Source organism: Gossypium hirsutum, chromosome A10 (genome assembly GCF_007990345.1).
Source record: "Gossypium hirsutum isolate 1008001.06 chromosome A10, Gossypium_hirsutum_v2.1, whole genome shotgun sequence".
Classification (NCBI taxonomy): domain Eukaryota; kingdom Viridiplantae; phylum Streptophyta; class Magnoliopsida; order Malvales; family Malvaceae; genus Gossypium; species Gossypium hirsutum.
Genome location: NC_053433.1, coordinates 18,865,466 through 18,937,554, shown reverse-complemented (window position 1 = coordinate 18,937,554; position 72,089 = coordinate 18,865,466). Strand labels below are relative to the sequence as shown.

The following is a 72,089-nucleotide window of genomic DNA, read 5'->3' as shown; positions in this document are numbered from 1 at the left end:
TGATAAAACTGTAGCGACGTAAAAATTGGCTTTCGGTCGCTAATTGTGGCGACTTAGTGAAAACTTGAAAACTGAAGTTTGATTTTTGGAAATAAAAAGGAGTCGCCACCGACCCTTTTTGTAGGTGTGATCGGACACCTAATAAATTTATTTTAACAAAAAGAAGGCTGAGTTTAGGTCTACGTAAAAATCCAGAGAAAAAAATTAGGGTTCGGGAGTCAGTTACGCGCGAGGAAGGTATTAGCACCCTCGCGACGCCCAAAATTGGTATCTTGTAGAATACGTATGGTCTTGATTTTCAAAAAATACGAGTTCAATGTAACATTTAGTCGTAATACAATTGAAACACGAGAAATTTTAGTTTTTCGGTTTTTTAGAAGGGCATACCGTTTTAACACGAGTCGATTGATGTTCACCCAACATAGCGATGAAATCGGCGACTTAGTATTAAACCGATACGTTGCCTTACTTATTAAAAAATGAATAAAATTTTGCTTTCGGTCGCTAATTGTGGCGATTTAGTGAAAACTTGAAAACTGAAGTTTGATTTTTGGAAATAAAAGGGAGTCGCCACCGATCCTTTTTGTAGGTGTGATTGGACACCTAATAAGTTTATTTTTAACAAAAAGAAGGCTGAGTTTAGGTCTACGTAAAAATCTAGAGAAAAAAAATTAGGGTTCGGGAGTCAGTTACGCGCGAGGAAGGTATTAGCACCCTCGCGACGCCCAAAATTGGTATCTTGTAGAATACGTATGGTCTTGATTTTCAAAAAATACGAGTTCAATGTAACATTTAGTCGTAATACAATTGAAACACGAGAAATTTTAGTCTTTCGGTTTTTTAGAAGGGCATACCATTTTAACACGAGTCGATTGATGTTCACCCAACATAGCGATGAAATCGGTGACTTAGTATTAAACCGATACGTTGCCTTACTTATTAAAAAAGGAATAAATTTTCCTAAATAATGCAAAGCAAAATAAAAATAAAAAGAAGACAGATCTAGAAGTATATTGAAGCAAATAATAAATATGACAATAATATCGAAAACGATGAAGATGTATGCGGTATTAAACGTAATATGAGAATTAAATATGAAATGGAAACAATATATGTATATGTATACGCATATAATAATGATTAATATAGTTATGAAAAAACATGATATTAAAAATATTAATGATGCTACACACGTATACTTACTAGTAACGAATAAAAAACTACATACATAATGGTATTAAAAGGATAGATATATAATATATACCTATATTAGAATGATAATAGTATATATATAAAAACTATAGACATGCTACGTAAGTACGTATATATATAAAAATAACAGCGGTGTTAGGAATATGTACATAAGATAGTATAAAGAAATATATAACTAATGATATCAAAATATATACGTAATAACATATAAACGATATAATATATTTTTTTTAAAAATGTATATAATATATATAAATATATATATACATACTTACATAATATAATATTTACATAATATATACATACATAATAATAATGTTGAAAACATCTATTAATAATAAACATATGCCTATATGTATTAAAGATATATATATAAATAATAAAACATATACTAGTACTTATAATAACAAGGATAAAATATATACATAAGATTGTACAAAAATATATAAATATTATGGTATTTAAAAAACATATACATGAAATAGTAAAAGAAATATATAACAAATAACATAAAGATATATATATATGAAATAACATAAAAATATATGAATAGTATGATATTTACAAATATATACATATTATAACTTTTTTTCTAGAATAATATAATTAAATATACGAAAATAATACTATATACACAAAAATGTATATATACACAAATGGTGAAATATATGTACTAATATTAATAATAAGTATAATCGGAATAAAAATAAAAATAATAATATATACTCAATATGGTATTAAAAATATGTATATATATAATAGTATTTCGGAGTATGTACATGAGACAATATAAAATATATACATGAAAATATACAAGAAATATACAACTAATAACATTAAAAATATATACATAATATAAATATAACATATACAATATACACATATGATAAAAAACTATTAATACGTACATGTATATCTATATACACATTAAGTGAAAATGCTAATGCTAACAATATTAATAATAAATATATATGCATATAATAGTAAGAAACGAAACATAAAGAAAACATATATATGTAGCTAAATATAATATAATAGTAACAATATATAAAAATAATAGTGATAACAATATTATATATATAACATGATTAATATTTAAAGCTGAATTAAATAGAAAAATAATATGAAATTCAAGGTAAATACGAAAAATAAATGAAAAAGGACTGAAATTGGATTAAAATCAAAGCTTTGGGGCGAATTTTAAAAAAATATAAAGGGGAAAGGATCTATTAGAACGCGCATAAAACTATGGGGGACCAAAAGAGCAATTTTCCAAAACCCTTAAAACAATGCGCATCAGGGAGGATCAATTCGAGAATCATAACAAACTTCGGGGCCAATTTATAAATAAATATAAACCTGATTTAAAACACCAAAAATGTGGAAGAACCGATTGCGCAAATAGCCCCTAAGAACAAAAACACGCGATCGTAGGCGGGTATGGGTCGGGTCGGTCTGACCCAGGGCGAAACGGCGTCGTTTTATGTCCTGGGGTTTAATGCCAAAACGGCACCGTTCTATAAATAGTATAAAAGTCAAAATTTTTCTAAAATTTCATTTCAGCTTTGTTTTTTAAAAAAAAAAAAGGGAAAGGGTTTAGTGCTCTGGCATGGATGATTTCCGGCTATCGGACCACCGTCCGTCCGTTGCCGGCGACCACCATATACGGCGGCCGGAATCGCAAAATCGGCCCTTTTTTACCCTTTGGTTCCCCTTACCTTAGATCTGTAGTTAAAATGTTCAAAAACCTCAACAAAGCCAACTGAAATCAGGAGAAAACCTTTCGGTTCTACTCTCTGATCGCCCCAAACGAGGTAAGGTTCGATATCTTTTATTTATTTATTTAAGGATAATAGAAATAAAGAGGAAAAAGAACAAAGAAATCACCTTTCTGTTGTTAGATTGCTTCTCAATATAGATTTGTGTTTGTATTGTTTGGTTTTTCTTGAATATTCGAAAAAAAAGAACCCCGTTACAAACGTTTTCATTCGGCTTTATAGCCTCTTTTGTCACACTGTCTGCTTTCTTTTTGTTGCTGTTGCGTGTCTTTCTTGTCTTGCAGGTGGAGCAGGTGGCGGATGTGGCAGACGGCATGGGTGTTGCGGCGCTGAGGTGACTTTGTCGATGGGGGTAGGTGGCTAGGGTTTCAATGGGTATTGGGTTGTAAGGGGTTTGGGCTTCTGTTGGGTTAGTTTAGTGGGTATGGGTTAGTGTTGGGCTGAGGGTAGGTTTGGGTAGTGGGTTTGGGTTTTGTTGTAATGTATTTGGGTTTATGATTGGGCCTCTCGGTTTAGATGGGTATTTGGGGTTTAGTAATTAGGTTGTTGTGGGTTTGATAGGTTAAGGTTTGAGTGGTGGGTCTGATTGTAAATGGGGTTTAAATATTGGGCTGAATGGGTAGTTAGGTTTAATTGTAATGGGTATAGTGGGTCAAAATTGGCTTGTAACAAAAACGATACAAAATTTACCCTCTACCATTTAGATCGTATTTTTGCACCAAAAAATACTAGTGTAGCCCATCTCTCTCCCTCCACTCATAAAAGATATTTTTTTTATATTGATGTTGCTTATCTCTCTCCCTTCACCCTTAAAAAATTATCTTTTAAAATAAAATACATTATTTTATAATGATATTTCATTTATTGTGTTAAAAAAACATGAGTGTCGTCCATCTCTCTCCTCTCACCCATTAAAATTATTTCAAACATCCTATTTTAATAAATAACAATATTAACATACCATTTCAGTGTTTAATTTTTCCATTAAAAAAACCTTATCTAAAAATCTCTTTATGAGTACAACAGTGACTTTAATTAACAATATTGGAAGTAATTATTTAAAAGAAGCAGTCAATCATTAATTTAAAACTGTTTCCTATTATATTTTTAAATCATATGTGGCATTTGCGTGAAAACATAACAGTCTTCAGTTTCACTTCTGTGTTTGGCTGTTAGCTGCCCTGTCAAAAACACAGAAAATTTCCTATGTAAGCCACCCTGTTCTATTTACCATGAGTCCCTCACCTACAACCATATAGATCAATATTTTATACCGGCTTTATGCAAGTCAGAGGCGCCAACGCTAAATTTTTCATATGATACGACGGCGTTCGGAAGTTCAAGCTTAGCCATCCACGTGTAGGGTGATTAAGTCGCTCTCTTCGATATTTCCCATCTTCATTTACCTATTTTTCTTCTCATCTTTTTTGTTCATATTCTTCCATTGTTGGACACTATAAAATGGCCAACTCTCCGTTTCATTGTGCCAAACGGGCAAAGGTTTTAAATCTTCTCCACTCTGAAAAAAGAAAAAGGTTTATTTATTATTTTATTTTATTTTATTTTATTTTAATTTCATCATGTTCAAGAAAACCTTGGTGGAGAAGCTTTTTAATATTTCGAAAATGTCTTCACAAGCTCTTACTAGATGCCGCACTTCTTCGTCAACGGCTCACAATCGAGTTCTGCAAAATGTAACCAACATGGTGCCGGATCAAGGAGACTTTAAAGCTAACGTTAACAGCAATGGAATGTGCCGTCGGTTTCTTCATGAAGGAGCTATGCTTTCACCGGCAATGAGGAAGCTACCGATGAGAGAGAATTTAATGGAGACGTTAAGGGGAATTGGCACGTCAAAAGACCGGATCCGACTGGAGGGGTTGAGCCCGCATTTGGAGGAGAAAACGACGGTGCATGAGGTGGCGGCACTGTCGGATCAGGAAGCGGAGAAGTTGCTAAGGGTGGCGCTGTTGGAGGTGATGAAAACGAGGCTGAGAGAGACCGGGAAAAACTGGATTCCCTATTCAAACTTCATTCGGATTTGTGAAGAATGTTTTTCGGATCCGAAACTAGGATTGGAGTCCGCCAAATTACTTGACGAGTCAGGGGGCGTCATCGTCTTAGGAAACCTCGTCTTTTTGCGACCCGAACAGGTAGCTGTACAACTTTTTCGCAATTAATTATCTCTTTATATTCCATTTTATTTGTGATTTTGCTTAAAGATTATACCATTACAATTGCCCGGGGGGGGGGGGGAGGGGGAGAAAATGATAGTTTCCGAATTTCAATTTCATAGATTTTTTTGCTTGAGGAGCAGCTGTCGAGAACTGATACTGTTTTGTGTGCGTGTGCATGTGTTTTGTCTTTTGTATTTCTGGACCGGATTTTTACCCAATATAGAGCACAATTTTCAGTTTTCAACACTTCTAGTGGACCCTGGGTTCCTGGGATAGAGATGTTTCTCACCCACTGCCTGTATCCATACCATTATTTATTAAAAATAATTAGTGAAAGAGTAAATTATGCATAAGGTTTACTATGTTGAGTTTTAATTTATAGGTGTTAATATAAGAAGATTTATTTTCAAATGCGATAAAATGTGTTTATCAATTTTATTTAATTTTAAGTATTGTATAAAAAAATAAAATAAATTATTTATTTGATGAAAAATGATATTAAATTAATGACAAGTTATTAAGTCCACTATTTTACTTGGCCCCCTAACATTTTGGCTTGTGGAGGGTGGTTGTTTAGATAGTGAAATCTGAAAGGTAGCATTCTTTCATTTTTCATGTTAATTTTGGAGCCCTAATAAAAAGGTGCCGGGAAATTGAATTGAATCCAATTATTATTATTTTGAATTTTGTGATTGTAGGTAGCCAAAGCTGTGGGAGGTTTGATTCCCTTACAGACACCAAATCCAAATGACCCGAGAATTAAACATTTGTTAGAAATGGAGACGCAAAAGGCTAAAATTGATTCAAAAGCCAATTCATTGGTCCGTCGAGAACTATGGGTGGGTCTAGTCTATTTGGTGGTTCAAACCGCGGGGTTCATGAGGCTAACCTTTTGGGAACTGTCATGGGATGTCATGGAACCAATATGTTTCTTCTTCACATCCATGTATTTCATGGCTGCCTATACATTTTTCCTCAAGACATCCAAAGAACCTTCTTTTGAAGGGTTTTACCAAAGCCGATTCACCACAAAGCAAAAACGGCTCATTAGAGCTCACAATTTTGATATGGAGAAGTATGATAAGCTGAGGAATATGTTTTACCCACATTCTGGGCAGGTCAAGATTGGTGATTGAAAATGATTGTTAGAAGATTTTGTTTTTAGGATTTGGGAGTCGCTTTCTCTAACATATTGTCCCACCCCTTTTCTCTTAGTTCTTGAAAGACATTTCAACCTAAATCTCTACAAATATCTTAACTAACACAAGATGATTGTAAGCATTAAATTTTTGTCCGACTAGAGTTTGTGTTTAATTTTCAAATTTTCAAAAACAAAATTAATAAAAAAATTGCATTTTGACCCCTAAACTTTCTTTAAATTTCACTTAGACCCCTAAACTTTCCTTAAATTTCATTTTAACCCTAAATTTTCTAAAAATTTCATTTAGCCCCAGAAGTGTTGCTGCATTTGTGATTTGGTCCTTCAGACAGGTTACGTGAGGCACCCACTTCCCAAATTTTTAGGCCAAAAACATGGGTGGTTATTCCTTATTCACCCACTACCTGCAAATGGCATAAAAAAGAAGCAAAATGGTAGAAATAAAGCAAGAGACCACACCAAAAAGAGAGGATTCTCTCCCATTGGAGAAAAAAGAGCAAAAAAAATTCCAAAAAAAAAAATCAGCAAAAAAAACCAAAAAAAAAGGAATATTCAGCAATCTAAGCAAGAAAAAATTTCAATATCCGGCAAGCAACCAAGCAACCAAGGACTAACCACCATTAACACCACAACCAAGCTCCCAAACCGAAACCCACTCTAAATACTCGAGCCAATCGATTATAAGCCACCCCAAAACCCAAACCTCAACTACCCATAGCTTGATTTCACACGGCGCATACGATAGCTGTTGGTGGCGCGCACGGTGGAAGGAGAAAGAGGGGTTCGGCGACTTGAAGCTTGGATTTTTTTCTTTCTTTCTTTGTTTGCTACTGGCGATTTGTTTGTTTTGGGGGGGGTTAGTATTAAAAAAGAAATATTTTAGTTAATGGGTTGGTTTATGTAAGGTTTGATGGGTTAAATTTAGTTTGGGTTAATTAGTGGGTTGGGTGATGCTATGTTAAGTTAGTGGGTTGGGTTGGTTGTGTTGGATTATTAAGTTAGTGGGCTGAGATTGGTTTGTGTTGGGTTGGGTTGAAGTAATTTGGATTTTGTATATTTTATGTAGATTTTATTTGTAATTGTTCTAAACAAAAATTGGTCTTAAAAAAATAAAAAAACAATAAAAAATATTAAATTTTAAAATGGTCGGGTCAGCCTGACTCTATTGGCGGCAATCTGATCCGGTTAAGATCACCCACAAAGGCCCATTTCAACAGCCCGAGAAGAAAAGAGATTAATTTCAGTAATCCATAATATTGGGGCTTCGGTATATTCTTACCCTTTTTATTATTATTTACCTATTTCGAATTTAATATATATATTTTTTATAACTATATTATGTACATATATATATTTTTGTACATATCATTATTTTATATTATTGTTGTAAAATAATTTTATGTATTTTTTATGTACGTTTCCTAATATTTTCTTTTATTGTAGATATTATTATTACATACTTTTATTATATGCATATATATGTATTTTTATGTGCATATTATTATTATTATTATTACCAAATATATCATTTTTCCTATTTTATTATTAGTACATGATTTGTTTTTATTTTCCTTTTTTGTAAATATCATTATTATTATTCTAATATTCTAGTATTCCATGTTAATATTTTTCATTAATGATATCATTTTTTGCGTCGTTTATCTATTTTTAATTTCTCACTTTAGGAATTTTTTTCTCATGTTTTAATTAATTTCAATAAATAAGGCAATGTTTCGCATTTTGGAACATCGAAGAATTGTGCCCTAACTTACGAGGTTTCAGTTCTCTCGTTGGTTCTAAATAGCTAAATATCCTTTTAAGTTTTGAAATACACGGATTTCCAATTTAAATTAAAAGACGACCTTGTGCTCGGGAATTCATGGTATTGTGTCCTAACTTACGGGATGTGATACTCCGATATCTCGAGATAAGGAAATCTTTAAACAAATCGATTTAAGTTAATTCAAGAATTTTAAAATCAGTATTAATAGAAAAGATCATATTTCAAGTCCCTTCCCGATTTTTAATTTTCGACATTAAGACACTAACTAATCAAATCGGTACCAATTTTTTGGGCGTGTCGAGGTGCTAATCCTTCCTCACACGTAACCGACTCCCGAACTCATTCTCTCAAGTTTCGTAGACCAAAGGCCCTGTTTCAGTAAACTAAAATTGATTTATTAAAACAAAAGTGATTCGATCACACCTAATAAAAGATTGGTGGCGACTCCCGTTTTAATTTTCACTTTCAAATAAAGTCGATCCCCGTTTTCAAAAGAATGGTTTTGATAGCTTGGCGACTCCGCTGGGGACCTCGAGAGTCGAGCCTTAAATTGATTATTTTTTGTCTTTTTTCAAAAATCGAAAATCGGTTTTAAATTTACTACATTGCATGTTGTCTGTTATTTTCGCGACTCTCTTCATAATATGCTTGCTTTTAGTGGTTTAATTCTTTGAGGGATCTTTGCATATCGCATCATTGGTCAATTTCACCCTCTTAAGTGGAAGTGAAAAACTACTCCTTCGTGAGGTCTTCACCTCCGTATATGATAGTGGATCGCTTTCGGGATACATCCGTACCTGCGTCTTCGTGAGGTTTTCACCTCCGTATAGCCGTAGGGAAATGTATTCCCCTGAATCGAACTCGGTCTGTATGAACCTATAATGGGTGAGGATCAAGGAATCTGCTGGTTCGGGTACCTTTACTTTAGAACCAAACTACATGTAATGAGCCATAGGAGCCTACCCTAGGTAGAACCACACCGAACCCTAGTGGTTACCTGATTAGGTGCTTATTTACTCCTTATTTGCTTTGAATTCTATTCTTTGTATATATTACTGACTTGTTTTATTTTGATTATTTTCGTATGACATTTCATCATAAAAGGGTGTTGATTTACGTTCGGTTACTAATTAGAAAAGTTTAGCATGGAAAAAGAATTTCTTGATAGAGTGGAGGATAATGCGGCCGTTCGAGTGTGGTCTAAGAGAACGCAACAGGAGAAAGGAGATAGTTTGACCGAGGGATATGAATCAGAGTTATAGGATTTCACTCGCATCAGTGTGACTCAGAACGACCTGCAAGAGTTAAAGGATATATGGAATAGTCGGAATGGCGAAGTCAAACAACTCTTTTACTGTAACTACGGTGATTTACTCTATTTGCTCGATGTAAAAGTGGACAAGTACTTGTTTCGGGCCCTCGCGCAATTTTGGAACCCCGCTTACAGTTGCTTCACTTTTGGAGGAGTTGATTTAGTACCTACAATGGAGGAATATATGGCGTTACTTAATTGCTCGAAGATTCAGGCTGATAGGGCTTATTCAAGACCTGTCAACGTCCCTCCCTTTTTGAAGAAATTGATGAATATCACAGGGATGAGCGAACAATGGGTTACGGCCCGCATCAAGGAAAAAGGGGATAGTAAATTTATTCCTTGGAGGAATTTGAGGGACTTGATCCTTGCACACCCAGATTCAAAGAAAAAGGTTGATGTTTTTGCCTTAAGCATCTACGGTTTGATCGTCTTTCCTAAAGCACTTGGACACATAGATGAAGTCGTCTCAGATTTATTCGATCGACTTGATAAAGGTACCACACCTGTCCCGACAATCCTAGTAGAAACTTTTCGATCCTTGAATGCATGTCGGAGAGCGGGCAAAGGAAGATTTATTGGTTGCGCACAGCTTCTTTTAGCTTGGTTCCATAGTCATTTTTGGAAGGTGGAGAAGGTCTCCTATCGGGTATTCTCTAAGGATTATTTCCTATTAAGAGAATTAGTGGCCACATCGAGGCGGGACGACATCTCCGAAGAGAGGTGGATAACTATTCTCCAAAATTTACGGGCCGAAGACGTTGAATGGGGGGCTCCATGGTTGATTCCTGATGAGATCTTATATAGGTGCGGTGATTTTGACTGGGTCCCTCTGGCTGGAATATGGGAAGCCGTTGGATACGCTCCACTGATGGTGTTAAGGTAGTATCGATCAAGGCAGTTTATACCGGTGACATAAGGGTTGGCACAATGTGAGTTCCCCTATAAAGACAACAATTATAAGAAGAGGGTTCGCGAGATATCAGATGCATGGAACCAAACTCGAAGAATGAAAGGATTCACCGCAGGCCCGATGACGACCTCTGAGTATGAATGGTGGTGGGATAGGAGAGTCAACGACAATATCCTTAGGCAGAATCAAGGGAACACTCAACCGATAGAGGAGCATTTACGGGTCATCTCATCCGAGTTAGAGATCATTAAGCAAGATTTTGAGAAAAGAAACTCGGAGTTGGGGAAGAAGATAGAGCAGCTAGAAGAAGATAAAATGAAGTTGGGGTTAGACGTCGATATCCACAAGCTAGAGGCCGAGAAGTTAAGGAAAGGAAATAACAAGGCCGAGGAAGATTTAGATAGTCTAAAAACCAATTACAAGAAGCTTCGTATAACGATAAAAACTGCCGGATTAGGTAAAACATCGGAACAATGGCGTCAAGAGATTAAAGAGGAAAAGACTAGAACCGACCATTGGGAGAAAAGGTTTCAAGATGCCTGAGTATGAGAGGACACTCTGAAGAAAAGTTTGTTAGAAACCCAAAACAAAAAGGAGAAGTTACGAGCTCGAGTGGCTGAATTGGAAAGATTACTTTAGCAACATCGTAGCCATAATTCGATAATTAAACTGAAGGCTAGTCTGAGCAGGATCGAAGAGTTGAAAGGGAAAATAGAAGAACTCGAGACCGCACTGCGAGATAGCAAAAATCGAGTGGAACTTCTTGATACAAACAATGACCATTACAGAGAACAGCTTCACCACTCTCAAAACCAGGTTAGAGATAGAGACTATGTCATGGGCGAAGCTATAGCTCAGGTTCGGGAGATAGCTGATCACTTGCAAACCTTGGCAGTTCAGGCTGATATATTGAGCTTAAAGTACGAGTCGGAATCAGACCGAGGCCGAAGCTTAGCTTGGCTTCTTAGAAAAGTTAAGACTTTGGGCATTAGGGCGAAGTCGTATATGTAATCATCCGTTCTATGTAAAAAAAATTTCTTCTAGTGAAGTTCTTCTAATGAAATTGAAATAGGAATCAACGCCTCTTTTTGCATTCATTCATTGCATGTACATGTCCCATAATCATTCGCTAAGGTTAGAATCATATAATTCGCAGTTGCAACACTTCAAATCTGGAACCACGCCATTCGTATAAAACGCGTCGACAAGCTAGAGCAATGGAGGCTGAGTTCAATGAAAGAATCGAAAGGATAAAAAGAGTCCAGAAAGAATTACAAGAACAACTGGCTAAGTCACAGCAAGAAACGAGAGATTTGATAGTAAGATCTCGAGAGGAATCACTTGAACAAAAGGATCAAATGGCTAGAATGATAGAGATGATGTCAGTTTTGGTCAAAGAAAAATGACCCATGCAGAACCCCGACAATATCGAACCTCAATCAAGAATTAATCATGACCAGAATCCACTCTATCCCCTAAGATTCACTCCACCACATGCCCACGTAGCACAAAAAGGGTATACTCAAGGGGAATCCACAGGCTTGGAACAACGACCTATGCCATTTGCTCATCTAGGGCAAGGAACATTTATGTCAAATTTCGGAGCAACCCCTGCCAATCCTGTAGTTCCAGATTTAGATGATCCAGTGAAAATAGCCAAGTTGAAAATAGATGATCACGAGGCTCAAGAGAAGTATAGGAGTTTGGAAGAAAGACTCAAAGCAATAGAATGTACTGAAGCCTTCTCGGTACTAGGTGCTAAAGAACTCAGTTTGGTACCTGACCTAATCCTGCCTCCGAAGTTCAAGGTGCCTGATTTCGAAAAGTACGATGGGACAAGATGTCCAAAAGCACATCTTGTCATGTTTTACCGAAAAATGACCGGTTACGTGAACGAAGATAAGCTACTTGTACATTGTTTTCAAGATAGTCTAGCAGGATCGGCTCTTCGGTGGTATAACTAGCTTAGTAGGGAAAAGTTCTGATCTTGGAAGGACTTGGCATCAGCGTTCTGTGACCAGTACAAGCATGTATCAGATATGGTGCCAGACCGGATGACCTTGCAAATGATGGAGAAAAAGCCGTTAGAGACCTTTAGACAATATGCGCAGAGATGGAGGGACGTCTCGCCCCAAGTGGAACCCCCACTAACAAAAATGGAGATCACTGTTCTCTTTATCAACACCTTAAAAGCGTCATTTTATGACAAACTAGTGGGAAGTGCCACGAAAGATTTTATGGATATTGTAATATCCGGTGAGCTCATAGAGAATGCCGTCAAGAGCGGTAGAATGGAAGGTTCAGAATGTTCAAAGAGGGCAGCACCTATGAAGAAGAAAGAACCAGAAGCCCACATGGTGGGAACGGGAACCCGTTATACCCTTAATCCATATCCAAACCAACCCCGACCTCGAAATTATCCACCTCCAAATTTCTATTATCCCCATCAAACCCCTTACTGCCAAGTACCCCCTCCTTCCTACCCCGTATACGCCACGAACAACCAAAGACCCGTCACCATATTCCCACAAAACACGGTATCTGCTCAAAGCCAGCCTAGAAACGAACCAAAACCAGCAAGGCCTAATCCCGAGAGACCACAATTTACTCACATCCCTGTGTCATATTGGGAATTGTACCCAAAACTTTTGGAGAAACAACTGATTTCTCCCCATTACATGGCACCCCTTAAACCTCCATACCCAAAGTGGTACGATTCAAATGCTAGCTGTGCATACCACGCCGGGAACCAGGGGCATTCCATGGAGAATTGCCTAGCCTTTAAGAGGAGAGTTCAAGGGCTCATTGACGCAGGTATCCTACGATTCGATAGTGCCAGTAACGCAACTGGAACCCGTTCCCTAACCATATCGAAGGAAATGTGAGCACAGTGGGGAAAGAAGACGAATGGAAAGTCAGAAGATGTGTTTCGGAAATAAGGACGCCTCTGCAGAAAATCTGGGAGGTACTGGTTAAGAAAGGATTGCTTTGTCACCCCGATAGAATTCTCGAAGAAGAAGGTTAAGGTTTTTGCAATTTTCATGGAATTGTAGGACACGATATTCAGTCGTGTGAGGAATTTAAAAGGTTGCTTCAAGACCGGATGGATAATAAGGAGATTAAGATCTTTAATAAGAGAGAAGAGGCCAACGAAAGAGAAATATGTGCCTTTGACAGCCAGTCATCAGGTCTCCCTTATAGCGCGGATCTACCATTGGTAATTTATTATGACGCGACGAAGGAGCCGGTGAAACCAAAAATGATAATCGAAGTACCGTTTCCTTTCCCGTACAAGGACGACAAAGCCGTACCATGGAAATACGACGTCAATATCGTCACACCTGAAGATGAAAAACCCAAAGCCATGACTGAAAGTGTTGGGGAGGTAGATCATTTCACTCGTAGTGGAAGATGTTATTCGAAAGAGGTCAAACCGGTAAAAAAGAACAGTAACTGGAAGCAAAAAGGGAAAGCAGTGATGCATGAGGCCGAAGTCGAGCAAGAAATTCCACCGGTGCAAGAAACTAAAAAGCCTGTGGATGAGGAGGAAGCACAGGAGTTCTTAAAATTTATCACACACAGTGAATACAATGTGGTGGAACAATTGAATAAGCAACCAGCACGAATCTCGGTTTTATCTCTGCTGTTTAATTCGGAGCCACACCGGAATGCTTTGCTGAAGGTGTTGAATCAAGCTTACGTGGCAAAAAATATATCCGTTGAGAAGCTTGACAGATGGGTGAATAATCTAAACGCGGATAATTTCATTTCTTTTAGTGATGATGAAATACCACCCAACGGTAGAGGCTCAGTGAAAGCACTGCATATTACGACTCGCTGCAAGGGCTACATAATACTGAACGTGCTCATCGATAATGGGTCGACACTCAACGTTATGCCTTTGGCCACGCTTTCCAGAATTCTGATGGATCTGTCCCATTTAAGGCCCTGTCATTCTACGGTAAGGGCATTCGACGGGACAAGGCGTGAAGTCATGGGAAAAATTGAGATCTCTCTAGAAGTGGGTCCCTACATATATGATGTCGAGTTCCAATTCATGGACATTACACCCTCATATAACTGCCTTTTGGGAAGACCCTGGATCCATTCTGCTAGAGCGGTCCCATTACCCCTCCATTAAAAGGTGAAATTTATCATGGATGGCTGTTTGGTCACTGTCGAGGGAGAAAAAGACATTGTCGCATCTATCTCTACTGATACGCCATACCTTGAAGTGAGCAAGGACGCAGTGGAATGTTCCTTCCGATCCCTTGAATTCGTCAATGCCACATTCGTCAGTGAGGGAAACAAAATTCCCGTACCTAAATTGTCGAGAAATACTAAAATGGGTGTTAAGTTGACTGTAGGAATGGGAGCTCGAGCGAGAAGAGGTTTAGGGAGAAATCTGCAAGGAATAGTCAGGGCTCAAAAATCAGTGCACCACAAGGCCCGATATAGTTTAGGGTTCCAGCCGGACATGCGTCAAAGAAGAAGACAGTGGAAGAAAGATCAGGAAAGAAGGATCGTGAGAACCTTAGGCCGAGAACAAGAATGAGAGCCTATGGAATTCCCTCTTTTGTCAAGAACATTTACGTTTGCGGGAATGATATACCCGGGGCGGGATAATGCACAAGGCACAATGTTAATAATCGAAAAGGGTTATCAGAATATCAGTATAAACGTCATTGAAAAAGGAGCTAACGCAAGTAAAGACGTCTCAAGGATACATTCTTGTCCCCTGGGTTTCAGGTTAAACAATTAGATTGTCGAGGATCTTCTTGTAGTTTATAAGTCTTTAGATTAATGCTCAAACATTAACATTCTGTTATGTCCTTAGATATAATAGAATTCTTTTGTAAGAGCCTACATTCGCTCTTTATCATTCAAATGAATATCAATAAAGATGCATTTTGTCATAATCTTTCACATTATCACTAATTTCATAATCATTTTCTCATTTCATAGCCAATCCTTACATTTGCCTCATGCCATGCCATAACATTTCGTTTGTTGTTTCCAATACTTGGATGCCCCTCTATAGTTTCCTTTTCCATTCAACTTTCAGGTGCTCAGATTTCAACAGCATGAACAAACCCGTTACGAGTCCTGAAATTGATTTTGAGAAGGTTGTTTGTTTAGGAGAATTCGAAGCCGAAAAAAATGCTGAAGACTATGTCTCGTCTCTTGACTTGCTAAGAATGGCGGAACAAGAGGATAAACAGATTTTGCCTCATCAAGAATCTGTTGAAACAATAAATTTGGGAACTGAAGAAAGGAAGCAAAAAGTGAAGATTGGGACTTCTATTTCAGGGGGCACCAGGCATAATTTGATTGCTTTGCTCCGCGAGTACAAAGATGTATTCGCATGGTCATATCAGGACATGCCAGGATTGGATGAAGATGTAGCGGTCCATAAGCTCCCATTAAAGCCAGAATGCAAGCCCATTCAACAAAAGCTAAGACGGATGAGACCTGAGATGTTGTTGAAAATAAGAGAAGAAGTTAAGAAGCAATATGATGTTGGCTTTCTACAAGCCTCCAAATATCCAGAATGGGTGGCTAACATAGTTCCGGTACCAAAGAAAGACGGCAAAGTACGAATGTGTATGGATTATCGTGACTTGAATCGAGCAAGTCCTAAAGATAATTTTCCCTTACCGCACATTGATACATTGGTGGATAACACGGGAAAACATTCGTTATTTTCCTTCATGGATGAATTCTCGGGGTACAATCAGATCAAAATGGCCCCGGAAGATATGGAGAAAACTACCTTCATAACGATGTGGGGCACGTTCTGCTACAAAGTAATGCAATTTAGGTTAAAGAATGCTGAGGCAACATATCAGAGGGCTATGGTGACGCTATTCTATGACATGATGCATAAAGAAATAGAGGTCTACGTTGACGATATGATTGCCAAGTCTCAAGGCGAAGAAGAGCATGTAGTGAACCTCAAGAACTTGTTCGGAAGGCTGAGAAAGTTTCAGCTAAAGCTTAATCCAGCCAAATGTACGTTTGGGGCTACCTCGGGAAAGTTGCTAGGCTTCATTGTCAGTGAAAGAGGTATCGAGGTTGATCCAGATAAAATAAAAGTCATTTAGGAGTTACCACCTCCGCACACGCAAAAGAAAGTCAGAGGATTTTTAGGGAGGTTAAACTACATCGCCTGATTCATCGCTCAACTTACCAACCAATGCGACCCAATCTTTCGGCTTCTTCGAAAACATAACCCGGGAGAATGGAATGAGGAATGCCAGGTGGCCTTTGATAAGATAAAACAATATTTGTCTAGTCCTCCAGTGCTAGTACCGCCAACTCTAGGAAGACCATTGATATTGTATTTGACTGTGTTTGAAAATTCAATGGGCTGCGTTCTGGGCAACACGACGAGTCAGGAAAGAAAGAAAAGGCGATCTACTACCTCAACGAAAAGTTCACTGAATATGAGGTAAAGTATCCGTCTATTAAAAATACTGTTGTGCTCTGGTTTGGGTAGCTCGGAGACTCAGACAATATATGTTGTATCATACGACATGGTTAATCTCAAAGCTGAACCCAATAAAATACATGATGGAATCACCGGCACTCTCAGGAAGAATAGCACGATGGCAGATCCTCCTATCGGAATACGACATTGCCTATGTAAGTCAGAAGTCGATAAAGGGGAGCGCAATAGCTGACTTCTTAGCAACTCAAACAATGGATGAATATAAGCTATTGAGATTTGATTTCCCGGATGAAGATTTGATGTGCATTACAGAAAAAGAGGGTGAGTCATCAAAAAAGAAGTCATGGAAGATGAGATTTGATGGTGCATCGAACGCATTGAGGCATGAGATTGGAGCAGTCTTAGTATCGCCAGAAGGGAACCATTACCCACTCACTGCTAAGCTAAATTTCTTCTGTACCAATAACATAGCGGAATATGAGGCATGTATCATGGGACTTCGTGCAGCTATTGAACGAAACGTCAAAACTTTAGAGGTATACGGAGACTCAGCCTTGGTGATTTACCAAATCCGTGGAGATTGGGAAGTGAGAGATTTGAAACTGGTTAAATACAGTGATCTAGTGGCAGAGTTGATTAAAGAATTCGAAGAAATAACTTTTAATTACCTCCCACGAGAAGAAAACCAATTGGCTGATGCCTTGGCCACTTTGGCTTCAATGTTCAAAGCAAACAGAGAAACAGAAATAATGCCTCTTCAAATGAGCATATATGAAGTCCCTGCACATTGTTTTAGCATTGAAAAAGAACCAGATGGACGACCATGGTTCCATGATGTCTTAGAATATATCAAGAATCAAAGGTATCCCGAACAAGCAAATGAGAACGACAAAAGGACAATTAGAAGAATGGCAGCTGGATTCGTTCTTGATGGGGATATCCTGTACAAAAGAGGAAAAGATCAGGTACTCTTGAGATGCGTAGATGCTGTTGAAGCCAGAAAAATACTTGAAAATGTCCACGAGGGAATTTGTAGGACACATGCCAATGGCTTCACTATGGCCAGGAAGATTATGAGACTTGCTTACTACTGGCTGACGATAGAAAGCGACTGCATTAGTTTTGCAAGAAAATGCCACAAATGTCAAATTTATGGCGATAAGATTCATGTAGCTCTTTCGCCCCTTCATGTCATGGCTTTTCCATGGCCCTTTTCTATGTGAGGCATGGATGTTATAAGGCCAATTTCCCCAAAAGCTTCTAATGGACACCGGTTCATTTTTGTGGTTATTGATTACTTCACAAAATGGATAGAAGCTGCTTCGTTTGCCAATGTGACAAAGACTACAGTTTGCAGATTTTTGAAAAAGGAAATCATTTGTCGATATGGTTTGCCTGAAAGAATCATTTCAGATAACGTTTTGAATCTGAACAACAAGATGATGAAGGAAGTGTGTGAGCAATTTCAAATAAAACATCATAACTCATCGTTCTATCGCCCGAAAATGAACGGAGCTGTTGAAGCGGCCAACAAGAATATTAAGAAGATTATTGGGAAAATGACCGAGACATATAAAGACTGGTACGAGAAGCTACCATTTGCTTTGTATGCATATCGCACATCTGTACGGACATCTACGGGAGCAACTCCTTTCTCTCTGGTCTATGGAATGAAGGCTGTGCTACCCATCGAAGTTGAAATCCCCTTTTTACGAGTCTTAATGGAGTTGAAACTAGAGAAAGCAGAATGGGTTCGAGCTCGATATGACCAGTTAAACCTCATCGAAGAAAAACGTTTAAAGGCAATTTGTCACGGAAAGATGTACCAGAAGAGAATGATCGCGGCCCATGACAAGAAAGTACGGCCAAGAGAATTCCACGAAGGAAAACTCGTACTGAGAAATATTCTCCCAATACAGAAGGACTTAAGAGGAAAATAGGCACCAAATTGGGAAGGACCATACGTCGTAAAGAAGGCATTCTTGGGCGGAGCTTTGATTCTCACTGAGATGGATGGGAAGGAGTTACCGAATCCAGTGAACTCAGATGCTATGAAGAAATATTATGCCTAAAAAGAAAAAAAAGATCAAGGTGAAAACCTAAAAAGGGCATCTTGATTAACACAAAAGATTAGGATGAAAACCTGAAAGGGCATTCTAATGAAGCAAACCCGGGCTTAAAGAGCGAGGCAGTTGAACGGTGGGTTAAACAGCGAGACTACAGTATTTGAAGCATTTTTCAGTAGCTCAAAATCCTCTACAGAAGCCATGCTCAAAAAGATTCTTGATAAGAAACGTGGAAGAGCTCGTGTGTTGAATATCTAGAGCATCTGTATCCATTGAATGTGATCCCTTTTCTCTTTATGACATTTTTTCATTATCATTGGTTAATTTTCTTTGTTTGCCACATTTGAAATAAATAAATGTGAGGTATCCTTTTGTCCCTACCTGACCATTTTCATGCATCTCATTATGTCATTTATTTTCATGATAAATAGTGAAATGACATACTCTAAACAAAAGAAATGTTAAGCACTACCTGGATAAGAACTTGATAAGTACAAGAGCCTCAAAGCAAGGACAAAGTTCAATCAGGGGCAAGAGAGCGATAACTGAGAAACGCAGATTGTTCGTGAAGCTTGAGGACGAGTACAGGGCCTAAAGAGAAAGTCAAGAGCCGAAGTAATGAATACAGGTCATCGCAAAAATCATGACGAAGAAGGACATATGACAAACATGCTTAATGCTCATAGCATAATCATGTAGGCATAAAATCATTCAAGACAAACATGTGCATATCATGATAACGTCATGCATGACATATACAGATACTCCAGTAGAGCGAGAGGATGTGATGATAGCTGTACTAAATCAAAGGAAAAGACACCTGAGTTCCACCAGATGACAGGTTTTGGTATTTTGATGTTGTTACTTCCGTTTTCAAAATTCAACTCATATTGCGAGAAATGAGTTGAGCCTCAAGACACGTTGAGGTAATTTCAATTTATTTTTTCAAAATTCAACTCATATTGCGAGAAATGAGTTGAGCCTCAATACACGCTGAGGTAATTTCAATTTCTGTTTTCAAAATTCAACTCATATTGCGAGAAATGAGTTGAGCCTTAAGACATGCTGAGGTATTTTCAATTTCTGTTTTTCAAAAAAAAAATCAACTCATATTACGAGAAATGAGTTGAGCCTCAAGACATGCTGAGGTATGTCTTTCAAAAAAAATCAACTCATATTGCGAGAGGTGAGTTGAGCCTCAGGACACGCTGAGGTAATTTCAATTTCTATTGTCAAAAAAATCAACTCGTATTGCGAGAGGCGAGTTGAGCCTCAGGTTACACGCCGAGGTATTTTCAATTTCCGTTTTTCAATTTCTACCTTTAAAAAAAAAATCGACTCATATTGCGAGAGGTGAGTTGAGCCTTGGCTTACGCGCTGAGCTATTTTCAATTTTTGTCTTTCAAAAAAATCAACTCATATTGCGAGAGGTGAGTTGAGCTTCAGATCACACACTAAGGTATTTTTTTTCAATTTATATTTTTCAAAAAAATCAACTCACATTGCGAGATGTGAGTTGAGCCTCGGGTCACATGTCGAGATATTTTCAAAATCTGTTTTTCAAAATCTGTTTTCAAAAATCAACTCATATTGCGAGAAGTGAGTTGAGCCTTGGCTCACGTGCTGAGCTATTTTCAATTTCTGTTTTTTTTAATTCAACTCATATTGCAAGAGGTGAGTTGAGCTTTTTAATTTCTACGAGAGTTGAGTTGAGCCTTTTGCAAATTCTGTTTTCAAAAATCAACTCATATTGCGAGAAGTGAGTTGAGCCTTGGCTCACGTGCTGAGCTATTTTCAATTTCTATTTTTAATATCTAGTTTTAAATAGTCAATTCATATTGCGAGAAATGAGTTGAGCTCAAGATCACATACCGAGTAAAGAATAAAGATTGGACAATTGAACAAAATTTAGTGCTTTTAAGTCTTTGCACTATTCTTGTTTCACAATGATGAGTAAAGAGGGGCAGCTGTAAGCACTAAATTTTTGTCCGACTAGAGTTTGTGTTTAATTTTCAAAATTTCAAAAAAAAATTAATAAAAAAATTGCATTTTGACCCCTAAACTTTCTTTAAATTTCACTTAGACCCCTAAACTTTCCTTAAATTACATTTTAACCCTAAATTTTCTAAAAATTACATTTAGCCCCAGAAGTTTTGCTGCATTTGTGATTTGGTCCTTCAGACAGGTTACGTGATTTGGGGCACCCACTTTCCAGATTTTCAAGCCAAAAACATGGGTGGTTGTTCCTTCTTCACCCACTGCCTGTAAATGGCATAAAAAAGAAGCAAAATGGTAGAAATAAAGCAAGAGACCACACCAAAAAGAGAGGATTCTCTCCCATTGGAGAAAAAAGAGCAAAAAAAATTCCAGCAAAAAAAATTCCAAAAAAAAAATTTCAGCAAAAAAAAGGAACGTTCAGCAATCTAAGCAAGAAAAAACTTCAATATCCGGCAAGCAACCAAGCAACCAAGGACTAACCACCATTAACACCACAACCAAGCTCCCAAACCGAAACCCACTCTAAATACTCGAGCCAATCGATTATAAGCCACCCTAAAACCCAAACCTCAACTACCCAAAGCTTGATTTCACGCGGCGCATACGATAGCTGTTGGTGGCGCGCACGGTGGAAGGAGAAAGAGGGGTTCGGCGGCTTGAAGCTTGGATTTTTTCTTTCTTTCTTTGTTTGCTCTTGGAGATTTGTTTGTTTTGGGAGGGGGGTTTAGTATTAAAAAAGAAATATTTTAGTTAATGGGTTGATTTATGTAAGGTTTGATGGGTTAAATTTAGTTTGGGTTAATTAGTGGGTTGGGTGATGATATGTTAAGTTAGTGGGTTGGGTTGGTTGTGTTGGATTATTAAGTTAGTGGGCTGAGATTGGTTTGTGTTGGGTTGAAGTAATTTGGATTTTGTATATTTTATGTAGATTTTATTTGTAATTGTTCTAAACAAAAATTAGTCTTAAAAAAATAAAAAAACAATAAAAAAATATTAAATTTTAAAATGATCGGGTCAACCTGACTCTATTGGCGGCAATCTGATCCGGTTAAGATCACCTACAAAGGCCCATTTCAACAGCCCGAGAAGAAAATAGATTAATTTCAGTAATCCATAATATTGGGGCTTCGGTATATTCTTACCCTTTTTATTATTATTTACCTATTTCGAATTTAATATATATTTTTTATAACTATATTATGTACATATATATATTTTTGTACATATCATTATTTTATATTATTGTTGTAAAAAAATTTTATGTATTTTTTATGTACGTTTCCTAATGTTTTCTTTTATTGTAGATATTATTATTACATACTTTTATTATATGCATATATATATGTATTTTTATGTGCATATTATTATTATTATTATTATTATTATTACCAAATATATCATTTTTTCCTATTTTATTATTAGTACATGATTTGTTTTTATTTTCCTTTTTTGTAAATATCATTATTATTGTTATTCTAATATTCTAGTATTCCATGTTAATATTTTTCATTAATGATATCATTTTTTTGCGTCGTTTATCTATTTTTAATTTCTCACTTTGGGAATATTTTTTCTCATGTTTTAACTAATTTCAATAAATAAGACAATGTTTCGCATTTTGGAACATCGAAGAATTGTGCCCTAACTTACGGGGTTTCGGTTCTCTCGTTGGTTCTAAATAGCTAAATATCCTTTTGAGTTTTGAAATACACGGATTTCCAATTTAAATTAAAAGACGACCTTGTGCTCGGGAATTCATGGTATTGTGTCCTAACTTACGGGATGTGATACTCCGATATCTCGAGATAAGAAAATCTTTAAACAAATCGATTTAAGTTAATTCAAGAATTTTAAAATCAGTATTAATACAAAAGATCATATTTCAAGTCCCTTCCCGATTTTTAATTTTCGACATTAAGACACTAACTAATCAATTCAGTACCAATTTTTTGGGCGTGTCGAGGGTGCTAATCCTTCCTCACACGTAACCGACTCCCGAACTCGTTCTCTCAAATTTCGTAGACCAAAGGCCCTGTTTTAGTAAACTAAAATTGATTTATTAAAACAAAGGTGATCCGATCACACCTAATAAAAGATTGATGGCGACTCCCGTTTTAATTTTCACTTTCAAACAAAGTCGATCCCCGTTTTCAAAAGAATGATTTCGACAATGATTAGCCATAAATCAGCCTTAACGAAAATCTTAAGCAATATATTATGAAAATTTTCTGTGGCTTAAGATTGAGCCCGGAACTATGAACTTTTAAAGGAACCATGGACGTCCGCACACGCATGTAATCAGACAACAATATTGGACATGAGTTTGAGTTTGTGTTTGACACTCAAACCTCCGGCTTTTATGAACTTTTAAATCAACAATGGACGTCCACAAATGCATATAATAAACATCCAGCACTAGGCTGGAATTGCGCTATTGGACCTTATTGACGTTGGGTTTAGGGTTTAATTAACTGCATTAGCCATCCTTAAATTATAGGTCAAATTTTAAATCTATCCCTAGATATAATTCAAATTGAGTTCTTAACTATAAATATCATTCCAATCAAGTCATTGTCATTCCATTAATTTTTCTATTAAATGTCATTTGGTGACATTAGAGGTATTCATAGGTTAAGCTAAGGTCTGATTCCAAAATAGTTCAAGCTCCTACCCGTTTTTGAGTTGGCTTGATCCGATTAAAAGTATGTTTTTAATAAAATATTAAAAATATTTTTACTCGATATTTTAAATATATATTTATAATTAAATTAAACTTTTAAAAAAATTATTAGTATTTAAATTTAATTCAAACTAGGTCAAGTCAACTCAATGTGTAAAAATCTGTCCAAACTTAGCCTAAGTCGAGCTAGGCCTACCAGGCCGGTGAGTCACTCAGTCCTTGGACAAGTCTGGGTGACATGTGTCATCATTTGATTGTGGAACATTTTTTTTTGTTTTTTACTCCTTTTTCTTCCTTTTTAAAAAAATAAATATAAATAATAATTTATGTTATAATTAACTTATTTTTATATTTATAATTAAGTATAAAATTGCTTATTCTTTAATTTTATAAATATTCTTATATAGTCTTTGAGAATATTTATTATTGGAAATAAAGTATTGTTAAATTTATAAGAAATTAAATGGGTTTATATATTTTAAGTAATTTCTTTTAAAGTCATTATTATTATTTTCTAAATAATTGCCTTATCAGTTACATGAGATTTTTTTTTTGTTTTTTTTTTGAAATAATAAGTTGGCATCCATTGAGTAAAGGGAGAAACACCAAACGTCAAATTAACAACTATCTGGGAAACAACAAAAGACCACACCCGCATTAAAGAAAATCTAGCTAACAAGAAAACTAACCCTAAAGCAAAACCAAAAAAAACCAAAACAGAAACACAAAAGAACTCCTATTCGAATCAGAAAACCCAAGAGACCAATTGTAAACTCTCGCAAAACTGCATCACAGCAGCTGACAGATAGAACAACAATGCGCATCCAAAGAGAGAAAAAAGTTTGGTAGCCAAATTCGGAGTGAAAGGTGAAGGTTTCCGAATTGACCAAACCCAAAATACCCAAATCAGGCATTCTTTACCCATTGCGTTCAGTCCATCTCTACTATCTTTTCCACCGTCGCCTCCTCGACCCAGAATCTTGCCGATTGAAACCGTCGACCCTCTTTTGCCAAGGAATGCGCCGCACAGTTTGCATTTCGTCGAATATGCAACAAAGTAATGTTATAAAAAAAACTCAAATAATCTTTAATGTGTCCAACAATTGGACTCAGAACGGATTTGTTCTTGATGTAGGAGTTCAATCGCTTAATGACAGTCAAGGAGTCGCCTTCCATCTGTACCTTACGAAAGCCCATATCAATTGCAAACCGGACAGCTTGTTCCCATGCCCAAGCCTCAGCTATAAACGCATATGCCACATGATCCACGGGGTAAGTACATGCCTCCATAATCTGCCCCAAATGATTTTGTGCTAAGATTCCTGAGATAGCTGAGTGTGTTTTTGCATTATAAGAACTGTCAAAGTTAATTTTAATAAAACCTGGGTCAGGTGGTATCTCCAAATCTGTTGCTGAGTGTACTGTGATAACCCTGACAGGACTGATTTCCTCAATTTCATGTAGATAACCGAAAATAAACCCCACTAATTCATTCACTGTCTTTCGAACACCATAATGAACAAGTCGATTCCTTGCCAATCAGACCGCCCATGGGGTAATTGCCAATAACTTCTTGGACTTCTCATTTGCCACACGAAAATTTTCATCCAACCAGCATCTGTATTCTGGGAAAGATGAGACAGGGGGAAGCATATGGTTTAACCCTTTTATTATTTGACAGGTGACCGACCAAAGTCTCAATAGGTGATCAACTGATTCCAACCCAGCTTGGCACATAGGGCAAATTGTAGAAACATGCATATTTTCTCTGTTTAGATTGGCATATGTAGGAATGTAATCATTGTAAATTTTCCAAAATGTAATTTTTACCTTACCAGGTAACTGTAAAGCCCACAATGCTGTATAGGGCTATTACTTTGGAGCATGCTACTAGGATAGGCATCTGGTATTCGTAATTTGTCCAGTAGTGGTAATTTATAACCATTCTTGACTGTGTAATCACCCATACCCTCATACTTCCAACCATCGTATCTGCCTGCTTCGACTTGGTAAGTGGGATATTCAAGATACAGTCAGCTTGGTCCCAATCAGTGATGGCACGGACGATGTCTTCCTTCCAAGTACAGTGTCTCGAAGTGATCAATTGGTCCACCGTAGTGTAATTGATATCAATATTGTGACAATTAATTCTACCATCTCCAGGTCCGGGAATCCAAGAGTCATTCCAAATGTTCACAACTGATCCAATACCTATGCGCCATCCTATTCCTCTTTCAATCGGCCCCCTAGCAGCCAGAATACTCCTCTAGGTAAGAGAAGGGTAAGAACCTACCTTAGATTATTCTGAAGTGGTATAAGGGAAATAACGCTATTTAAATACCTTGGTTAATAAGCAATCTGGATGTTCCAGAATTCGTCAGTATTGCTCTAGAAGAAGCTGGCTTGGGCCTTAAACCAATCTCAATTTTAGGATGGTGCGAGCTTTGAAGTTTGAAAGGTAAAATGTTCCGAAGAAAAAGCGGGTGTTAACTAAATTGTAATACAAGTCTGTAATTTCCAATGAGTGAAATCCTATCTCATTGAAAGGTTCTTCCATGTGAAGAAAATGAGATAATCTTGTAATGCGGATGGGACACAGTTCAAGTTACAATAAACCCTATTTAATCCAATTGATTAAGTTCCACAATTTGAATGTAAAACTCTAAATCCCAACTACGACCTTTTATATGAGAAAGTCATTAAATAAGCTAAATCACTAGGATAATCAATATATTCAATTAAATAATATTTTGGCATTTAATATTACTTGTTGCATCACAAGTAAATGAAATTACAACTTTGTATCATCTTACTGTAGATTTTGCTTGCAGGAAATAGACCTCTAAAAGGATTAGGATTAATTTCCTACTAATATAAATGCAACATGCTTGCAGGGAATAGACCTCTAACAGGATTGGGATTAATTTCCTACTAATATAAATGCAGCATGCTTGCAGCGAATAGACCTCTAACAGGTTTAGGACTAATTTCCTATTCATATAAATTCAACACCTTGAATTACGAGTGGAGGAATAATATATCGAAATCATGGAGAGTTTAAAGTATTCATCAAGTTGTAAAGATGTGCGAAATCCTATCAAACTAAGTAGCGGATGCAGTCAAGAGAGGTACATGATGAGGCAAAAATACTTGAGAAGCTATCCATTAGTGAGGAGGGAGGATAAAGATGAGAAAATAGGGAATGCGATGAAGAGAGTGAAGAAGTGGCTGAAAGAGATGAAAAGCAAGAACGGTGGTAGGGAGAATGAGAGGAAGGCATCGGGACCTGTGACTTCTTCCCACATTCAAGCCTCCGTGAGCTTGTTGGCTGAAGTTGATGTGTTTCTTCTTCCCACCTTTAGGCCTGCTTGAGATTGGCTAAAGTGGAAGAATCCTAAACCTACGTACTGTTATAAAGTTGTAATTTCGTATAGTTATTTCTAATTTCGTCTGTTTTTTAACTCCAACATTAGGCCACAAATTTGAATTTTTATCAAATATTTGAACAACTAATTACATCTCTCTAAAACTAATTGGAAATTCAATTCAATTTATTTATATTAAATATTTTTTGTTTTTATCTTAATGCCATTAAAATGAAAAAAAAAAAAACTTTAGTCCAGCTTCTTGGCGTAATGCATATCAAAACAAAAAGGTTTGAACAAGGCTGTCCAGCATACAAAATTTCAAGAAGATCAAATCCAGATCTTAAATAATTTCTCTTCAATTACATCATTTAAAATTAAATAAGTTGTTTTGGTAGCTAGTTCAACAATCACCGTACATACCAATTCTTTTTATATACACAATTTATAAAATAATTAAGTAATAAATCATTTTGTTTATAATAAATTGTCGAAACCTTTTTTGAAGTCGACTTTTATTTTAAAAATAAAAATTAGAGTCTCCACTAATTTCTTTTATTTAGGTTTAATTGAGTTACCTTAAAACTCATTTTAATTAAATGTTAGACTTATTAAAACGATACTTTTCGATCTACAAAATCCAAGAAATGGGTTCGGGAGTCTGTTATGTAAGAGGAAGGATTAGCACCCTCGTTACGCCCAAAATTGGTACCTAATTGATTACTCGATGTCTTAGTGTCAAAAATTAAAAATTTGAAGCGAATTTAAAATACGATCCCTTTGTATCAAGACATTACTAAATTATTTTTCATAAAAAAAGGGGCCTATTTCAAGTCAATCGAAAAGGAAGGATCATATCAAACAATGCCTTAAATCCTCGAAATCAAGAATAAACGCCATTTAATCGTTATTTGAATCCCGTTTTTATTTTATTTTAAAGTAAATATTCGACTATCTCGGTTTTAGAAAGAAGCCATATTCCGTAAGTTAAGAACACGATTTTTCTAATTCCAAAATAATGAACATTACTTTGATTTTAAAAAAATCATTTTTTGTGCCTCGTGCAAAGACGAATGCAATATTTAAAATAATGTGTATTTAGCTTATTCGAGCATAGTATAAAAATGCGGAAGCATGTTTAAACACAATTTATGACATGGTTATATTAAAATAAAATAATAGTGTGTAAAAATAAAACAATGATATACAAATAAAAATAAAAATATCATACTAATAAACGATGATGATATAACTATAATAATAAAACACCAAATAAACAACGGCAATAATCATATTATAACTACTAATTCTATACTAATTAAATGATAATAGGGAAAAATAAATAATATTAATAATATTAATAATGATAGTAATAAGAATAATACGAAAAACAAATGCACAAATAAAGAAAAAATATTAACATCATATTTTTTTCTGAACATATAAAGGGTAAGAGATAATAAATAGATAAATAAATAAAATAATATGATAAATAAATAAAATAATATTCTAATTCTAATATAAATAATCAAAATATAATAAATAATAACATTAATAATAATAATGGCGTAAAATAAAAAAAATGTTTGAAAAGATAACAAATTTTATATATTAAAAAAACGAAGGAATAATAGATAAATAAATAAAAGAGTTAAAATTAATAGAGGACTTATCGTAATTTAAATGAAATTAAAAGGACAAATTGAATAAATTAAATAACAAAGGGGCTAAAATGTATTGTCAGATAACTTCAATCCATCCCACTACAACTTTAGGGAGATAAGATTCGCCATGATGACTTCAATCTATCCCACTACAATTTTAGGGGTATAAGATTTGTGGCTTTAATCTGCTCTACTGCAACTTTAGGGAGATAAGATTGAGAGATAAGATTTGTCATGATAACTTCAATCCGTCCCACTACAACTTCAGGGGTATAGGATTTGCGGCTTTAATCTGCTCCACTGCAATTTTAGGGAGATAAAATTCACCATGATAACTTCAATCCGTCCCACTGTAACTTTAGGGGTATAGGATTTGTGGTTTCACTGATCTGTTACACTGTTCTCTGGGGAACATGACCTGTAGAATCCATTTCATGGGCCTATATTTATGCCGAGTGATTAGGATGTTATGATCAGAATGAATCAAATGCTCCTAACTAGATGTATATGAATGATATTTTCATGAATGCCGAATGTCTTTTTTTTTTAGAATAATTCCCTTTTAATGTTTAGGTTGACATTGCTCGTTGTTCATAAAGGTTCTATCACTGACGCATTACCTGCCTTCCTGTTTAGCTGGTATCTTTGTCAAAAAACTCGAAGAAATAATCATAATTTAGATTATTCTTTCCCAAATATTTTTAACTCTTAAATTTGACTAGTTCTGACTCATTGTCCTATTTCAAATCCTTGTACTATTTAGAAAACCTTTCAGAGCAATATGCAAAAAATCATTTTACTTGAATATTATTAGTCCATTAATCGTTATTTCAATGAAAAATGCTTGCTTGAAAAAAACTGTAACAATGGATAAGATTGAAATTTATTGGGAGTAAGGCTCGAAATGAATGAATTAATCAAAATAGCAAATATTGCTAAAATACAAAATGAGTTAGATGAAATTAAGTGCCCCAAATATCGCACCATGAGCTTCTTTGCACAAATTTCTTGAGGATCATTTTGAGCTTGATATGTATTTAGGAGATTTATAGTACTTTGTTGATGCCCCAAGATGTAAAATTCCTCCTCCTTGTTATTTCTGAAGGAACAAGACTACCACATACCCCATCTTCGATCAAAATTTAAATTACCTTTTCCTGAGTTTTCACTCAAAACCCTTTTGGTTTCAAGGCGCCTTTTATGAGTTTTCACCTTGGCCTTTCTATTTTTTTTAGGTGAAGTACTTCTTGACTGAATTTGAATTCACAAGATTAGGCTAGTTTTTTCCATCCATCTCTGTCAAAATCAGCGCTTCTTAGAAAATGCTTTCTTTACCACATAAGGTCCTTCCTAATTTGGCATCCACTTTCCTCTGAAGCCTTTTTATATAGGAAGGATCTTTTTCAATATCAGGTCCCCCTCATGGAATTCTCTGGGCAAACCTTTTTGTCATAAGCTCGTATCATTCGCTTTTGGTATATCTGACCATTACGGATAGCTTTCAGCCTCTTCTCTTCAATCAAGTTCAGTTGATCATATCGAGACTAGATCCATTCCACTTTATCTAACTTCAGCTCTAACAAAACTCGAAGATAAGGAATTTCAACCTCAATAGAAAAAATTGCCTCAATTCCATAAACCAAAGAGAAAGGCGTTGCTCGGTGGAGGTCCAACAGACATTCGATAAGCATAGAGGGAAAATGGTAACTTCTTATGCCAATTTTTATAAGTCGCAGTCATTTTCCCCATGATTTTTTTAATGTTCTTATTGGCTGCCTTCACCACACCATTCATTTTTTGGCTATATGGTGATGAGTTATGGTGTTTGATCTTAAATTGGCTACAGACCTCTGCTATCGTACTGTTGTAATGCATTGTCCGATATGGTGTTGTAATGTATTGTAATTGCGAGCTTGAAGAGTGATTTTTTCGTCTCTCACACGGAGTGTGAGCTCATCTGTGCCAACATCAATAATCGTTTTAGCAGTTGCTAAAAAGGGCCATCCTAAAATCAGAAGAGTGTTGCTATCCTACTCTATGTCTAGAACAATGAAGTCAACGGAAATATAAATTTATCAATTTTAACTAGCACATCTTCAATAATACCCCTAGGAAATTTTATAGTTTTATCTGCTAATTGAATGCTTATCCTAGTTTGTTTGGGTTTCCCAAGACCTAATTGTTTGAACATTTTGTAGGGCATGACATTAATACTAGCCCCTAAATCACCTAATGCATTATTAACATCTAAACTACCAATTAAAAAAGGAATCGTAAAAATCCCTGGATCTTTTAGTTTGTTGGGTAGTTTATTCTGTAGAACAGCTGAGCAAACTACGTTCAGCTCCACATACGACGCCTCGTCCAACTTCTACTTATTTGCTAAAAGCTCTTTTAAAAATTTCATTGCGTTTGGCATCTGCGATAAGGATTCAATAAACGGTAAGGTAATATGTAATTTTTTTAAGAGTTTAAGGAATTTACCAAATTGTTCATCGGCGTGGTCTTTCCTTGTCGTGTTGGGGTATGGCACATGAGGTTTATATTCTACTTTCACTGATTTGTTTTTATTATGACCCACCTCACATTGACCTCTGCTCACCACAGTTTCTTGCCTCGGTTCTGGCTCAGACTCAACGAATCCTTCTTCGTCTTGAACATTAATCGCGTTGAGTTGTTCCTTTGGGTTGGGTTCAGTATTACTTGGCAAGCTACCTTGTGGTCGTTCGGAGATTAGTTTGGACAGCTAGCCTATCTGAGTTTTGAGCCCTTGGATCGATGCTTGTTGATTTTTAAGTGTTGTCTCAGTGTTTTGAAAATGGGTTTCTGACACTGAGATAAATTTAGACAGTATCTCTTCAAGGTTCAGTTTCTTTTCCTGTTGATAGAGTGGTTGTTGAAAACCCAAAGGATGTTGTATTCTTTGATTTCCTTGACTGCCCCACGAGAAATTGGGATGGTTCCTCCAACCTGTATTAGAAGTGTTACTATATAGGTTATTTTGGGATCTAGGGTTATTGTTACCCATATATTGGACTTGTTCCTCCTTGGTGCTAGGGTTGAAGGGTTGATACTCTGTGTATGCTCTTCCTCCATTCGTCTCGCACTTCATTACTGGTTGTACCTGAGTTGAACCAAGTAAACCATCAATCTTTTTATTTAGAAATTTTACCTGGTTTGACAACATACTAACCGAATCGACGTTATAAACGCCTGCTGTTTTAGTTGGCTTAGTTCTCATGACTTGCCACTGATAGTTATTCAGTGACATCTCTTCAATAAATTCGTAAGCCTCTTCAGGTGTTTTGTTGTTGATGGTTCCCCCGGCTGCTGCATCAATCATTTGCCTTGTCGAGGGGTTCACACCATTGTAGAATGTTTAAACTTGCAACCATAGAGGTAATCCATGGTGAGGACACCTTCGCAGTTGGTCCTTGTATCTCTCCCATGCATCGTAAAGAGTTTCTAAGTCCATCTGCACAAACGAAGAGATGTCATTACGTAATTTGGCTGTTTTAGTCGGCGGGAAATATTTTAATAAAAAATTTTCAATCATTTGTTCCCAAGTAGTAGTTGACCCTCGTGGTAACGAGTTCAACCATTGTTTAGCTTTTTTCTTCAATGAAAAAGGGAATAACCGAAGACGAATGGCATCGTCAGAAACGCTATTAATTTTAAATGTATCGTAGAATTCCAAGAAATTTTCCAAATGAGTGTTTGGATCCCCATCCTGCAAACCATCAAATTGAACAAATTGCTATATCATTTGAATAGTGTTAGGTTGTAGTTCAAAATTATTCGCAGCAATAGTAAGCCTAACTATACTTGACTCAGTTCCTGTTAAAGTAGGTTTAGCATAATCATACATAGTACGAGGAGTGGGATTTTGATTTGCTAGTTCAACGGGTATCGCAGGAGGTAGCTAATTGTCTTGGTTTTTAGCCATCTCCTCAGTTGGGGTTTGAATATCATCTTCTTGCTCATTCTTTGTGTATCTTAAGCTTCGCCTTATTTCTCTTTAGTTTCTGCGAACTGTGCGATCGATTTCTTCGTAAAAAAGTAGTGGTCCTGACGGGTTTCTTCTAGTCATAAACTATAAAAACCTGCCAAGAGAAAGAAAAAGTAAATTAATAAATAATAATAAAAATAAAATAGAATTAACTTGCAAGAAAAATAAATGGCTAAAGTAATAAAAATTAAGCGTTCCTAATATTTTAATTCCCCAGCAACGACGCAAAAAACTTGATCGCGATTTTGTGTGACAGGTTTTAAATATTTATAAAGAATCATTCTTGAAACTAACTATTATCACGATGTAGGAAAGTGTACCTATCGAGCAGTAGTATAGTTTTAGCAAGACCGGATTGTCGAACCCAAAGGAACTAAAAGTACTAGTAATGACTGCCTTTTTATTATCTAGCGTAAGAATAAGGGGGTTTGTTTTAACTAACTAATTAACTAAACTAAGAATTCACAAACAATAGAATTGAGGGATTACTTTTGGAAAACGATTGAATTAAGACAATATCTAAGGAAGAATCCACCTAGACTTCACTTGTTATTCTGACTCCGAATCAGACGATTTATTCATTTAACTTGTTTCATAGAGATCCCTAAGTTATGTTATTATCCCTATTCAAGACTAATAACGTCTAATCCCTAGATTGAATAATTGAGACTTTTCTCTAATTAACACCCTAAGGTTGCATTAACTCGATCTATGGATCCCCTTATTAGGTTTCACCCTAATTCGGCAAAATCTTGTCACCTATCTCTAGGCGCGCAATCAACTTCGCTTAATTATGACAGTTGTACTCTTAGACAGGGTCTATTCCTCCTCTGAATAAAAGCTTAACTTGAATCAATATCCTGGAATATCAAAACAAGAATTAAGAACACATAATTAAGAATAAGCCAAATATTTATCATACAATTCAGAAAATAATAACAAGATTCGTCTTAGGTTTCATTCCCCTTAGGTATTTAGGGGATTTAGTTCATAACTAAAAAGGAAAACATCTCAGAAGAATAATGAATACAAAACATAAAGAAAACCCAAAACTCCTGGAGGGAAATTGAGGGGAGATTTTTTGTCTTGATGGTGAATCCGGCTTCTGAGAGGGATCAATCGACTTTCTTCGAGTAATTCCTTACTTCCTCCCCGTGCCACCCTTTTTCCTCTTCCTTTAGGGTGTATTTATAGGCTTTAAAATGCTTAAAAGCCCTCAAAATTAGCCTTTTCCGAATTGGACTCAACTTGGGCTCGGCAGGGACACGCTCGTGTGCGATTACTTTAGGCTGTGCTCGAGCCTGTTAGAATGGTACGGGTGTGTGTTCTACCCGTGTGAGTCGTGCTTCGATTCTGCCAAATTGACACGGCCGTGTGATCTGCCCGTGTGAGGAAGTCGAGGCCATGTTGATTTCGTACTTTGGCCCATTTTCTCCGTTTTTGGCTCGTTTCTTGTTCCTTTCACTCTTCTATGCTTGCCTAAGTATAAAACATAAAATTAAAGCATTAGGAGCATCGAATTCACCAATTCTAAGGAAAAATCATCCATAAAATGTGTTAAGCATGGGATAAAAATATGTATAAATTACAGTTTATCATTCTTCATATTCTGTAACTATACTCTTAACATATGCTTCTTTAGGAAAACATTTTGAATTTGATTCCCTAGCTGAAACTGATAACAAATTCATATTCTTCTTTCCGTTTCTTGTACCCTTCAATTCACTGAGAGAATTTGATTCTTTTTATCTTTCTTTCTTTAGTTACTTATAATGCTTGAATGATTGAGACTAATTTCAAGATGGGTGTTATTTGTTTTTACTGGTGGATTACTGATCATAATTTAACATAGACAAGGTCAAGGATAAGTGATGATCATGAAGCACGAGAAGATACTTAAATGGGAATAGTAGCACTGGCTTTTGTCTCATCAAATCTTTCTCGAGAATCTATGACTCACTACACTGCAGCAAAATTGACTTTTAGCGGCTTTTTTTAAGCCTATAGCGGCGCTTTTAAGCTCCACTAAAACTATTTGTGGCGCTTTTACAAGTACCATAAAAAACGCCGCTAAAGACAACGCCGCTAACATTTTGTGGCGTTTATGAAAAAAATGCCGCTAAAGGTCATGATCTGTAGCGACACTTTTCCCATAAACGCCGCTAAAGAACATGACCTTTAGCGGCGCTTTCCCAAAAACGCCGCTAAAAACCATGGCCTTTAACGGCACTTTTCCGCAAAAGCCGCTAAAGACCATGCTTTTAGCGACGCTTTTCCTACAAACGCTGTTAAAAATCATGACCTTTAACAGCGCTTTTCTTACAAACGCCGCTAAAAACCATAACCTTTAGCGACGCTTTTTCCGAAAACGCTGCTAAAGAACATATCTTTAAATAATATTTATTTTTATGATAAATATTATATTATGTTTTATTTTTGAAATTTAAACTATATACTTTTAAGGATAAATAAAAAAATATTAATTAAATTAAATTTTTTATTAAAATTTTAACTTTAAAACTAAATTTTAAATTTAGAATTTAAATATTATGTTTAAATAATAGAAGCTACAAAACTCGTAATAATTAACACTACAAAACTCGTAAAAATTAACCATCATGGTTAAAGAAGCTAGTACACAAGGTAGCTACAAAATCCTATTTCCATAACACAAAATTCAAGTTCCAACTAAGGTGAATGACCATGGAATGCAACATTAAATAATATTCCACTTGAAGAAGTTCTAAGCCTTGGCTTTTCCAGCTTGAAGAGATTGAATCCTCTGCCGCACCTTTAATATCTAAAGGATGCAAAACCAAATGATCAGATAAATCGTCACTTTGACAGATAAATCTAGTTACAATCTATTATCCACACCGAGGTGCTTGGATTCTAGACTCTAGAGTTTGATATTAAGAGGACACAAACATTTTCCGGTGGTTTTTCAATATAATTCAACACAATTTGATTTCATATCTAGAGGACATTAATAGAAACTCATACTGATGGTTGTTATTCCAGTTTAAGAGATACAAACTTCCATAAAACCCAAAACTCATATGGGTTCATGTAAAAAGCATATGGTAAATGCTAATAGAATTAGTTAAAATATTGCATGATGACTGCTAATGAAAAAGAGGATATCCTTAACATCATTTTAAAGATCAGCCAGCATGCAATAGAGCATATAATGGAGCGCAAAACTTATAGTGAAGGTAGAAAAGATATACCTCCGATGATTCTAGTAGAAATTGTCCAGTTGGTAGTAGACATAGATAGGCTTCTTCATTCGCTTCTTAACCTAGTAAAAGCAACAAGAGAACATTTAACAGTGTTGAAGTCCACTTTTTTTAGAATATCTACGACTACTTCACTCATTTTACATGTTTTTGTCTTTTCTTTTTTCTTTTTTTTTTTATTTTACAAACTACGTACTTATTGGAAGGAACAACTGATATTCAAAGTACTAAAGTTGGTATAAACTAGTAAATTTTGCTTATAAAAGTAGACTGCAAATCCCATCAAACTCCAATGTTCAACCCCAGTTCCTAACTATCTCCATTTGCTGCACACTCCTAACAAAATTTCTACAAAACCAACATTAATTCATCCAAATTTAGACACTCTATTCATAAATTCAATTTTAACCTTAACTTGCGTATGTATTTAAAATTCAGTCCAATATGTTAAGTTAATTAAAGTTCTTTTCTATGAGAAGATAATGTAAAAGGATTACAAATGTTTATAAATGCCGGATAAATTTATGTTTTTTTTCTTGTACTCCTTCCATGATTACTATTACTCGCAAAGGTTGCTTGTAATAAGAAAACTATAGTAAGGAACCAAGAAAAGGAAGGAAAAATATTCTTACTGCCATGGAATATCGCCTGCAATCAGCCATTCTTCTTCTTTGTCCTAGTAGGTGAGAATATAATCATCTTCACCACATTTTTTGTCTGTTCATGACAGGAAAAAGAAAAAAAAAACAAGCTGAATATTGAGATTTTTGGTATTCTTTTATCTTTTGAGAAATTTATGTATATAATCAATGACTTTACCTTTGGAAAACATGATGATCAAGGAGTTGGTAAGTGATTGATAAGAGTGATAAAGCTTTATATCAATCTTTCTTGTTTTTGGTATTCTGTTCTTGCAGTGCTTTGTCCTGCATATGGAACAAATCAAGCAAGCTCAAGTTCATAATTTCATATATATGCTACTTGGATTTGGATAGTAAATATTACTATAAGACATGGATTCGTATTAGACAGGAATATGAGATTTTTCATATATTTGGAGAGTTATTAGAGAATTATATCCTATATCATGTCTGATATATTTTTAATACAAGGTGTCGAATTCTTTAAAAAGAAATAATGAAAAAATCAGAGCACAATATATGTTAAAATAATACAATGAAAGCTAGTTTTGACATTTTTGGTTTAGTAGAATATTTAAAATGAGCTCAGGAATTAGATATTTATAAGAGAAACCATGGCATACCTTTTTCTAAAGCTCAGAAATTGATTCAACCATAAGTTGATTCTGCAAGTTAAACATTATCAACAGCCAAGTTATGTTGCTGCAGAATTATAAGCAAAATTATATGCATGCATGCATAACTTATCGTACAAAAGTAAGATTTGATATTCGAATTTTGAGTTTATTAAAAAATTTTAACTAGAGAGGCAAATTTAAAGGCAAGCGGGGACTTGACTCTTCAAAAATGAAAAATGGTCTATTTAAAAGATTTTTGAATTCACCCCTAATTGTTTATTGTTTATGTGGTTGAGACGCTATTTTTAATCAATACGATAAAATATTGGACCAATTTAAAATATAAATCATGAAAATCTTTTACACTAAGGAAAATAATGCTGTATATATATTGTTGGAGTGATTTAAACCTTTTTGGATCTTATGCGTTTAAGGGAAGAATCAAGTTGTTGCTCCAAATTTTGAAGCTCTCTAAGACTCAAATTCTGGATATCTTCTCCTTCGTAATGCCTAGAAATATAATTAATTATTTTAGTAAAAGTGAAAGATGCATGCCTTGAATGTATCTGAAATTTGAAGCCATTGGGGGGTACTTCAGGTTTCTTTGTAAAGTCTCCATTCTAGCTTTAAGTTTTGCATGTTCCTAGGTCCAGTTTCCCTGTAAAAGAACATATTGAAATCATCCCAAGTCAACAAGTAGAACAGATTTGGTGTCTTCAAATTTTTCATGGTCTGATCCATGAACATCCCCTTTCAAAATGAAACCAAAAAAGCATGTTTTAAAAAAATTAAAGATTTGTAAAATGAAGTTTAGGAGGGTTGAGTTTACATTTTGTTGAATTTCATCTGTAGCACATTGGATCTCAGTATACGAGTATCTTTCATATTGTTCAAAGATCCTTTCCATGCTGCACAAGAAATAAAAGATCATCATCAAAGATTTAAAAATATAAAAAAAACCTTAAACGGGTTAAAAAAGAAATACTTTTTCGAAAAAATATCAATTCATGGTCGTTTTTTGAAAAAGTTGTACTCAATTAAATCTTAAGACGCTCAAAATGCATCAATTAAACTTTTTGATTAATAATTTCTGTTTTTCACCATTAATGTGCGTAATAACTATTATGATGTTGATGTAACAATTTAAGTCAACAATAATAAAGCATTCAAAAAATATATAAATTCCTTAAAATTTCAAGTAATAAATAAATATTACTCACATCTTACCTAAACCTCAAATTTGCATTGGTTCAGATGTCTTTACTCACATCTTTATCCATTACATGCCTTCTTGCTTTGGTAAGTACAATAGAGTCTCTATTTTGATCTTACCTAAACCTGATAAACCAGAAAAAATTTGGGTAAAACCATGTTATTAGGATGTTGAAATTTGAAAACCAAGATCATTGCATCAGTATCTTGATAACATATAAAACAAGTAATTAATCAAAGTTGAGATACCTTCATTAGTGATGCACTAACAGGTTAATTAGAGCCTAAAATTGCTTCATTAAAAAATTATAAAATATACTTCAAACATTTTACTTTAGTAATTGAGGGTTGTAAGCAGTTTATTAAAAAAATTAAACAAGTTATATAAAATTGCCCCTCCAAACAACCTTGCAATATAGCCTAGAAATCAAATTTTGCGTCTCGAGATTCAAGAAGCCCTACAAAGAAAGATTTTCATATGTGCATACATTCTAACTTGAATAAACTTAAAAACCTCTTCGATACTCAGTAACAAACCTCATTGTATCAGTGCCCTTTTTCCTAAAGAAATGCAATAAGAACAAACAAAATGGGGATCAATAAATCCAGTTCAAACTCAATTTACAGTCCACCAGGGGGAGAATTTTACGAATATTTGGCTAGAACAAGGATTATTTGGTTTCAATTACTCATAGGCTTACAATCTTAAACAATTAATTTACACTATTTTGAACAAAAAGAAAAAAAAGAAAAGAAGATAGGTTGATTGCTTTGTTCTTGAATCAATAGCTTCATAATCCACAAATACCATGGATGAAATCTAATTCTAATTACCCAAAATCAGGAAAATCGTTTCCAGTAAATCAAATGAGCAGATTCAAAGATAATAAAACTAAAAAAAAAATCAATTACTCAAAATTGAATTAAAACACATTTCAATATCGGACTCATAAGAGGAAAAAGAAAAGAATACCTGAAGTGATTCGATTTTCATTCTCAATGCAACTACACATTTGGCATTGCAATACACAACATAATAGTTAGAGTAAAATAGACTATTAGCAACAAAGAAAAGGCCACCCCTGCTTGAAGTGGTATTGCAAGATTTTGGAAATTTTCCCAGAAAAAATAAAGTAAACTTACTGTGATTCTTGGGTTTTGATTGATTTCTTTATTAAGTCCTCCATGAGAGAAACTATCCATGTCGATAACAAAGCCATTGGGTTTATAGCTGTGTATTGAAACCCACCTATATGATCCGAAACTGAGATTTTTTGTGTTGAAATCTCATTGGAAGATGCAAATCCTATCCCCAAATTCGAAGATAAAATTTTTTCAAGGATTTATATTAGAAATGAAACAATTGATTATGATGATGAAAAAAAAAACTATTGAACAGTAAATAAAGGGGAAAAAAATGAAGAAAACCCAGAGAGATTATACTTACCAACTTGGGATTTTCTGTCAAGTCCAACATTTTCTCGGAAAAATGAAACGAAGAGGTGGAATTAAGACTTTATAGAGCGTCAACGAAAAGAAAAACAAAGACACCCCCTAAAATGATGAAGAAAATCTTCCAAACACGAATAAAATATTTTCTTAGAAACCAAACAAATCTCGTGATTTATACACAAAAGAACAAAGACTGATGCTTTTTTAAACTCTAAATCTTGTATTTGGGTATAAAGGTTGAAGCTTTAACTGATATATGTTGCAGAGAGATTTAAAATAAAAAACACATAAAAATCAATGAAGGAAGGAAAGTTGAAATGGGTTAAGATGAAAGGAAAAAAATGATTTTAGGGGGGAAAATTAGGGGTTGCAGGGGGGAAATTTTTGGGGATAAAACGCGTAAGGAAGGAAACGCTGCTCACTTTTTGTGGCGTTTTTCTTAAAAACGCCATAAAAAAATCATTTCATTTTAAACAAAACGACGTCGTTTTACTCTGCTAAAAATCTTTTATTTTTGTCTACTAAAAATTATTAGTTACATAATTTTATAAAATATTTATTATTACTATTTTTTATAAATTAGATTTTTATAAAAAAAACTAAGTACTCTCAAAATAAATATCATATATTTTTATAAGAAAACAAATAATTAAATGGCTATAATTAATTATTAAGTTAGAATTATCCAATGTAAGCAATCAATCTCTCACATATCAAATTTCTATTAAAGATTGAGACGTTAATCATGATTTTATATTATTCTTTTCCGATCTAATCTCCATTTTATTAGAGATATTTTTTTCAAACTAAAATATAACTATTTTGCTAGATGTTCAATGTGGAATGATTTTAATTTTTGTATTTCATTTTTATTTGTTATAATTTGGTCTTATCCAAAATAGATAGTTACCTATCCATATCAATCTATTACTTTATTTTATTTATTTATCAATTTTTTTTAAAATCTAATACTTAAATATATCAAATGGTTTAGATTAAATATTTTTTAATATAAAAACATTAATTGATGGTATAAAATTTCATCATTTAACAAATCTCAACTAAACCTTAAATTCTAAACCATTTAATATATATAAAATTTATCTATTATCTCTTAAATAATTTAAACTATAATCATAATTTTAATATATTAAAATTAATTTTATCTCTTTTACAATTATATAAGAAATTATTTAATATAAAATTTAAAAATACTTATTAATCTAAACCTTAAACTGCTAACTCCTATCCCCTAAATCCTAAATTTTAAAACATAACTCATGAACCCTAAACCCTAACCCCTAAACTTTAAACCCCAACACTTAAACCATAAACCATAATCCCTAAACCCATAACCCATAAACCTAGAAATAGTAACTCTTAAATCTTAAACCCTAAACCATATACAATAAACCCTAAACTATAATGATAATTAAATTTTTTCATTTTTAACAAATATTTTTCTATGTTTTTACTTTCAAATTTTTTCACGTGTCATTATTTTTTTTAAAAAAATAAATTGCATTTTAATTAAAATAAATAAACCAATTAAATAATAAATAGACAGATATGTTTTTTGAGGCATTTTTTAAAAAGTCCCGCTAAAACCTCGGCGTTTTTCCAAAAGCGCCGCTATTGCTTAGTTTTTAGCTGTGTTTGGACTAAAAACACCATTATTGCTCAATTTTTTGCGGCGTTTTATTGCAAACGCCGCTAATATATAATATTTATTGCGTTTTTTATCCAAACGCCACTAAAAAACCCTGTAACCAAAATTCCAGTTCAAAACGATAGCAATACTAATCCTACAAAGACAATCTATGTCCCAAGATTACACCACGCAGCTGCCATCTTCAGATTCTCGAATGGCTTCCAGGGATCAGCCACGATGAGTGTTCGAGGCTCTTAGTCTCCACCTCTACCATTAGTAGGGATCGAAAAGGAAGAATCAAATGCTCTTCTTGTTTATGAAACAGCAGGCAAGTTATCCGAAATGTTCGATGTTTCTTCAGGTATGGTGACGGCTGCCACCGAATTATTCCACCAGCCTTCTCTACTGTCCAATTATTAAGCAAACAAGCCAGCTGGTAATATTGTTGGGGGTTTGGGACAGTAAGGTAAATCAATGAGTCACTTTAACCATCAGCAGTTGCCAAGCATTAATGCAGAACCAGCTTCTGCCATGCACCTTTTCTTGATGAATCCGCAGCCAAGATCGGCATCTCCTTCTGCTCCACCTTCTTCTCTTCAAGGGTTTAATGTATCAGGTCCCGAAGGGGCTTTTCGTATAAGCACTGTACTATCTCCACCTCTCCTTACTCGGGTTCCTGATAATGGTAACATTGTTTCCCAACTCAACAGGCCAAGTGTTGTAAAATGTCAAGGCCTTCCGTTATCTTTATCTCCTTCCTTGCCACACTTGGAGGTCAAAGATAAAGAGCTGAGGATAGGAGATGGTGGGTTGCTGTATTATAATGGAGGAGGGAGTTCGGGTAGTCATCATCAGACACTGCTGCAAGTGGGAGCTGACGTTGGGTTGGGATCCTCAATAGAAATACGTTAAAGTTGTTCAAGAATTGTTAGAAGAATTCTGTAGTGTTGGACGAGGGCAATTGAAGAAGAAAAAGTTTGGTCGACACAGTTCAAGTTATAATAAACCCTATTTAATCCAATTGATTAAGTTCCACAATTTAAACGTAAAACTCTAAATCCCAACGATTGACCTTTTATATGAAAAAGTCATTAAATAAACTAAATCACTAGGATAATTAATACATTCAATTTAATAATATTTCGGTATTTAATATTACTTGTTGCATCACTAGTAAATGAAATTACAACTTTGTCTCATCTTAATGTAGATTTTGCTTGCAGGGAATAGACCTCTAAAAGGATTAGGATTAATTTCCTACTAATATAAATGCAACATGCTTGCAGGGAATAGACCTCTAACAGGACTAGGATTAATTTCCTATTCATATAAACACAACACCTTGAATTACGAGTGGAAGAATAATATATCGAAATCATGGTGAGTTTAAAGTATTCATCAAGTTGCAAAGATGTGCGAAATCCTATCAAACTAAGTAGCGGATGCAGTCAAGAGAGGTATATGATGAGGCAAAAATACTTGAGAAGCTATCCAGTAGTGAGAAGGGAGGATAAAGATGAGAAAATAGGGAATGCGGTGAGAGAGTAAAGAAGAGACTGAAAGAGATGAAAAGCAAGAACGATGGTAGGGAGAATGAGAGGAAGGCATCGGGACCTGCGACTTCTTCCCACATTCAAGCCTCCGTGAGTTTGTTGGCTGAAGTTGATGTGTTTCTTCTTCCCACGTTTAGGCCTGCTTGGGATTGGCTAAAGTGGAAGAATCCTAAACCTACGTACTGCTATAAAGTTGTAATTTCGTATAGTTTTTTCTAATTCCGTTTGTTTTTTAACTCCAACATTAGGTGACGGATTTGAATTTTTATCAAATATTTGAACAACTAATTACATCTCTCTAAAACTAATTAGAAATTCAATTCAATTTATTTATATTAAATATTTTTTGTTTTTATCTTAATGCCATTAAAATGAAAAAAAAAAAAACCTTTAGTCCAGCTTCTTGGCGTAATGCATATTAAAACAAAAAGGTTTGAACAAGGCTGTCCAGCATACAAAATTTCAAGAAGATCAAATCCAGATCTTAAATAATTTCTCTTCAATTACATCATTTAAAATTAAATAAGTTTTTTTTCTTGTGAAAGAGACTTCACGTTTATATCAGCTTGGCCAACCTTGAAAGAATTTATGAAACCTGTTTAGGCTTCAGATCATCTCTGAAGGTTCACAGTAACTTGTAAAATTCATTGTAGTTCATTGTACTTTACGATTTTATTTACAAATGGTGACTATTCTAAGTAGGCTTTCGGCTGCAATGCTACTTCTTCCAGGCTCCAATGCTTCTGTTGTTAATCTGTTATATTGGAGAATCTCCCCTAAAGCAGCAGCACTTCTTGCTTTTGTTAAATCTATATTAACAAGGGGTCATAGTGGCTAATGGTTTGGCTATTTTTTGTTTGTTCCAAGGCTTTCAGTGTCCAAAACTCACATTGGTCCTGACTAAATTAGAAACAAATTAGATTGGAGACAACACAAAAAGTTATCTCAAAACTTATTTCTCCATTTATAATCTGAGAACTTGTTTAACAAAGATCAAGTTCCAAGTGATAAGGCCCAACAAGCATCGGTTATTTGCCTATTGCTTGCTATCCCTTTCAGTATTTGGCCTTCGGCTTTTGATAAGTCACAGATTAGATAATGACCTAACCCCCACCATCAGTGGTTGGGTCACAGTAGATAATGACCCAAACCCCACCATCAGTGGTTGGGTTAAAGTGGTCATGCTGTTATTTGATTAATTCTTCCGTTTTCAAATCAATATAATGAGGGAAGATGATGTCTTTATTGTTTCTTGTTGGAGTATCCTTATTGTTCCATTGGATTAACTAACAAAAAAACAATAGGATTACACCTAATCAAAGGTATGGACATGGAGCATTATAAGAGGCATCATCATGCATCAACAGTTAGTAATATTACTATGACCAGTAAAGAGGAAATCAAACTGTGAAAGCATGCTTGAATGATGACTTGAAGAGGCTTAAGTCTAAACTCATTCAAGCTGTCTTCTTCATCTTCTAATCTTTTTACTTTTTTACCTTTGAAACTCTTGACTCCAAAGTCTATTTGATCAACTATAACACACATTTAATACACATATCATATTCGTATTTAATATTATAAGACATTTAATCATTGACAAGGAAACTTCATTCCAATTCATTGAAATTCAATCTGGTCATTAATGTGTTTTTTTTACTATACATAATAGTGTCTATGTACAATTCTTGATTTGAGCATCTTAGAAATTGTCAAGATTTGCTTACTGAGTTCCCTGTATGATCCCTGTATGAAACTGGGTTTGGAAGTACAGATGCGCTACAAAGTAGGAAGGAGCCAAAGATTGAAGAGTGTTGAAGCAAAGGACAGGAACCAAGACAAGAAAGCCATAGCTGAGGAAAATTGATATCAACTACATAACTTCGACTAGCAATATGGCGTCCCAACATTCACCAAGAAACTGGTAACGATAGCAGTTGAGCAGGCTGCGGCAAGTGAGAGAAATGACAAGGCCTGCAATCAGATAAAACACGAATTTTCCCGTCAAGCTGTGGAAAAAAATATAACATCATGGTGACGATAACAAAGCAAAGGAAATCTTGCTATATACCCAGTCTCCAACAATGACGATCAGCAGTACTCGTGGTTGTCGTGGTAAGCATTTGATAAACACGGAATATGCATCAATTAATGTCAATGACACACTCCACGGCGTTACCAAGGCCATCACCGTCACAAGGTAGCTGAAAAAAGTTGAAAGAAAAGAGGAAAGTAAGCAATCATCCCCAATATTTAGTCTTAGCAGTACCTTCAGGTACCATTCAACAGCGTAACACAAAAGCTTTACATTGTAGTTTCATCCTTACAATGAATCAAAGGATACCATAGACCAGACAAGTTAAGAGATAATGGGAAGCTAATTGGTAAAATTCAGCTTTTACTAAGAACACCAAGGCTTTGTTTGAAGTTCCGAAGAACATATACGAGAACAGGGCATACTCCAGCATTGATCAATGGTAAAAAAGATACTATTATGAATCAAAACAATTGGTACTTGTATCTCATCTCATAAGCACACTGAAAACCTACCAAAACGAAAGGGTAATTGGATGTGAGAAGCTTGGAGTACATAAGTTACCGTACAAGTTAGTTATATTCTCATCTTAAAATTGATATATAAAGGGTTCTGAACATTTACAAAAGTTAAGACAGATGAGATGGATAATGCCGTACTATCTGGTTCGATGTTTATATGAACATGAGAAATCAAGGACCAAAAGTCAAGGAAAAAACATTAGAAGATACAATACAAGATCCATTAAAGTTTATGATAACTAGTTTTAGAATCAACTTAGAGAAATTTCAATTGAAATAGAAGAAATAACATACAGTTCACCCCTTTTTTAGAATCCTTACTGAAGTTTGATAGTTAAGCAAGTGAAAGCATTTGATAATTCCAAAGCCCAGAACCCAAAAGATCACATAAAAGAATTGCATACAGCTCATTTGACTGCAGATATCTTGCTTCCTCAATAAAAATGGAAAAGCAAAGAAATGTTTGATCAGTCCTCTCATAAAAATTTTAACTCCTAACATAGTACTAGATTCATCAAGATGATGATCATGACAGTTTTCCCAGAGACTTCCACTTTAACACCAGAAATCAACTATCAAGTAACAATAAATTGAATTCTAACAAAATAACAGAAATAAGGGCATGGGTATTGACGATTAAACGGTAAAGAGAAAACCAAAATCAAAATTTGACCCAACAAAATAGAAGAAATGAAGCTTTTGGGAATCACCTGAAAGAAGTATAGTTATAGAATTCAACATCCAAACACATGAAAAGAAGTGAAGCAGAGGAGAAAATTGTTTGTCCCAAACGAAGAGCCAAGCTAGCGCTAGTTCCCAATGCCCCTGGCACTGGCTCCATCATCTTTCAAGTCAGCTTATCTCTCCGTTTCTTCATCTTTAAATTCCCAAACAAGAAAGAAGAAAACAGAGTTCCAAAGAAAGTGAAAGAAGTGGTCTCCGAAATTCCGAAAAATTATGCTTGCAAAAATGGTTCTACCTTTGGGTTTTGTTTCTATGATGAAGAACTTGGAAGAAAGAAAGAAGAAAAGGACGATAGTGTTTTTTTTTTTTTTAAATTAAATTCTGAAAATAGTAGTTATATTGTTTTAACATGGTTTCATTCATGTCATGTTCCTACTACTACTATTAGTTTTCTTCTTTTTGACGTAAAAATCAACTATTAAATGCGGTTTTTTTGTACGAATAAGGCTTTTAGCACGTCAATACAAAGGTTGAACACTCTTCTTGCTTATCATACATATCTTTTTCCAAATTTTTTATTCCCATCTTTTATATGTAAAATTTAAATTAACTGCACATATTTATATTTTTAATATTGAATATATAATGATTTAATATTAAGAAAAAGATTAAATTGTAGTATACGACTAAAATAATTTAATGTGAGATGAATAATTTGAAGCATACAAAATGGAATACCGGCCCAGACAATGTGATTCATTCAAAAAGTTTGGGCTTTATTTTATTTTATTAATTAGTAATAATAAATAAAAATAAACTATAAAGTTGGTTGATGTGGAAATTCATGTTAGGACAACTAAAAGGATGAACTCACGGGATACTTTCAAGAACATTTTGTCACCAACTTGATACTCAATCTCTTTTCTTTTCAAGTCTGCATAAGACTTCTATCTATCTGAAGCTGCTTTCAAGCAATCTCTGATAACTTTCACTTTCTCTTTAGTTTTTTTAACTAAATCAACCTCGTAAATCTGATTTTATTTAAGCTCTGTCCAATACAAAGGTGTACGACATTTACGTCCATACAAAGCTTCATAAGGTGACATTTTCAAACTCGACTTGTAACTATTATTATAAGAAAACTCTATTGACGGCAAATATTTCTCCCAACTACCTTGAAATTCTAAGACACAACATCTGACCATATCCTCAAGTATTTGAATAACTCTCTCTGACTGATCATTAGTCTGAGGATGGAAGACTGTACTAAAACTCAACTTTTTTCCCAAAGCTTCCTGTAACTTCTTCCAAAACCGCGAAATGAATCTCAGGTCTCTATCTGAAATAATCAATAACCGTACTCCATGTAGTCTGACTATATCTGAAATGTATAACTCAACCAACTTGTCAAGTGAATAATCCATACGAATTAGAATAAAATGTGTCGACTTCGTTAGCTTATCAATCACAACCCATAATGCATCTTTCTTTCTCGGTGTTAAAGGTAATCCTGTCACAAAATGCATGGCAACTCGATCTCATTTCCACTCAGGAACTAACACAGGCTGCAATAAACCTGAAGGAACCTGATGTTCGAATTTTACCTGCTGATAGATCAAGCATCTGGAAATAAAATTTGAAATATCTCTCTTCATTCCTACCCACCAATATATTTTCTTCAAATTATTATACAACTTTGTACTACCTGGATGAATAGACAAAGAACTGCTATGTGCTTTCTCTAAAATCTTTTGAATAAGCTCATCATTCTTTGGTACACATATCCGATTTCTGAACATTAAACAACCATCAGAACTGATCTGAAAATCTGACTCTATACCCGACTCACACTGAGCTCTTTTGGCTTGCAACTCACTATCATCTTTCTAAACTTCACAAATTTCTTCAAAAAACATTGGCTTAGCTCTTAATTCGGCTAAGATAGAACCATCATTCGATAAGGTTAAACTAGTGTTCAAAGCTCTTAATGCAAATAAAGAATTTCTACTCAAAGCACCAGCAACTACGTTTGCCTTACACAGGTGATAATCGATCACTAGTTCATAATCTTTAATGAACTCTAGCCATCTTCTTTTCCTCAAGTTCAAATCTTTCTGAGTCATCAAGTATTTCAAACTTTTATGATCAGTAAATATACGGTACTTCCCACCATACAAGTGATGTCTCCAGATTTTCAGCGCAAATACAATGGCAGCTAGTTCTAAACCATGTATCGGATAATTTTTCTCATGTGGCTTTAGTTGTCTAGAGGCATAAGCAATTACCTTTCCTTCCTGCATAATTATACAGCCTAGTCCATTCAATGACGCATCACTAAAAATCACTAACTCTTTACCCAGTTCTGGTTGTACTAAGACAGGAGCTTCAGTCAACAATGCTTTTAACTTGTCAAAACTCTGCTGACACCTTTACTTGACATCTTTCTGTAGCAATTTTGTCAATGGAGTAACTATCATGGAAAATCCCTCTATAAATCGTCTATAATAGCCGGCGAGACCAAGAAAACTTCTGACCTCTAATACATTCCTGGGAGGCTTCCAATCAACAATGGATGAAATCTTGCTCAAATCAACTCAAATACCTTCACTTGAGAATATATGTCCAAGAAAACCAATTTCCCGTAACCAGAACTCACTTTTGCTAAACTTGGCATAAAGCTGATTATCTCTCAAAGTCTGTAAAATTGTTCTCAAATGCTCTGAATGCTCAGTCTTATCATGAGAATAAATCAATATATCATCAATGAACACAACTACAAATTTATCCAAGTAAGGTTTGAAAATTTGATTCATTAAGTCCATGAAAATGGCAGGAGCATTAGTCAAGCCAAATGGCATCACAAGGAACTCATAATGGCCATACCTAGTCCGGAAAGCAGTCTTCGGAACATCTAACTCTTTAAATCGCAACTAATAATATCCGGATCTCAAATCTATCTTGGAGAACATAGTAGCTCCCTTCAATTAATCAAACAAATAGTCAATTCTAGGCAGTGGATACTTGGTCTTAATAGTCACCTTGTTAAACTACCGATAATCTATATACAATCTCATCGAACCATCTTTCTTTTTCACAAAGAGCATTGGTGAACCCCATGGTGAACAACTAGGTCTTGTAAAGCCTTTCTCTATTAGTTCCTACAACTGAACTTTTAATTCTCTCAATTCTATTGGATCTATTCTATAATGAGCAATAGAAATTGGTGTTGTACTTGGAACCAATTCAATACCAAACTCAACTTCTCTGATAGGAGGCAAACCTGGTAGTTCTTCCGGAAACACATCAGGAAACTCACATACCTCAGGCATTGATTCAATTTTCAACTCTGGATCTTTAGTATTCAACACAAAAGTAAGATAAGCTTCATATCCTTTTCTCATGCATTTCTGAGCAGACATAATAGAAATCATGGCAATTGAACTATCTAACTCATCTGAATTAACCCGAAGAATTTCACCATTTTCGCATTTCAACTCAAGAAATTTTTTTCCATAATTCACTATCACGTCATGCGCAGTCAACCAATCCATACCAAGAATTACATCAAACTCATCAAATGGCAATAGCATGAGATTGGTTGGAAAATAGTAACCTCTAATCATCAAAGGGCAATTTTTACATACTTTGTCTACTAATACATACTGACCCAATGGATTCGATACTTTAATCACAAATCCCGTAGACTCTATGGACATGTTCATAGTAGGCATCAATTTCATGCAAATATAGGAATGGGTCGAACCCCGATCAATCAAAGCAATAACATTAACATCATGAAGAGAAAATGTACTCGTGATTACATTAGGGGAGGATGCCTCTTCACGAGCACGGATAGCATAGGTCCTTGCAGGTGTTCTAACATCAGGTTTCACTGCTGAATCTCTAGATGCACCTCTATCTTCCCCTATTCCCGAACTTCTCTGAGGTCTGCCTCTAATGTGGGCATTGCCTGATCTTACGCTCGATATTACTCCCGAATGAAATGATCTGATGTACCACATCGGAAACAACTAGTCTCAGTTGCTCGACATTGACCTGGATGACGTCAACCACATTAAGGACACTCGAGTCTATCAGGCTGAATACTGCCAACACTCGCAATTGAAGTGGTCTGAGCTTTCTAACCCATAAATCTTCTACCTCCATTTCGGCTAGAATACCCTGCTGAAAAATTAGATCTCGTAAAGAACTCTCTAGACGTCTTAGATGTAGACTGAAACGACTTGCTCATTTGCTTTTTCTTCATGTCTTGCATATCAATTTCAGCTTTACCCTTTCCTTTCAGCAACTCTTCTGCCTTACAAGCACTTTCAACTAAAATGACGAACTCTTTTATTTCTAAGACACCGACTGACAGTCGAATATCATCATTAAGCCCATCTTCAAATCTTTTGCACATAATAGCTTCAGTAGACACACACTCTCAAGCATAATTACTGAGTCTCACAAATTCACGTTCATATTCAGTCACTGGCATCTTACCCTGCTTTAGTTCAAGGAATTCTTTTCTTTTCTGATCGATGAACCTCTGACTAATATATTTCTTACGAAACTCCTCCTGAAAGAAATCCCAAGTAACCCTATCTTTCGGTACTATTGACACAAGTGTCTTCCACCAATGGTAGGCCGAGTCTCGTAAAAGTGATACAACACACTTCATGCATTCTTCAGGTGTGCAGGATAACTCATCAAAGACTCTGATAGTATTCTCGAGCCAAAATTCAGCTTTCTCTGCATCGTCATCTTTAGTAGCCCGAAACTATTCGGCCCCTTGTTTTCTAATTTTATCAACTGGTAGCTTCTCTCTTCTGACTGTATCTGTAACTGGGGAAGCTACATGGTAGTCTGAGGATCATAAGGGGGTGGAGGTCTAACGACCAGATTCATACGAACGAACTCGGCAAACCTCCATTTATTTAAATCCGTACATTTTCCCTGAAACTAAACTCATATATCTTCTTACCATAATTTTTCTAGAATTTTTGGTTCGGCCAATTAGTACTGTTTATTCATTAAATTTTCCCCTATTTCGCAGTTCATCGGACCTGACCTCTCTTTACTAAAAATCTATTATCTCATTATACAGAAATTGGATAATGTTTCTGTTTGTTTCTAAAATCTAAAAATATAAACTTTTACTTATAATTCCTTTTGTACAATTTCTAGTGAGTTTCCAAAGTTAGAATAGGGGATCACGAAGTCACTCTAAACTAGTCTTACAGAAATTTAAATATCTTAGAATATAGACTTCCTTTGCCCGCTCTGTTTCTTTCCTATAAAAATATACTCAATAAGCTTTAATTCTATATCTCATTCACCATTTAATTCTATTTCTACAATGTTTCGTGATTTTTCAAAACCACGTCACTGCTGTTGTTTCCTAACTGTTCCATGGCCAACTCTTACTCTTTCATAGTTTCTTTGTATCAAACCTCATTTAGGCATACATAATACCAAAATATGTTCTTAATTAGCTATATCATAAGCTAATCATTACCAAGTATTCACATGCCATTCTTTAATCATATCATAAGGACATACACACAAAATAGCCAAGTCCCTATACATGCCATAACTTAAAGTATTTCTAGTCACAAAATACCGAGATAACTCGTTGATAGTGTGAGGTGATCTTCGAAATCCTTACGATTTCCCGAGTTGGCTTTTCGATACTATAAAAAAGAGAGAAAAGAAAGGGAGTAAGCATAAAGCTTATTAAGTTTGCATGTAAATAAATAACAACATTCTAAATGAATTATCAAGATAACCTGAACCTTTCGAACATGGACTTATCTTACCTTCCCTTTGGTACACTCTTTGAATTTTCCGTTGAACCATTTAGAATACTAAGGATACACAGATACCTTTCCTTTTTAAACTTACCATTGCCATGTCTTGACATGGTCTTACGTGGTATCATTGCCTTATGAACTCACCATTGCCATGCCTTGGCATGGTCTTACATGGGATCTTTGCCTTATAGTAATTTATCAATGCCATGTCTTGACATGGTCTTACATGATTTCCTTGCCTTGTAAAACTTACCAATGCCATGCCTTGGCATAGTCTTACTTGGTATCCTTAAACCCTAATGTCATGACATTTGTATCCTACACATTCTTAAGGTTCAACCAAAACTTTTAAGTATCATTTCTCCGTCAATTCTTACTTGAATCATCAAGGAATAAATTTACAAAATAAATATATAGATTCTGAAAAATAACATCATTAATTATAAATAATAAAACATTGCATTTATTTACCGCAACTTACCTCGATACAAAATACGATCAAATATTTTGATTTAGTCCTCAACCTTTTTCTTTCCTTGGTCTAACCCCTAATTTTGTTCTTCTTGATCTATAATAGCAAATTTAACTTATTTAATATTCACATTTATCAAAATAGTCCTTAACTCTAACTTTGGAAAAATTATGATTTTGCCCCTAAAATTTTGCATATTTACACTTTTTACCCAAGGCTCGGAAATGAAACTTTATCCCTAATTCTTATGTTTTATGACATGCTGATCATTTATTTACCTACAGCAACATCAAATGCCCACTCTAACATGTACTTATGACCATTAGGTATTTTTACCGATTATGTCGTTTTACTCGTTTTCGCTTAAAATCACTTAGCTCAAGTCGTTTAACATAATTTCAAGCTTTATATTCTACCATAAAACATCAAAATAGACACATTTCACCTATGGGTATTTTTCCAAATATGAACCCTAGGTTAAATTATTGCTAGAATAAGCTAAATCAAGTTACCGGGACTTTAAAAACGTAAAGAACATTAAAAACGGGGCTTGGAATCACTTACTATGAAGGTTGAAAGCTTGACAAAACCCTAGCTATAAAGAACCCTTGAAATTTTAGCTTAATGAAGAAGATGGGCACATTTTGCCATCTTTTTCCCTTTTTTAATCTTTTAATTACCAAATGACTAAAATACCCTTCATTAAAACTTTAGTTATTTTTATCTATATATGTCCATTTTTGTCCATGAAAACCTAATGGTATAATTACCATTTAAGGACCTCTACTTCAATTATACTCTTCAATTTAATCCTTTAGTATCTAAAACTCATATTTATCAACTTTTTCAATTAAGCCCTAGTAGGCAAACTAAGCATGTTATCTATAAAATTTTCCATCGATACTCTAACATATGCATCTAATCACTCAGTAAATTATAAAAATTAATCAGAATAAACTTTTCTATCTCGAATTCGCAGTTTCGCAACCACTGTTCCGTTTAGGCCTTATTTTGGGATGTTACACACTTTACCATGATAATATAATGGTTTCATCCGTCAATTCGTCACTATTCACTGAACAACATTACTCAATCCTGCGTTCTGCTAAATTTGAACTTTTGCTTCGATTTTCATATTATTACAATATTCATGATTTAATAACAAATATGTATAAAATAATACATTTAACCATTCTTAGTTTAGAAAATAATTATGAAAGTTCAACCATATGAACTTACCTAGGTCGATTTGCAAAAATTTGTGAAAGTTTAGGGACTAATCAGCTACTTTTTCTTTTCCACTACTTGCTTCGGGTTCTCGATCTATCATTGTAAAATCATTCACTTATCAGTATTGACTTCACCTTCACTCTAATTCACATCCTTAATGTTTATAACCTGCTTATAAGTAACATTATCTGTAATTTCACTATTTACTTATGCATATTCAATGTTGTTCATCTGTGTCATACTCACTAAATTATTTTTATCTTGAGACACAGAACTCCAAATTAGGATCTGCTAATTTTTCCCGAATCTAGACTCACATATCTTCTTACCATAAAATTTTCAAAATTTTTGGTTTAGCCAATAAGTACAGTTTATTCTTTAAAATCACACATGTTCTGCTGTCTGACAGTTCTAACCCTTCTTCACTAAAAATTAATTATCTCATCGTACGGACTTGGATGATGTTCCCGTTTGTTTCTCTTGAAAATGAACTCATTCAGGATTTTAAAAATAAAAATTTAAGCCTATAAATATTTTGCTCCAATTTTTGATGATCTTCCAAAGTCAGAACAGGGGAATCCAAAATCATTATGACCTTATCTCACTAAATTTATTATATCTCATGATTTACAGTTCCATTCCTTTCATCGTTTCTTCTATAAGAAACTAGATTAAATAAGATTTAATTTCATATCTCATTCATTCTATAATTCAATTTCTACAATTTTTGGTGATTTTTCAAAGTTAGACTACCGCTGCTGTCTAAAACTATTTTAATGCAAAATATTGATTTCCATTTTGTCCCAAATTTCATAGTTCATACAATTCAGTCCTTGCTCAATTAACCCCTCAATTAAGCTAATTTTTCTCAATTAATACTTTACCTAGACATTATAAGTTATTTCAAAACTATTGAAATTTAGAATTTCCACATAAAATCCTAGCTTCAAACTCTTTTACAATTAGGTCCCAAACATTCACTTTCTATTCAATTCTTCAATAAAATCAGCATATAAACAATTTAAAGCTCTAATTCCATGCTAAATCATCATATACTTCCAGAACATATTCATAGAAACTTTCAATTTCTTTCATAGAATCAAAAACTAATGAATTCAATAAGTGGACCTAGTTGTAAAAGTAAAAAACACAAAAAATTCAAGAAATAATCAAGAATTGAGCTTACTTGCAGTAAAAATATGAAAAAACAGCTTAAGGAAACCCTTCTATGGTGTTTTTGCTGATGAGAATGCAGAAAAATAAAGAGAAATCTAGATAATTCCACTTTAGTCCTAGCTTTATTAAGTAAATTTTGCAATATTCTAATTTTGCCCTTAATTCATCAATTTTCCTGTTGATTTCATGCCCCTTGCTGTCCATTCCAAAAAAAATTTGGGTCTAATTGCCTTTTAAAACCCTCGTTAATAGTCACCTAAGCTTTTCAATCACTATTTAACTAGTTTTGCATTTTTTTCAATTTAGTCCCTTTTAACCAATTGACTATCCAAACGTTAAAATTTTCTAACAAAATTTTAATACCAACTCAATAACACTCCATAAATATTTCTAAAAATATTTATGGCTCATTTTATGAACTCGAGATCTCGATACCTCGGTTTAGACCTAATTTACTTATTAATTTCTTTTTAAATCACAAAATCCACTAATCCAAAAATTCCCTTTTCATCACACTTGACTCATATGTATTATTTATTAAAATTTAAAACTTTTTTATCGGATTTAGTGATCTCCAATCACTGTTTCCGACACCATTGAAATTTAGGCTGTTACAACTCTCCCCCTTTAGGAAATTTCGTCCTTGAAATTTGTTACCTGAAAATAGGTTCGAATACTATGACCTCATTGATCATTCCGTTTCCCAGGTTGCTTCCTCCATACCGTGTCGATGCCACAACACTTTTACCAGTGGTACCCGCTTATTCTGCAATTCTTTAACTTCTCTAGTTAAAATCTTTACTGGTTCTTCCGAATATGTCATGTCAGGTTGAAGCTCAATTTCAGTATGTGGAATCACATGTAAAGGATTTGATCTATATCTTCTCAACATAGACACATGATACACATTATGACTCTTTTCAAGTTCTGGAGGCAAAGCTAACCAATAGGCCATTGGACCTATTCTTTCCACAATCTCATATGGTCCAATGAATCTTGGACTCAGTTTTTTTTTCTCCCAAATCGTAATACTTTATTCCACGGTGAAACTTCTAGAAATACTTGATCACCCACTGCAAATTTTATCTCTTCTTTTTAAATCTGCATACGACTTCTGACGATCTGAAGCAGCTTTTAAACTATCCCGGATAATCTGAACTTTTTCTTCAGTTTCTCGGATCAATTCAACTCCCACTAACTTGGGTTCACTCAATTCAGAGCAATATAATGGAGTCTTACATTTTCTGCCATACAAAGCTTCAAATAGTGCCATTTTGATACTAGACTGATAGTTATTATTATAAGCAAAATTTAGCTAAGGGTAAATACCTTTCCCAACTATTACCAAACTCGAGTACACTACATCTCAACATGTCTTCTAAAATCTGAAAGCTCTGATTGCCCATCGGTCTGAGGATGGAAAGCGGTATTGAAATTCAACTTTGTGCCCAAAGCTTCTTGTAATTTGTTCCAAAACCTCGATGTAAATCTCGGATCTCGATCTGAAATAATGAAGGTTGGAACTCCGTGTAATCTCACAATCTCTGACATATATAGCTCTGTTAATCTCTCAAGTGAATAGTCCGTTCTAACCGGGATAAAATACGCTGGCTTAGTTAATCTATCTACAATTACCCAAATTGAGTCTTTCTTTCTCAGAGTCATAGGCTATCCTGATACAAAATCCATCGTAATGTGTTCCCACTTCCATTCAGGAATCATAACAGGTTGTAACAGACCCGTTGGCACTTGATGTTCTGCTTTAACCTGCTGACAAATCAGACGTTTTGCAACAAATTCACAGATTTCCCGCTTCATTCCAGGCTACCAAAACATCCTTTTTAAATCACAATACATTTTTGTACTGCCCGGATGAATAGAATACATACTACTGTGAGCCTCTGATAAGATATTATTTTTCAAGTCTAAGTTATTCGGAACACATATTCTATTACGATAATATAACATACCATTTTCATCAATGGATTATTCCGAGTTTAACTCATCTTAAACCATCTGTCGTTTCGGTATCAATTTTAGGTCTTCATCTTGTAACTCCAGAATCCGTTGAAAGAACATAGGTTTTTCCTTTAACTCTGTTAACACAAAACCATCTTCATTAACAGACAAATGGGCATTCATTGCTCGAAGTGCAAGCAATTATGATTTTCGACTAAGTGCATCTGCAACCACATTAGCTTTTCCCGGGTGATAATCAATAATAAGATCATAAACTTTAAGTAACTCTAACCACAATCTCTATACTTCATAATTTTATGATCTGTATACAGATAACATTTCTCACCATATAAGTAGTGTCTTCACATCTTCAAAGCAAACACGATCACTGCCAATTCCAAATCATGTGTAGGATAATTCTTCTCGTGTAGTTTTAGTTGGTGAGAAGCATATGTCACCACTTTTCCTGACTGCATCAGTACACAACCCAAACCATTTAGAGGCGCATCACTATATACCACAAATGGTACACTCGATTCTGGTTGAGTCAACACTGGAGCCTTTGTCAACATCTTTTTCAACTGATCGAAACTCTGCTGACATTCATCTGACCATATAAATTCAACATTCTTTTGTAGTAATCGAGTTAACGGTAAGGTAATCATTAAGAAATCTTTGAAAAATCAGCGATAATAAACTACCAATCCTAGAAAACTCCGTACTTCAGTAACATTCTTTGGAACTTTCCAATTTACCACTGCCGCTACCTTACTTAGATCCACTCTGATTCTATCAGCTGATACAATATGATCCAAAAATACAACTACATGGAGCCAAAATTCACATTTGCTGAATTTCGCATACAACTATTTCTCCCACAAAATCTGTAATACAATCCTTAAATGTTGTGCATGTTCGGACTCTGTTTTTGAATAAATCAGTATATTTTCAATGAACACAACCACAAATCTATCCAAATATGGCTAAAAAATTTGATTCATCAAATCCATAAAAGCTACAGGAGCATTGGTTAACCCAAAAGGCATTACTAGAAACTCATAGTGCCCATACCGAGTTCTGAAAGCAGTTTTCGACACATCACACTCTTTAACTTTCAACTGATAATACCGGATCGAAGGTCTATCTTGGAAAATATTGTAACATCTTTCAACTGATCAAATAGATTATCAATACGAGGCAAAGGATATTTGTTCTTTATCGTGACCTTGTTCAACTGCCTATAATCTATACAGAGTCTTAAAGAACCGTCCTTCTTTTTCACAAACAAGACAGGTGCACCCCAGGGCGACATACTTGATCTAATGAACCCTTTATCTAATAACTCCTGAAACTGTGTCTTCAACTCTTTTAATTCGGCTGGAGCCATTCTGTACGGTGTCACTGGGATAGGAGCTATTTAAGGAATCACATCAATTACAAATTCAACTTCTCTATCAGGTGCTAAACCGGGTAACTCTTCAGGAAACACATCAAGAAATTTATTCACCACTGGCACTTGTTCAAGCTTTAAATCGGAACCCCGAGTATCAAGAATATAGGCCAAGAATGCCTTGTTGCCTTTGCGTAACAACTTCTGAGCAGAGAGAGCTGAAATAATTCTGACTGTATCACCCATATTTTTAAACCCAAATGAGATTACATCCCCTGTTTGACATTTCAAACTGATATGTTTATCCCGAAAATTCACTACTGCATCATGTTTCGTTAACCAGTCCATCCCCAAAATAATATCAAATTCCCGAATAGGTAAAAACATCAAATCAGCAGGGAATTCATAACCTTTCACTTTCAATGGACAATTATGACATATCAAATTAACTATCACATTTTGTCCTAATGGATTAATGACTTGTATATCAAAATCAGTGGACTCAACAGACAATTTCTTTTCTGATGCTAATACAGTGCAAATATATGAATGCGTAGATCTAGGGTCAATTAAAGCATACACAGAATCATCAAAGAGATAGAGAGTACTAGCTATCACATCAGGAGCATAAGCTTCCTCTCTTACTTGGATGGCATACGTGCGTGCAGGTATTCTAGTTTCAAATCGGGCTACAGAATCTTTCTTTTCTGGACGATTAGTTCTTATAGAACTACTTTGACCGGAGTGTTTACTTGTTGGAGAAGTAATTTCTTGCTTTTCTTTTTGTTCTCTTTCTTTTTTCATCAATTGAGGACAATCCCGAATGAGATGATTGGTACTGCCACATTTATAACAGGCCCCTATCTTACTCCAACATTCACCAAGATGAAACTTACCATAATACCTACATCTCGATCGAAGCGTTTTGCACACTGCTGGCACTAGCCACAGGTTTATTGATTTTTCCCATATTTCGTTGAATTGTCCTACTTTTACTTGATCTTTCCAAAGTTGAAGTAGGTCTACTAGATTCATCTCTGAACTTTTTAACTGGAAATGTTGAAAATGATTTGGAGGAGCTTCGCTTGTAAGATTCTCTACTTCTTCTTTCTCGTTGCATTTTACTATTATACACTTTTTCCATCTTTTGAGCTCGATCGGACAAAGCAACAAATTCTCGTATCTCTAGGCCTCCGACCATCATTCTGATTTCATCGTTTAACCCTTCTTTAAATTTGATACACATCTCCTTTTCAATCGACACGATATCCCAAGCATATTTACTGAGATACGCAAATTCTCTTTCATATTCAACAACTGTTCGATTTCCCTGTTGCAAGTTGAGAAATTCTCTATTCTTCTTGTCTATATATCTCTTTCCGACATATTTCTTTTTTAACTCATTCTGGAAAAATTCCCAAGTAAGCTTCTCTGCAGGTACTACAGCTTCCACAGTTTCCCACCAGTTACATGCTTCTTCTTTTAACAATGAGATAGCACATCTCAGATAATCCTCAAGAGAACAAGCCATTTGTTTAAAAATTCTTAACAAACTCTGTAGTCAATACTCAGCTTTTACAGGGTCATCATCTAATCTCCCTCAAAATTTCTCAGCTCCAAACTTCCTAATCTTTTCAATCGGAGAATGTTTAATAGCTTCAGTTGTTAGAGGAGGTGGAGGGACAACCGGGGGTGTCACAGGTAGTATGGTAGGGGGAGGAGGTGGTTGAGCCTGACTTCTTTCTTATATCGTCTCTTTATACCACTGATTCATAACCCCATAAATCATATTTTTAAGTTCTCGTTCTAGCATCACGGAAATTAGAATATCACTACTCGTTCCTTATTCAGAAGTCTGCACTCTACTGATAGGTTCTTCTTATTCAGTACGTTCAGGTATATCTAACGTCTTTATAATCGGAGAGTATTTATAAAAATAACAAAGATTAGATCGGATCATACACATCAAACTATCACAGGTTTATATGGCATGTATTTCTAAACACTTTACACATCACACATGTTCCAAGAACTGACTAAACCAGGCTCTGATACAACTAAATGTAACACCCCTTACTTATATTCGTCACCGAAATAGGGTACAAGGCATTACCGGACATTACCGAATTAATTTTTTGTTATTACGAATTAAATACTATTCATTTACCAAAATATGTCATAACGTCCTTTAGATGGGCCTCCAAAGCCCAAAACATACTTCAGGACCAAACCGAAATTAAATCAAAACCATAGGGAACTTTTTGCAAAATCCCCAAAATTTTTTTATAAGCTCAATATAACCTCTTTATAAATATCCAACCTTCCCTGCAATTTTAAAACCGAGACCATTTCAAACCAGCCAATCCATTACAACCAATTTGATACCAAATCATGCTTCTATTTTAATTATACCATTTAGTTTATTCATCACTCTTTACTTTAATACATATTCATTAAACAAGTCTTAGCATTTATATAATCATCAAACCATATACATGCCATATAAATTAAAAAGGAAATTTACAAAAGCTACCGGAGATAATCTGGATAGTGTGATCCTCAGTATTGATCCGATCCTCTGTATATTTTCACGTCAATCTACAAGAGACATTGAATACACTCAAGTAAGCTTATAGAAGCTCAGTAAGTTCATAGGCATAAAACATAAATCTTACTAATACGTGATATTCACGACAGATTTTAAATATTTATGAATGAATCGTTCTTGAGACTAACTTATTATCACGATTAAGGCAAGTGTACCTATCGAACAGTAGTATAGTTCAGCAAGACCGGATTGTCGAACCTAAAGTAATCGTGAGTAGTAATATTTACTTCCTTTTTATTATCTAGCCTAAGAATTAAGAGTTTGGTTATCTAAACTAATTACTAAACTAAGAATGCACAGAAAGAAAATTTGGGAAAATACTTTTGGGAAAATTCGATTGATTAAGACAATACCTATGGAAAAAGTCCACCTAGACTTCACTTGTTATTTGACTCTGAATCAGACGATTTATTCATTTGACTTGATCCGTAGAAATCCCTAAGTTATAGTATTATCTCTCTCGAGACTAATAACGTCTAACCCTAGGTTGAATAATTGAAATCTCTTTCTAATTAACACCCTATAATTGTATTAACTCGATCTATGGATTCTCTTATTAGCTAATCCGGTAAAATCTTGTCACCTTATCTCTAGGCGTGCAATCAACTCCGCTTAATTATGAAAGTTTTACTCTTAGACAGGGTCTATTCCTCCTCTAAATAAGAGCATTAACTTGAATCAATATCCTGGAATATTAAAACAAGAATTAAGAATACATAATTAGGAGCAAGTCAAATATTTATCATACAATTCATATAATAATAACAAGATTTGTCTTAGGTTTCATTCCCCTTAGGTATTTAGGGGGTTTAGTTTATAGTTATGAAAGAAAACATCTCAAAAGAATTAAGGTAATAAAACATAAGAAAACCCCAAAACTCCTGAAGGAACTTGAAGGGAGATCTTCAGTCTTGATGATGAATCCAGCTTCTGAGATGGATCAATCGGCTTTCCTTGAGTAATTCCTTACTTCCTACTCTGCGTCCCCCTTCTGAGTGTCTCCTCAAGTGTTTACATAGGCTTTTGAATGCCTAAGAGCCCTAAAAATTGGCCTTTTCCTAGTAGGACTATACTTGGGCTCAGCGAGAACACGCCCGTGTTCGATTACTCTAGCCCGTAGTCAAGGCTGTTGAACAGGCATGGGCGTGTAGTCTACCCGTGTAAGTCGTGCTTCGATCCTGCCAAATGGACACGCCCGTGTGAGGAAGACCAGGCCGTGTTGATTTCTCACGTGGGTCCATTTTCTCCGTTTTCGGCCCGTTTCTCGCTCTTTTTACTCTCCTATGCTCACCTAAGTATAAAACATGAAATTAAAGAATTATGAGCATCGAATTCACCAAATCTAAGGAGAAATCATCCGTAAATGTACTAAGCATGGGATAAAAATATGTATACATTACGGTTTATCAAATACCCCTACACTTAAGCAATTCTGTCCTCAAGCAAAATCCTCAACTCACAATCAAAATAAATTCTTCTCAATTTATAATCTATATCAATAATATCTCAAAATAATCCATAAGTATTCATACATTAAAAATTCAACTAAAAGTACATCAAAGTTTCAAACATTCCAAGTTGAGCATTTTATCACGAAAACATAGATGTCTCCCATCATCTAAGTGATTACCTTTGATCAAAATATCACAGAGTTTAACATCCTCACTAAAGCTTCACTCAAATCACTCGAGGTGTTTAAGGGCATCAATCAAAACACTCATTAGTCAATATGAAAAGTTATTGCCATAAGCTTGCTTGAAAATCAAATCTCCACCACTATATATTGAGTTGATACATCAATCAAAAAGGTCTTTTAGAGGGTTGTAACGTGGCTTTGGTTAGGGGGTGTGGTCATAAGATGAAAGAAAAGATTAGAATCGAGATTGAATTGAAAAATTACCTAGCTAAAAAAATGACTTGTCATCAGTTGAATACAAGTAAGCTTCTTCTTAGAATACAGAATTAACACTTAAGCTCAAAAATGACAAATTAATACTAATATGTGTTGAAGTACACTTCTTTTTTTTTTAAGAACAAGTCAAATACACAGAAGAGAAAAACATAGCTAAGCAATTAGTTCAAATCAAATCTCGACAAAAATAGGGATCAAATTAGGGGGTTTCAACAATAATGGGTTATGGGTTAATATTGAGGGTAAATCAATTAATGGCTTGTTAGGCTCAAAGGGATTCACTAAGGGTTAATTATGAAGGTAGGCTTTTGTGGAGTGAGTGGGTTAAACCTAAGTGCCTTTATCATCTTGACATATCAAATCAAATGGTGTGGTCTTAACATGCATAATCAAGCAAGTTCTAGAATAACAAATCAATACTGACGCACTCATAATAAAAGTGAGCGTGAAAGGAATAAAATATGCTCTAAAGGCTCAAGATTTCACAAAAATTATGGCTTTTTGATGTTTAAACTTGTGAATTTCAACTCACGATAATACCTAAACTTAGGAAAACAACCTAAAAGTTTTTAATTCTTCAAAAATCAACTTATCATACTTGATTCCCTAAAGTCTTAAAGTTTAAACAATCAATGCATAAATACCTATGTTTTAATTCAAGACATATCAATAAAAATCATAAATTAATTAAAATTCATTCTAATAGTGATATGAGTGATTCACGTAGGAATAAGACAAAATTCAGGGATTTATAATGATGATATAATAGACCCCTGATACGTGACTTTTGTGTGATAAGTTTTATAAATTTATAATTAATCATTCTTGAAACTAACTATTATCACGATGTAGGCAAGTGTACCTATCGAACAGTAGTATAGTTTTAGCAAGACCGGGTTGTCGAACCCAAAGGAACTAAAAGTACTAGTAATGACTGTCTTTTTATTATCTAGCCTAAGAATAATGGGGTTTGTTTTAACTAACTAATTAACTAAACTAAGAATTCACAGGAAATAGAATTGGGGAATTACTTTCGGAAAATGATTGAATTAAGACAATACCTAAGGAAAAATCCACCTAGACTTCACTTGTTATTCTGACTCCGAATCGGACGAGTTATTCATTTGACTTGATCTGTAGAAATCCCTAAGTTATATTATTATCTCACTCGAGACTAACAATGTCTAACCCTAGGTTGAATAATTGAAATCTCTTTCTAATTAACTTCCTAGGGTTGCATTAACTCTATCTATCGATCCCCTTATTAGGTTTCACCCTAATCTGACAAAATCTTGTCACCCTATCTCTAGGCGCGCAATCAACTCCGCTTAATTATGACAATTGTACTCTTAGACAGGGTCTATTCCTCCTCTGAATAAGAGCTTAACTTGAATCAATATCCTGGAATACCAAAACAAGAATTAAGGACGCATAATTAAGAACAAGTCAAATATTTATCATACAATTCAGAAAATAATAACAAGATTCGTCTTAGGTTTCATTCCCCTTAGGTATTTAGGGGATTTAGTTCATAACTAAAAAGGAAAACATCTCAGAAGAATAATGAATACAAAACATAAAGAAAACCTAAAACTCCTGAAGGAAAATTGAGGGGAGATCTTTAGTCCTGATGGTGAATCCGGCTTCTGAGATGGATCAATCGGCTTTCTTCGAGTAATTCCTTCCTTCCTCCCTGTGCCTCCCCTTTTTCTCCTCCTCTAGGGCTTATTTATAGGCTTTGGAATGCATAAGAACCCTCAAACTTAGCCTTTCTCGAATTGGACTCAACTTGGGCTCGGCAGGGACATGCCCGTGTGACACGCCCGTGTGCGATTATTTCAGGCTGTGCTTAAGCCTGTTAGAATGGCAAGGGCGTGTGTTCTAAACGTGTGAGTCGTGCTTCGATTCTTCCAAATTGACACGGCTGTGTGGTCTGCTCGTGTGAGGAAGTCCAGGCCGTGTTAATTTCGTACGTTGGCCCATTTTCTCTATTTTTGGCCCGTTTCTCGTTCCTTTCACTCTCTTATGCTTACCTAAGTATAAAACATGAAATTAAGGCATTAGGAGCATCGAATTCACCAATTCTAAGGAAAAATCATCCATAAAATGTGTTAAGCAGGGGGTAAAAATATGTATAAATTACGGTTTATCAACCCCCCACACTTAAGATGTACATTGCCCTCAATGTACAAAGATGATATATTGAAAAAGATAGACATATAATCATAAGATAGGGAGAGAAGTGAAACTTCCTGAATGATGAATGAACTCCTTGAATTGGAGTTATGGAGAATAATCGGCCAAAGCAATGATGAGGGTGGAGGAGGATACTCCAGTGGTGGTAGTGATTTATTAATCTATAAGTCCTTTGGCCTTGGATTTTTAGTTCCTATTTGATGATGAGCTTTGGAGCTCTTTATGACTGTGATTGTAACGCCCCCACGCCCGAGACCATCACCGGAGTCGAGCTTGAGGGGTTACCGAACATAATTTATCAATTTAAGAACTTCAAATCATTTGTTTCTACATTCACAGCTTTCTAGCTACTCGCGTCACAGTTACAAGAAAAATCATATCTTGAGTTACGAAACTCGAAATCAATATCCATAAATTTTCCCTGAATCTAGACTCATATATATATTTACTAATTTTTTTCTATAATTTTTTATTGGGCTAATTAGTTTAAATATCTCATAAAATATAATTTATATTCCTGTTTTGTTCAATCCATATGAAAATAGACTCATTAAGCTTAAATTTCATAACTTACTCATCATTTAGTTCTATTTATACTATTTTTAGTGATTTTTCAAATTCATGTCATTGCTGCAGCAATATTCTGTTTTAAGGCAAGTTTCATCTTTCCATGAATTTTTATGAACTAGATAACCTGTTAAACTTCCATGATATCAAACATGATCTAAATTAGCCATCACCATGACTTATCAATATCAAACATTTTCTCAACCAAACATGGCCATAGCATAAAATTATTTACACAAAATAGGTATATTGCTATACATGCCATACTTAAGTTTTACAAGCCATTTACCCAGATGAAAGTCCTTTGGATAGTGTGATCGAACCTTCGACCTGTCCCGATTCCCGAGCTGGCTTGTTCAAAACTACAGTAAATAAAGAGGAGGGAGTAAGCATAAATGCTTAGTAAGTTCATATGTAAATAACAAGTAACATAACAATACAAATATACCAAACAACTTTAGCATGGTATCACCAAAACATATATCACATTTCTAAACATCATTCATCATCTTACCACCTTATCGTTGTTGTATCTATTTTCAACCCGACGGTTAAGAACATACCTGTCCAAAGTGTCCATTTCACAACACTTACCAAAACGTCACTTGCATCTTAAGTGTTCTTCCATTTCACTAGAAATTTCACCCGTTGAACACATCGGAATACAACTCGGATACACGGATAATTTGCACATAAGTGCCTCATATGTAATCAAGCTACCATGTAACCCGCCCACAAGTGAACTTGGACTCAACTCAACGAGCTCGGGCGTTCGCATCCATAAGTGAACTCGGACTCAACTCAACGAGTTCGGATGCCTAGTTACATCTCACGAACTCGGACTCAACTCAACGAGTTCGGACATTTGCATCCATAAGTGAACTCGGACTCAACTCAACGAGTTCGGATGCTCAACCATCCTAGTGACATGTCACTTGTATCCTAATCTATTCCTAAGGTTCAAACGGGCTTTTTCTCTCGATCTCACATTTGCCGTCTTCCATGGAATATCGGAACCGATACTCGGTAGCAATTCATATTTATCAAGTAGTAAACATGATTTGCATATTACTCAACATTAAACACAAAGCATAATATTTCACAATTAAAAATCAACGTATCATATATAATTAACATCAATAACTTAAAAATAATAATTATGCTACATTATTTACACATGAACTTACCTTGGTACCAAAATATAAAGATTTTGCAATTTAGTCCACAATCTTTTCTTTTCCTCGATCACGACTTGAATTGATCTATAATACCAAATTAATCTTATTTAATACATACATTTATCAAAACAGCATTTAATACGAACTTTAAAAAATTACACTTTTGCCCCTAGGCTCGAGAATTAAACTTTATTCCTTATTCTTATGTTTTATAACATGCTGATCACTTTTCCCTTCTATGGCAACATCAAATTCTCTCTCTAACATATACTTGTGACTATTAGGTATTTTTGCCGATTAAGCCCTTTTACTCGTTTTCACTAAAAACCGAGTAGCACAAGTTGTCTAACATAATTTAAAACATCATATTCTATCATAAAACATCAAAATACACAAATTTCACCTATGGGTATTTTTCCAAATATAAACCCTAGGTTGAATTATTGCTAACATAAACTTAATCGAGCTTCTGGGATTCCAAAAACGTAAAGAACATTAAAAACGGGGCTTGGAATCACTTACTATGGAGCTTGGAAGCTTGAAACAAACCCTAGCTATGGAGAACCCTTGAAATTTCGGCCTAATGAAGAAGATGGACAAAAATTGGCTTTTAATTTTGTTTTTAATTCATTTTAATAACTAAATGACCAAAATACCCTTACTACTAAACTTTCCAAAAATTCATTCCATGTCCTAATTTTGTCCATGAACTTAAAATTGGTCAAATTGCTATTTAAGACCTCCTCATTAATATTCCAAAACAATTTCATACTAAAAACTTATAGAATGCAAGTTTTGCAACTTATTCGATTTTGTCCCTACTTTCAATTTAAGCATTTTAGGCATAGAATTTCATCACGAAATTTTCACACAATCATGAAATCATATCATAATCATCAAAATAATTATAAAATAATTATTTCTATCTCAGATTTGTGGTCACGAAACCACTATTCCGATTAAGCCCTAATTCAGGATATTACAGTGATAAAATCAAGAACTCTTTAAGAAATATAATGAAGCATAATTACTCGTAATGGAATAGCCAAAAATATAATGAAGCATAAATAATAGGTGTTTATAGAGAAATTGGGGTACAGGGCCGTGGGGCACGCCTGTATACTCTCATTTCAGCCTATGCGTTTCGTGGTTTTTGAAATTGGGCGCATTGGTGTACACGGCCATGTTGCATGGCTGTGTCGATCAACGTTCACTTCTCTCACACCCATGTATGCAGGCGCACACCTGTGTTATTTTGACAGGCTCGACCACGATCGGTGCGCACGATCATGTTGCTCACCCGTGTTACTTTGGCAGGATTGCCCACGGCCACGTCGCACAGTCGTGGCAACTTTATCGGATCCTATGTTGGGGAAACATTTTTGCTCTGTTTTCACACGACTGTATTGCCCGGCTGTGGTGTATCCCGTGGCATGTGCACGGCCTATGGAACTCCCGTGTGCCTGACCGTGTGGTTTTGGAAATCCTGTGTTCAATGACTCAATTAGTGAATTAAATGTTAAAGACTAAAATTTAAGGAAGTTAACACCGTTAGTGCTCAGGGTGCCTCCCGATAAGCGCTTGTTTATAGTCTAAGCTCGACTCTACCTTGTGGGTATATTTAGGTAACTTCGTGGAACCATAGCTCCTCTTTATCATCTTTGAAACTCTCACCGTTATACATTTTGAGACGATGTCCAATTACCTTAAAGGTGCCTTGTGATGGACTTTCCTCTACTGTGCCATATGGAAACATAGTTTGAACTACGAAAGGACCTGACCATCATAATTTAAGCTTTTCAGGAAACAATTTGAGCCCCGAGTTATATAACAGGACAAGATCTCCAACTTTAAATTTCCTTCGTTGCTTCAAACGGGCGACATGGCGGCACTTTGTCTCTTCCTTATATAGGCGCAAATTTTCATATGCATTGGCTCACCACTCATCTAACTCGTTCAACTGCATCAACCTATTTTTACCTACAAGTTTGGGGTCAAGGTTTAGAAATTTTATAGCCCAGAATGCCTTGTGTTCCAACTCAAACGGTAGGTGACATTTTTTCCCATAAACGAATCTGTAAGGTGATGTTCCTATGGGAGTCTTAAAAGCAGTTCTGTAAGCCTATAAAGCATCATCTACTTTCATCTCCCAATCCTTCTTGTTTAATTCTACTGTCTTTTCTAGGATACGTTTAAGCTTTCGGTTCGTTACTTCAACTTGGCCACTAGTTTGAGGGTGATAAGGGGTAGTTGTTCTGTGATGAACTCCGTATTTCTTAAGGGTCTTGTCAAATTGGGCGTTACAAAAATGAGTACCCTTATCACTGATAATTGCTCTAGGTGTACCAAATCGAGAGAAAAGTTTCTTAAGGAATCGTACTACTACTCTAGCATCATTAGTAGGTAAAGCTTGGGCTTCAACCCATTTGGACATATAATCAACAGCTACTAAGATGTATTTATTCCAGAATGAACTAGGAAATGGACCCATGAAATCGATACCCCAAACGTCAAATATTTCACATGAGAGCATATATGTCTGAGGCATTTCATCACGTTTGGATATATTACTTGTCCTTTGACATTTGTCACAAGAAGTAACATACATGTTGGTGTCTTTGAATAGAGTGGACTAATAAAAACCTGATTCGAGGACTTTATGTGCGGTTTTATTTCCATCGTAATGTCCTCCAGTCGGTCCTGAGTGGCAATGTTCCAAGATTTTCAATGCTTCTGTCCTTGTAACGCATCTCCTAATGATTTGATCTACACATTTACGAAAAAGAAAAGGGTCTTCCCAGAAGTAGTTTTTCACGTCAGTGAAGAATCGCTTCTTTTGCTGATGTGTCAACCCTTTTGGGATAATGTTAGCTAGCGGCTAAAAATTTTACAATATCTGCAAACCAAGGTACCTCAGAATCAGATATAGCAAAAAATTATTCTTCAGGGAATGAATCATTTATTTAATTGTCATCTGGCTCATTGGTACTTAAGTTTTCAGGCCTGGAGAGATGGTCAGCCGCAAGATTTTTAGCTCCTTTCTTATCCTTAATCTCCAAGTCAAATTCCTGTAATAATAAGATCCATCGAATGAGTCAAGGTTTTGCATCAGTTTTAGTCAAAAAGTGGCGAAGTGCTGAATGGTCAGTATAAACAACAACTTTAGACAATATTAAATATGGCCTAAATTTATCGAATGCAAAAACCACAGCTAGCAGCTCTTTCTCCGTGGTGGTGTAGTTTTCTTGTGTGGCTGTCAAAGTCCTACTAGCATAATAGATAGGTTGAAAATGTTTATCTCTTCGCTGTCCCAAAACTGCACCTACTACAAAATCACTCGCATCGCACATTAGTTTAAAAGGTGAATTCCAATCAAGTGCAATTAAAATTGGAGCTTTAGTCAGTTTATCCTTTAAAGTATTAAATGTTTCTAAACACTCCTAATCGAAATTGAAAGGCACATCTTTTTCTATGATTTAGTCAAAGGCTTAGCTATTTTAGAAAAGTCTTTAATAAATCTTCTATAAAACCCAGCATGTCCTAAAAAGCTTCTAATAGCCTTAGCCGAATTAGGGGGAGGTAGTTTTTCAATTGTTTCAATTTTAGATTTATCAACCTCAATCCCTCTACTAGAAATTTTATGTCCTAACACAATACCTTCTTGAACCATAAAGTGACATTTTTCCCAGTTAACACAAGGTTTGTTTCCTCACATCTTATTAACACTCATTTTTAATTTTTGAGGCAAAGATGAAAGAGTTACCATGCAGAGCTGAAAAGTAGCAGGAGCATTACATAATCCAAAAGGTATTCTACGATAAGAAAACGTACCGTATAGACATGTAAATGTCGTATTTTCTTGATCTTCAGGAGCTATTGGGATTTGGAAATAGCCAAAGAGTCCGTGTAAAAAGCAGTAGTACATGTGTCCTGACAATCTTTCCAACATTTGGTCAATGAATGGAAGGAGAAAGTGGTCTTTTCTTGTGGCATCATTTAGCTTTTTATAATCAATGCACAATCTCCAACCTGTGACTGTCCTTGTTGAGATTAATTCATTCTTCTCATTGGCCACAACAGTCATGCCTCCTTTATTAGGAACTACCTGCATTGGACTCACCCAAGAACTGTCAGAAATAGAATAAACAATTCCAGCATCTAGGAGTTTAATTACCTTAGCTTTAACAACTTCCTTCATGTTAGGGTTCAGTCGTCTTTGGGCTTGCATGCATGGTTTATATTCATCTTCCGTTAAAATTTTGTGGGTGCAAAAAGAAGGGCTGATCCCTTTAATGTCAGATATTTTCCAAGCTATGGCCCTTTTATGCTTTCTCTTTAGGTTGCAAGTTGGATGAAATAATTACCGGTAATGTTGAATTATTTCCAAGGAATACATATTCCAAGTGAGTTGGCAATTGTTTAAGTTCCAGTTTGGGAGATTCGTCAATAGAGGATTTTTGCTTAAGTTCATATTTTACCTTAATTCCCTCATATTCTGCTAGTTTTAGAGAGGTTTCATTGGAGTTTAGTTTGGTTCCTATTTCAGAATCATCATCCATCCTCCTTCCTTGGGCGAGACATAGTTCCATCGTGTCCTTGTGTATGAATTCTTGAAAAGAATCTTGAGTAGCATGATCAATAGAGTTGATAAAATAACATGAGTCATCTTGTTCTCTAGAAAATCTCATGGCATCATAAATTTTAAAAATAACCTCTTCGTCACCTACTCTAAGTACCAATTTACCATCACCTACATCAATTACAGCCCTAGCAGTCGCTAAAAATGGCCGACCTAAGATTAAAGGAACCTCAACATCTTCATCCATGTCAAGTACAACGAAATCAACAGGGAATATAAATTTATCTACTTTTACAAGTACGTCCTCTATAATTCCCCTAGGATATTTAACAGATCTATCAGCTACTTGAATACTCATCCTAGTGGGTTTAGGTTCCCCAAGACCAAGTTGTTTAAACATTTTATATGGCATCAAATTAATGCTGGCGCCTAAATCAGCTAGTGCTTTATCAACATTCAAACTAACAATTAAGCAGGGAATAGTAAAACTTCCTAGATCTTTCAGTTGGTTGGCAGTTTATTCTGGAGTATGGCTGAGCACTCTTCATTAAGTTCCACTGTAGATAAGTCTTTAAACTTCCTTTTGTTTGTTAGAAGCTCTTTTAAAAATTTTGCATATGTAGGCATCTGCGATATAGCTTCAAGGTAAGTTAATATGCTGTTGTTTAAAAAGTTCAAGAAATTTACCGAATTGTGCATCTATGCGGTCTTTCTTCAACTTTGCTGGGTATGGGATTGGTGGTCTATATTCTTTTGGCATTAGATTGTCATTGTTTTCGGGTTCGACCTCCTTTCTGTCAGCTTTTTGTGGTGGCTTCTTTTCAGATTCAGCTAACA

General features: G+C 35.0%; 2 protein-coding genes, 2 long non-coding RNA genes and 1 other non-coding gene across 15 annotated transcripts; 3 read left to right on the top strand and 2 right to left on the bottom strand.

Annotated features, from left to right (window-relative positions):
* Nucleotides 1-4,125: 4,125 nt before the first annotated feature.
* LOC107897523 (calcium uniporter protein 2, mitochondrial) lies at nt 4,126-6,453 on the top strand. Of its 2 annotated transcripts, XM_016823007.2 has the most exons (3): nt 4,130-4,525; nt 4,629-5,143; nt 5,866-6,453. In XM_016823007.2, exons 2-3 carry the CDS (start codon nt 4,694-4,696, stop codon nt 6,301-6,303), a joined length of 888 nt encoding a protein of 295 aa, XP_016678496.1. In that variant the 5' UTR covers nt 4,130-4,525; nt 4,629-4,693; the 3' UTR covers nt 6,304-6,453. The 2 variants fall into 2 exon arrangements, with proteins under 2 accessions (XP_016678495.1, XP_016678496.1); XM_016823006.2 differs by having other exon boundaries at nt 4,126-5,143.
* A 17,608-nt stretch (nt 6,454-24,061) lies between these two features.
* On the top strand, nt 24,062-26,161 carry LOC107897521 (uncharacterized). Of its 5 annotated transcripts, none has more exons than XR_001684177.2 (4): nt 24,115-24,586; nt 24,665-24,801; nt 24,921-25,084; nt 25,211-26,161. It is a non-coding gene; the product is annotated as an uncharacterized lncRNA (long non-coding RNA). The 5 variants fall into 5 exon arrangements; XR_001684179.2 differs by having other exon boundaries at nt 24,118-24,586; nt 24,969-25,084; XR_001684180.2 differs by having other exon boundaries at nt 24,121-24,586; nt 24,994-25,084.
* A 5,798-nt stretch (nt 26,162-31,959) lies between these two features.
* On the top strand, nt 31,960-32,065 carry LOC121209295 (small nucleolar RNA R71). The gene has a single exon (XR_005904409.1). It is a non-coding gene; the product is annotated as a small nucleolar RNA R71 (small nucleolar RNA).
* A 3,105-nt stretch (nt 32,066-35,170) lies between these two features.
* LOC107897520 (uncharacterized) lies at nt 35,171-40,107 on the bottom strand. 6 transcript variants are annotated; one of them, XR_001684175.2, is made up of 12 exons: nt 39,724-40,103; nt 39,420-39,582; nt 39,250-39,281; nt 38,292-38,402; nt 37,894-37,972; nt 37,658-37,722; nt 37,475-37,574; nt 37,071-37,112; nt 36,626-36,732; nt 36,439-36,523; nt 35,798-35,868; nt 35,171-35,367 (listed from the first exon to the last, which is right to left on the bottom strand). It is a non-coding gene; the product is annotated as an uncharacterized lncRNA (long non-coding RNA). The 6 variants fall into 6 exon arrangements; XR_001684171.2 differs by having other exon boundaries at nt 38,292-39,281; nt 39,724-40,106; XR_001684172.2 differs by having other exon boundaries at nt 39,250-39,582; nt 39,724-40,104.
* Nucleotides 40,108-44,528: 4,421 nt separating this feature from the next.
* Nucleotides 44,529-46,619, bottom strand: LOC107897519 (CASP-like protein ARALYDRAFT_485429). Its single transcript, XM_041078855.1, has 3 exons — nt 46,199-46,619; nt 45,004-45,136; nt 44,529-44,906 (listed from the first exon to the last, which is right to left on the bottom strand). The coding sequence occupies exons 1-3, from the start codon at nt 46,330-46,332 to the stop codon at nt 44,820-44,822; spliced, it is 354 nt and encodes a 117-aa protein (XP_040934789.1). The 5' UTR covers nt 46,333-46,619; the 3' UTR covers nt 44,529-44,819.
* Nucleotides 46,620-72,089: the final 25,470 nt, after the last annotated feature.

What these genes read in the sequence shown, in the direction of transcription:
- LOC107897523 (XM_016823006.2), top strand. Translation starts at nt 4,571, where the DNA reads ATGTTCAAGAAAACCTTGGTGGAGAAGCTTTTTAATATTTCGAAAATG. An exon ending in TCTTTTTGCGACCCGAACAG is followed by an intron (nt 5,144 to 5,865) that starts GTAGCTGTACAA and finishes TTGTGATTGTAG; the next exon opens with GTAGCCAAAGCTGTGGGAGG.
- LOC107897519 (XM_041078855.1), bottom strand. Translation starts at nt 46,332, where the DNA reads ATGATGGAGCCAGTGCCAGGGGCATTGGGAACTAGCGCTAGCTTGGCT. An exon ending in TATAACTATACTTCTTTCAG is followed by an intron (nt 45,137 to 46,198) that starts GTGATTCCCAAA and finishes AACTTTTTTCAG; the next exon opens with CTACCTTGTGACGGTGATGG. An exon ending in TCGTCATTGTTGGAGACTGG is followed by an intron (nt 44,907 to 45,003) that starts GTATATAGCAAG and finishes ATCTGATTGCAG; the next exon opens with GCCTTGTCATTTCTCTCACT.